The sequence below is a fragment of the Cebidichthys violaceus genome, unplaced genomic scaffold (assembly GCF_023349555.1).
Source record: "Cebidichthys violaceus isolate CVI_PGR_0920_01 unplaced genomic scaffold, fCebVio1.0.p SCAF_7, whole genome shotgun sequence".
NCBI lineage: Eukaryota > Metazoa > Chordata > Actinopteri > Perciformes > Stichaeidae > Cebidichthys > Cebidichthys violaceus.
The window spans coordinates 885,346-947,360 of NW_027176927.1; the positions used below are offsets into that span (position 1 = coordinate 885,346).

At 42.5% G+C, this 62,015-nt stretch overlaps 5 protein-coding genes across 10 annotated transcripts; 1 reads left to right on the forward strand and 4 right to left on the reverse strand.

Moving 5' to 3' along the window:
* Window positions 1–3,887: 3,887 nt before the first annotated feature.
* LOC137891691 (high affinity immunoglobulin epsilon receptor subunit beta-like) lies at window positions 3,888–7,243 on the reverse strand. Of its 2 annotated transcripts, none has more exons than XM_068736426.1 (6): window positions 6,343–7,243; window positions 6,152–6,262; window positions 5,881–5,937; window positions 5,201–5,365; window positions 4,431–4,547; window positions 3,888–4,192 (listed from the first exon to the last, which is right to left on the reverse strand). In XM_068736426.1, exons 1-6 carry the CDS (start codon window positions 6,445–6,447, stop codon window positions 4,121–4,123), a joined length of 627 nt encoding a protein of 208 aa, XP_068592527.1. In that variant the 5' UTR covers window positions 6,448–7,243; the 3' UTR covers window positions 3,888–4,120. The 2 variants fall into 2 exon arrangements, with proteins under 2 accessions (XP_068592527.1, XP_068592528.1); XM_068736427.1 differs by having other exon boundaries at window positions 3,888–4,189; window positions 6,343–6,588.
* Window positions 7,244–17,983: 10,740 nt separating this feature from the next.
* Window positions 17,984–20,864, reverse strand: LOC137891690 (high affinity immunoglobulin epsilon receptor subunit beta-like). 2 transcript variants are annotated; one of them, XM_068736424.1, is made up of 6 exons: window positions 20,437–20,864; window positions 20,246–20,356; window positions 19,975–20,031; window positions 19,295–19,459; window positions 18,525–18,641; window positions 17,984–18,286 (listed from the first exon to the last, which is right to left on the reverse strand). In XM_068736424.1, the coding sequence occupies exons 1-6, from the start codon at window positions 20,539–20,541 to the stop codon at window positions 18,215–18,217; spliced, it is 627 nt and encodes a 208-aa protein (XP_068592525.1). In that variant the 5' UTR covers window positions 20,542–20,864; the 3' UTR covers window positions 17,984–18,214. The 2 variants fall into 2 exon arrangements, with proteins under 2 accessions (XP_068592525.1, XP_068592526.1); XM_068736425.1 differs by having other exon boundaries at window positions 17,984–18,283; window positions 20,437–20,852.
* Window positions 20,865–34,847: 13,983 nt separating this feature from the next.
* On the forward strand, window positions 34,848–39,253 carry LOC137891470 (protein rapunzel-like). The gene is made up of 2 exons (XM_068736079.1): window positions 34,848–36,433; window positions 36,616–39,253. The coding sequence occupies exon 2, from the start codon at window positions 36,636–36,638 to the stop codon at window positions 37,797–37,799; it is 1,164 nt and encodes a 387-aa protein (XP_068592180.1). The 5' UTR covers window positions 34,848–36,433; window positions 36,616–36,635; the 3' UTR covers window positions 37,800–39,253.
* Window positions 39,254–45,761: 6,508 nt separating this feature from the next.
* On the reverse strand, window positions 45,762–50,127 carry LOC137891565 (high affinity immunoglobulin epsilon receptor subunit beta-like). Of its 2 annotated transcripts, none has more exons than XM_068736246.1 (7): window positions 50,042–50,127; window positions 48,217–48,386; window positions 48,026–48,136; window positions 47,755–47,811; window positions 47,075–47,239; window positions 46,305–46,421; window positions 45,762–46,063 (listed from the first exon to the last, which is right to left on the reverse strand). In XM_068736246.1, the coding sequence occupies exons 2-7, from the start codon at window positions 48,319–48,321 to the stop codon at window positions 45,995–45,997; spliced, it is 624 nt and encodes a 207-aa protein (XP_068592347.1). In that variant the 5' UTR covers window positions 48,322–48,386; window positions 50,042–50,127; the 3' UTR covers window positions 45,762–45,994. The 2 variants fall into 2 exon arrangements, with proteins under 2 accessions (XP_068592347.1, XP_068592346.1); XM_068736245.1 differs by having other exon boundaries at window positions 45,762–46,066.
* Window positions 50,128–51,953: 1,826 nt separating this feature from the next.
* On the reverse strand, window positions 51,954–58,991 carry LOC137891448 (transmembrane protein 176B-like). 3 transcript variants are annotated; one of them, XM_068736051.1, is made up of 8 exons: window positions 58,874–58,991; window positions 58,198–58,405; window positions 56,645–56,832; window positions 54,809–54,928; window positions 53,847–53,903; window positions 53,060–53,275; window positions 52,719–52,841; window positions 51,954–52,557 (listed from the first exon to the last, which is right to left on the reverse strand). In XM_068736051.1, the coding sequence occupies exons 2-8, from the start codon at window positions 58,274–58,276 to the stop codon at window positions 52,495–52,497; spliced, it is 846 nt and encodes a 281-aa protein (XP_068592152.1). In that variant the 5' UTR covers window positions 58,277–58,405; window positions 58,874–58,991; the 3' UTR covers window positions 51,954–52,494. The 3 variants fall into 3 exon arrangements, with proteins under 3 accessions (XP_068592152.1, XP_068592151.1, XP_068592153.1); XM_068736050.1 differs by having other exon boundaries at window positions 51,954–52,560; window positions 58,874–58,989; XM_068736052.1 differs by lacking the exon at window positions 58,198–58,405 and having other exon boundaries at window positions 51,954–52,560; window positions 58,874–58,988.
* Window positions 58,992–62,015: the final 3,024 nt, after the last annotated feature.

A 62,015-nucleotide genomic window follows, 5' to 3' on the forward strand; every position in this document is an offset into this window, starting at 1 on the left:
TGCTTCCCTCTCTGATAGCAGAAGGGTCTTCTGTCCTCCTATAAATGGGTAAGACAGCAAATGGGTCTTCTTGTCTATTCAAGAAGTCTATCCCATTCTGTAGTTGTGAAAATATACTTTTATATTTTCATAAGTTTCTACGATCTCTCAATAAGGGTTATACGTCTCAGCAAATCGGATTTTAGAAATTTGACGTTTCTTATTCTGATTGGCTAACGGATTCTGTCAATCAAAGTCACGTTGGGTCGTCTCAACAGAGCAGGCTGTGACACGTCTATGGAAGGTTCATTGGGTCAAATCGGCTCTTCACACAGTCTGTAAGGCCCTGGAAGAGAAACAAACTGGAATTCAGACGAGAAAATCCCATGGATGACAGACATAAACAGTCTCAGAGAGGATGCAGGCTCTCAAAATGATGCCAAACTGCTGTAATTGGATAGATTGAACACTATTAGTGATAAAAGAAGTGAAATATATCATTATATACTCTATAAAATTACAATGGAACAAGATTACATTTTGGTTGACCTCGTCTGACCTCTCTGTACTAGATCAAGATGTACTAGATAAAGCTTCACTTTATCAAAGTAAACATTTGTTTAGAGACCCTCAACATATAGTGCTATGATCTGGGAGAGCTTGAAAGCTCGTATCTACAGGATTTCTAAAAAGAAATATCCTGTAATTGCTTTTTTTTCCAGGCCAATATTAGAATTTTCAATTTGTGCTGTGTGCCATCTTAATTTACTCATAACCAGTAACATATATACTGATATTTACACATATCAACACATCTCACAAGTATTAGGGTTATTTTAATTCCAAAGGTATTCAAATAGCCCTTACAGTTGCAACGCTACACTCATTATCGTATGGGTATGCTATTTTCGAGCTGAGGCCTAAAAATAGGGCTAGGGTCCAGAAGGTTTTAATAAAGAGTTTAATGACACGGCTGTTCAGTACATCTGTGCGTTTTAGTTCCAGTAAGAAGTCCTTCTCCATTCATGGATGAATATAAAATAGCTATAACTTTGTGATTCTGTCTAGGCCAGCAGAGAAGGCTTTGCTGGCCCTTACGGCCCACCACTGGATGGCCTATGAAAAATGGTAAGAGATACAAATAAGTGTAATAGAAAGAAATGAGAAACGGTTGAAGAAAGATCATATGCAAGACCGTCACTTGATCTGCAGACAGACTCTCTGACATAACAAACTGATAGTTTAAATAATTCTGTTTTTGTTTTCTTTTGTAAGTATAAGAGATAAGACAGACACCATTATCCAGCATTCTTTATGTTTTTCCCACGCTTTGACTTTTGACTTTCTTGAATTAAGTGTCATGCTTTGTCTCCTCCAACATTCCTCTCATTTTACCCCAAGCTTAGGACCAAAGTTTAAATGCTGAATATATCTTAAGAAAACAAGTATTTGTACTTAGCTGTCACAAATACTGCATTGACATTTACCATTTATTTAACCTTTATTCAATATTCCTTTTCAGTGATTAAAACCTATACCATCAATATTAATGAAGCTAATATCAGTACTGGATAAAGTAGAGCTTGCTCCCTTCTCAAAGTAAGTAAAGGTGTAGATGCACAACTGAAGGAACAACACAGCAGGTAACGTACAAGAGCGTGTGTGTATTTAAGAGAATGGACACCACCTAGTGGCAAACAATGTCATTACAGTCCTGCAACACAGCATACCCTCACCAGAGTTATAATTAGGTGTTGATTCAAATCTATTATTATGTGCATCACATTCATATCAATGAGAGTAGGCTTAATAACGGAATACAAAAATGTTTGCAATCAATTTTTGTATTTCCTACGACCTACGTTCTCCTACAGGTATGGTAAATGTGATGAAGGTGCTGGAGAGGCTGGTCTTGGCCCACCTCCGACCGCAGGTGAAATCATCGCTGGACCCTCTGCAATTTGCATACCAGCCTCATGTGGGAGTGGACGATGCCATCATTTACCTGCTGCAACGAGCTCAGTCGCACCTGGATGGAACCGGTGGCTCTGTGAGAATCACTTTCTTTGACTTCTCCAGTGCATTTAACACCATCCAACCAGTGCTACTGAGTGAGAAGCTGCGGGAGGTGGGGGTTAACGCGTCCACCGTCTCCTGGATCACTGACTACCTCACAGGCAGACCACAGTTTGTCCGACTGGGCCGTGTGCTGTCTGACACGGTGGTCAGTGATACTGGAGCCCCACAGGGAACTGTTCTGTCTCCCTTCCTGTTCACCTTATACACCACTGACTTCCAGTACAACTCGGGGTCATGCCATCTGCAGAAGTTCTCTGATGACTCTGCAGTGGTCGGGTGTATAAGGGACGGACGGGAGGAGGAGTACAGGGCAGTAGTGGATGACTTTGTGGAGTGGGCCGGTAGAAATCACCTGCTTCTGAATGTGGCCAAGACCAGAGAGATGGTGGTCGACTTCAGGAGGAGGACGACGGCTCCACAGCCACTGAGACTTCTGGGAGAGGACGTGGACATGGTGAAGGAGTACAAGTACCTGGGTGTCTCCATCGACAGCAAACTGAGCTGGAAGGCCAACATCAACGCTGTGTACAAGAAGGGGATGAGTCGACTCTTTTTCTTGAGGAAACTTCGATCCTTCGACGTGTGCAGCAAGATGTTGGAGATGTTCTACCAGTCTGTTGTGGCCAGTGCACTGTACTTCGCCGTAGTCTGCTGGGGGAGCAGCATTGGAGCCGGAGACACCAACAGACTTAACAAACTGGTTAAGAAGGCCGGCTCCATCATCGGCTGTAAACAAGACTATCTGGAACAGGTGGTGGAGAGGAGGACACTGAAGAAACTATCATCCATATTGGATAACCAGGACCACCCTCTCCACCACCTACTGCAGGGACAGAGGAGCACTTTCTCCAACAGAATGATCCAGCTCCGCTGTCATAAGGACAGGTACAGGAGAACATTCCTGCCTACTGCTATAAGACTGTACAATAAATCACCTCGGGCCAAATCAAATCGTTAAACCTCTGCACTACTGTTTATTTAGTTGATTTAATATTATTCTGTTCTATTCACTGTGTATATAGTGTGCATTTTTTAGATAACATCTTTACTATATTATAATTGTATATATTGTGACGTGTATTTTTCTTTTCCTTTTTATAGAATATTAAGATTTTTTTACCTTTGACCTATTGCTGCTCTGTAACCTATTGCTGCTTGTAACAAAATAATTTCCCCTCGCGGGATCAATAAAGTTAGTATCTATCTATCTATCTATCTATCTATCTAAATGGTAGTGTTATGATCATTCAAAGCATGCATCCAGGCATGCAGATGGTTTGGGTTATAGCGATGACTTCCTCCCAAATACAATTGAAGTGAATGGAATTTCTTTTGGCAGGCTCACAGGAAACCGGCATTTGAAAATTAAAACTTTATCCACTTTCAAATTCTTTAGACAGTCTTCACCATTTTTACATTCTTATAAAAATGTGTATAAAACTCGTATACAATTGTAAATAAAGTTGTAAAATGACTGAAAGGACCGGAATTTAATAGCCATTGTAATATGCAAATTTTCCAGTGGCTTATTTGTAACATTTTCAGCAAAACGTATAGGGGGGATACAAATTCCTCCAGAGTGATTTTTCGGTCCGCTCTAAAACATAACCCGTCTCTATAATGCAGTGTCTCTGCTGCGCCATCTCGTGTTTTATTTTGTGTACTTCAGATTGTGCGTACTGTAATACCCTTGGTGAATATGGAGAAGTTACTACTATCCCAGAAAGGCCATGCTGATGATTTAGTTTTAATCTGCCAAGAGTTTGAGATGTCTGTCTCCTCAATGAAGTGAATGGAATCTCATTCTTGAAATTTGAAAAACTCAAAAACATTGTCAACATTTTTACCTTTATTGAAGAAAGTTTACATAATGTTTATAATCCAGAAGTTGATAAAAGAGCGGACGGAACTTTCTCTTCAGCATATAATTGCAGTGTATTTGTGATTAGAAATAAAGCAGTTTTGATTTGTTTTAAGCTGATATGTTGAAGGATTACAATGATGTGTTGCTTATCATACTCCTACACCATCCTCTTGTGTTTGGATGCATGATTAATAGATTTTAAGCACCAGGACTGGTCATGAGGACTTCCTTCAACACTGGCTGGTAAATGTCCTCATCTCTGCCTCCCTGCTGACACACAACAAAGTAAACTTACATAAAGTGACAACATGACAAAGTTCAAGAAAGTCAACTTTATAGTGTTACTCATGTTGTATACTACACTCACTGATCTAACCACATACTGTACACCTACTACAACTACTTCCATTACTAACGCTGATGTTGGATTTCCTGCAGATGCTAGGACTACTACTTAAAGTACTATTGATCAGTAATTGACGTGGATTGTGCTCGGGTGTGTTCGTACCTCTTCCTTCCTCATGTTGAAGAGAGCTCTGATGCCCAGAACAGTGACGCCGATGCAGACGCACAGCTGGAGGACAGTCAGGACGATCATAGTAATGTCCATGGCTGTCATCAAACGCTGATACACGACAAGAAAGAAAGAAAAAGAAGGAATTCAGTTTGATTTGCAGATATTTTAAACTAAACTTTAAAATGTGAACGTTAATGATTTATCAGGTACAATCGAATGCAGACAGATTCCTGCACTATGAAACTGCCAAAGTCGGTTTAGAATTACACGATCAAGACTCCGCAGAATGCTCCATACTGTATGATTGTGTTTTCAAGTTTAACATTAAAGGCTGGAAAAATTCAATATTTTTGTTATTGTCAACAAATCTCATTAAAGGACAAAAATAAATATTGAATTCAAATTCCTCTGAGTTCCATTCTTTTCCATAGATTATCTATTTATTTTTTTAAAAACAGCTGAAAATAGTCCCAACAAATGCTCTATTAACTCCTCTGAGTAACAATTGCTGAAGACTACATTGTCCAGGTTTTGTGGAGCCATTAAATAAAAAAAGAAATCTAAATATGTAGGAAGTTTTTTAATGATTTATGACTTCAGCAGAAACGACTGAGCTTGGAGCTGAGAGCCACAGACAGAGTAAAGAAGTTGAAAAGTGCGGATAGACGGGCTGAACTAACATTATTGGTTCGTTGTTTTTAACAGGATGTGTTGACAACAACAAAAATAAAAACAGCTTTATCCTTTAAAGGTATGCTTACCTGGAAAAAGTATCTCACATATTTGCAGTTGTCACCAGAACGATGAGCATTGTACCCGTCACAAAACCTGGCGTTAGAGACATCGTTAATGTCTGTGGCATACATCCCAATGCCAACAACGGCGAAGATAGATCCAACTATGTTCACCAACACAGCAAAGCCCACCTGAGAGGAAAGAATACGTTATTCTTTTGACTTCACAGTGTCCCTTTTTCTTCTTTTCGTTAAATCTTAGTTTCAAACAGACAGGAGTGGACATTTATTTATTCATTTGGCGCCGGGTGCACAAGAGGGAGCAGGGAGTTCAAAATGTTATGATTGCAACAAATGCATTCTTCAATTTCATAATCAAAAACATTATTCATGAGCAAAGATCTGCTGCCTGTTTCATAATATCCGACAGAATATAAAGTGAAAATACGAGAAGAGACTGTTGGTCAGAATGACGCTGTTTTATAACGTTATTGTTAATTCTTTAACCTGACAGCGAGGAGAAAATGAGGTCACTGATTGACAGGCACATGCAGATGAACTAATGCAGAGAACTTCTGCAGCTGCATTTAAGTCACAGCCCACGTCATCCTCCGACCCCCCCCAGCCAGACCAGCCGCACCAAACGCTTCAGTAAGAGAGCCAGGATAAGAGGTGCATGTCTGAAAGGGCCTTTAGTCTTTACTTACCAAGCAAGGACAGGGGAACCGGTTGGCAAGAAGGGACAGGATTCCAGCTACGATGAACTGAAGAGAGGACATGAGAAAAAGAAGCCAGTGATATTTCCACGAGTTATTCTTCAAACAGCCAATGGAGCGTTTAAATGCATTTTAAAGTTCTGGTAATTGTGTCCGTTTCATGAGGCGTTACAAAAACATCAACAAAACCCCTGCTTTTGCCTTGGCTCTCTATAGTAATATGAAACCAAAGCAAAAGAATATTCTCCCAATATTATTTTACCACGCCGCCCAGCCAGTATGCAGCTCCCAAATGGGCAAAATCCTCAGGATGAAGGCTTGTTCGTCCTGGCCCAAGTCCGATGTTGAACAGGCCCACCATGATCTGTATAGTCTGTAAAAGATTCAAAACATTTAAATCTCTTTGTTTTAGACCTGGACATCTTAAGACTTTTAATAAACAGTTTCTCTCACCCCAAGAGCTGAAATTGTATTGCTCTGCATCAGCACCTTGTACCCTGAGGAGCACATCGGACTGCAGCAAAGAGTCTTGAGGATTTGACACAGAGGTGGTAACATGCTCTTACTGTCAGTCGCCACGGTGAACACAGTCACTCCCTTGTCTCCGACAACATCTCTCACACCTGCAACATGACATGGAGATTTCGGGATGGACGGCTGGATAGATGGAGTATTTATTAATCCCGTTGGGGAATTGGCAGAGTTAGGGCAGCTCACTCACACATACATCACAAAACAAACACCGTAGGGACACGGTGCAAACACCTGCAGATTTATAGATGGCAGATTATGGACTTTTTAGTAATAGCCAGCAGAGGGTCAGTGTTTTGGTACTCCAGTTATTGCATAAGGATTTTCTTTATTTTTTGTTTACATCGAATAAAACTACTTTTGACTACAAGCTACGAGCCTCATCATTGGACAGCTAACAAGACAACTTTAGCCTGCAAGAGCACGTAAGTTGGACATGAAGTGGCCAAGAAGGACGGTAAAATAAGCTGCCACTATAGGAGCCTTTAAACAATAACAAAATACTAACAACAAATCAACACCTCCTACACAGAAACGAGTCTAGCTTTCCGTCTCCTTGGTAACAGAAGTGAAACTCCTTCCTCCCTGTTATGTATCCATGGAGATGAAATGTTTGGCTTCAAATCGAAGATTGAAGCCAAACAGTTAAGGACAGTCGGTGTATATCTACCAGAGATCATCTAACAGAGACCATCTTCAACACACAACAACAGTCTTTTTAAAGACATATATTCTACCGATACCATCGGTCTTTTTCAAGACTCTTCTGTTAGCGCCATGGACATCCGCAAGAACGTTCCTTTTCAAGACTCTTCTGTTAGCGCCATGGACATCAGCAAGAACGTTGAGTGCAAGATCACAGTATGTAATGCTCAGGGCACCAGTAGCATCATAATAAAGCCTACTGCTACACCCAGTGCCATCTCCCCACCGCCGCAGGCCGCTACACCCGGTGCCGTCTCCCCACCGCCGCAGGCCGCTACACCCGGTGCCGTCTCCCCACCGCCGCAGGCCGCTACACCCGGTGCCGTCTCCCCACCGCCGCAGGCCGCTACACCCGGTGCCGTCTCCCCACCGCCGCAGGCCGCTACACCCGGTGCCGCTCCTCAGGGCCGACCTCCGAAAGCCAATCCTCTTAAAGTGAAGCTCACCCTTGCCAACGCCGAGATTGAGCGCCTGAGAAAGCGTGTCAGAGACCTGGAGGCATCCCAACAAAGGTCTGACAGTGAAAAGTGGAGCTTCTGTCAAAGGGTCCATGATGGCGAGGTTAAATCAAGCCGTCTACAGAAGAGTCTCATGGTCGCTGATGAGCGCATAGACAAGCTGAAGGGTCTGAAGGGGACAGCGATCATCAACTACAACAAAATGGTTGAAGACTACGCAGGAAAACTCTCTGCTCTCAGCGAACACAACGAGAGCCTCTCGCTGAACCTGAAAGACTCTGAAAACATGCTCGTTTCCATGCAAGCCATCAACCAAGGTCTGACCGATAAATTGAAAGAACAGATCGCTAGGAACCACATGTTGTGCGATATACATCAGAGCCAGGAGGCAGACATATATCAGCTGAGAGAGGACAACAAAGTGCTGCTACATATCTGTCTGCCAGTGGAGAAAAAGAAGAGGTGGTTCTTCTTTAAAAGGTTGGAAAAGCAGGAGAGAAAAAACAAAGTGAAGGAGGAGAAGGATGAGAAAAAGGAAACTGGGTGCTTCAGCTTTCTGTCAAGGAAAAGACATGACAGAAATGTGGACGGGGCTCAATAGAAACATCTTCCTCCCCGCTTCACCTCCCCACCTCCCTCCCCAGTCTCCCCTTCCTTCATCCACCCTCTGCCCCATCTCTCCTGTCTATCTCACACACCTCAACAACCCAGACCATCGCGGCGCAGCCGCCGCTGCCACATGCGTCGCTCCACTCCGGACTCGGAGCAACCGACCGCAAGCAACAACGGCTAATCGTCGATCAGCCTGACCTCCGGTGTAGGACCCCGGTTTACCACACCGTCGAGCTGCCTTACCTTCGTTGTTGGACCTCGGGTACCACACCGTCGAGATGACTTACTTCCAGTGTCGGACCTCGGGTACCACACCATTGAACTGCCTTACCTTCGGTGTCGATCCACAGGAATCACACCGTCGAGCTGCCTGACCTCCGGTGTCGATCCACGGGAATCACACCGTCGAGCTGCCTGACCTCCGGTGTCGGACCTCGAGTACCACACCGTCGAGCTGCCTGACCTCCGGTGTCGATCCACGGGAATCACACCGTCGAGCTGCCTGACCTCCGGTGTCGGACCTCGGGTACCACACCGTCGAGATGACTTACTTCCGGTGTCGGATCTCGGGTACCACACCGTCGAACTGCCTGACCTCCGGTGTCGATCCACGGGAATCACACCGTCGAGCTGCCTGACCTCCGGTGTCGGACCTCGAGTACCACACCGTCAAGATGACTTACTTCCGGTGTCGGACCTCGGGTACCACACCGTCGAACTGCCTGACCTCCGGTGTCGATCCACGGGAATCACACCGTCGAGCTGCCATACCAGCATCCTGTTCCCCGGAACCCCAACTCGGAGAGCAAGTCCGCCTGAGCACCTGCGTCCGGAGCAAGTTCTTCAGTCCGGCCGTCCACCAGAGCACCGGTGTCCGGAGCCTTTCTGCCCTCCGGTGTCGATCCACGGGACATCTCGCCGACGATCTGCCTGCCCTCCGGTGTCGAGCTGCCGCTTCCGAGTCGCAGCGACCTCCAGTTCCCGCCGCCATGCCAGCATCCTGTTCCCCGGAGCCCCGACTCCGAGAGTCCAGTCCGTCTGAGCACCTGCGTCCGGCGAAAGTTCGGTCGTCCAGCCGTCCTTCTGGCTGACACAGGTGCTCAGAAGGTAAGCTGGACGACAAAACTTGCCCCAGACACAGGTGCTCAGGCAGACCGGACTCTTGGAGTCGGGGCTCTGGGGAAAAGGATGCTGGCCCAGTTCAGCAGTCCAGCCGCCCGCCGGAGCACCGGTGTCCGGAGCCCTTCTGCCCTCCGATGTTGATCCACGGGACATCTCAACGACAACCTGCCTGCCCTCCGGTGTCGAGCTGCCGCTTCAGAGCCGCAGCGACCTCCAGTTCCCGCCACCGGGCCAGCATCCTGTTTCCTGGAGCCCCAACTCCGAGAGTCCAGTCCGTCTGAGCACCTGTGTCTGGAGCAAGTTCGGTCGTCCAGCCGTCATTCTGAGCACCTGCGTTCGGCGAAAGTTCGGTCATCCAGCCGTCCTTCTGGCCGACACAGGTGCTCAGAAGGTAAGCTGGACGACCAAACTTACCCCAGACAAAGGTGCTCAGGCAGACCGGACTCTCGGAGTCGGGGCTCCGGGGAAAAGGATGCTGGCCCGGCGGCAGAAATTGGAGGTTGCTGCGGCTCGGAAGCGGCAGCTCGACAGCGGAGAGCAGCCAGATCAACGGTGAGATATCCCGTGGATCGACACCAGAGGGCTGGTAGATTGACAGGTACTCGAGGCAGAAGACGGTACTCGGGTTAAAGCTGGTTCGGGAATCAAGACGGAACCTCCAGGTCCAGCCGCCTCCGAGTCGCACCGAATTCCAGTTCCCGCCGCCGGCCAGCATCCTGTTGTGAGCCCCGACTCTGAGAGTCCGAGTCCGGTCCGCCTGAGCACCTGTGTGTGGAGCCCTTCTATGTCCCGTGGATCGACACCGGAGGGCAGGCAGATCGACGGTGAGATGTCCCGTGGATCGGCACCGGAGGACAGAAGGGCTCCGGACACCGGTGCTCCGGCGGACGTCAGAACTGCCGAACCTGCTCCGGACACAGGTGCTCAGGCGGACCGGACTCGGACTCTCGGAGTCGGGGAACAGGATGCTGACCCGGCGGTGGGAAATGGAGGTCGCTGCGACTCGGAGGTGGCTGGAACTGAAGGTTCCATCTTGATTCCCAAACCAGCTTTAACCCGAGTACCATCTTCCGCCTTGAGTACCTGTCAATCTACCAGCCTCCGGTGTCGATCCACGGGACATCTCACCGTCGATCTGCCAGCCCACCGGTGTCGATCCACGGGACATAACACCGTCGATCTGCCTGCCCACCGGTGTCGATCCACGGGACATCTCACCGTCGACCTGCCTGCCCTCCGGTGTCGATCCACGGGACATCTCACCGTCGATCTGCCTGCCCTCGAGAGTCGATACACAGGACATCTCACCGTCAAACAAAATCAAATAAATAATCAAATCAATGTTCTATGTTTCTAGATCTCTAATTAAATGTGCATCATATTAATACAATTGTATGACATGATGGTGACTATAAAGAAGAAGTACTGGAATCTGTTCAACCCTCCTGCTATGTTCGGTCCTCATGTACAGCAATGATGTTCCCTGGTGAATTTGACCCGGCCCATGTTTAATCATCCAAAAGTGGTCAGAAACCAAAAAATCATAATAAATATAGTTTGTAAATTTGGATAACTCACTCGATTTCATGAAAAATACAAAACAAATGTTGGCTACTTTGGAAAAACCTAGATATAAATTGCATCAGTCTACCAAATTGTATTTTTTTACATTTTGAAACTTTTGATGTACTTTGATGTAGATAAATATGATGAGACACCTCTGCTGTTCAGGGTCATATTGACCCGCTCACTCAAAATCAAGCCAAATCAGTCATAAGGATTTGTATTGAAAGTAAACTTGATTTATGTTTATTTATCGTGTTAAGAAACAGACATTTACAAAAATGAACAAGAGGTGAGCGCAATGAACGAGGTGTGTGTCTTTGTGTGCGCTTGTCTGTGTATCTGCGTCAGCACACGAGTGACATGTCGTCACGGTGTGCTTTGTTCAAATACCTTTTGGCACTGTCTTTATAATATTTTCGGATCGACCTACATATGTGAACAAACATTCTCCTTGATGGAGTTTAATTAATCCAGATCCTCTCTCACTGACGATCAGCTGTCAGCTGTCCTTCACATCTCACCTCACACATTCAACCTGACTTCAGTTCATCGTTCACTGAACTGACAAACAGAAAATGAGGTCATTGGACTACAAACAATAGTAATAAAAGTACTAATCTATCAGATACATGATCCCTGTCAGTGTTTTACTATTATATATGGATATTACAAATGTATATTTCTTTGGATCACTATTCCTGCTGCAGATGTTTCAGGTGTAGCTTATTTTAATTCTTTTATACTCTGTTGTTCAGTTTGGGTAGTTAGGAAGGGTTTGAACAATTATAATGAGCAAAGTAACTAGTAACTAAAGCTGCCAGACAAATGTAGTGGAGTAAAAAGTACAAAGTTGAATAAAAGAGAAATACTCAAGTAAAGTACCTTGGAATTGTACATAAGTACAGTACTTAAGCAAATATACTTAGTTACATTCCACCACTGATCATAATATTTACTCTTACCACTCGCAGCTTATCAAAACCAGTGGCGGGCCGTGCATTGTACGCTATAGACAAATTAACAATAGTAACGCTATCACTCCCTCCAGGAAATACACGACAGCTTAGTTGTTGTTACTGACGGATTTATTCGTCTGTCAACACCGAGAGGGAAAATGAGTCCACTTGAAAACACATGAATCTTGTGAAAGTAGATCACTTAAAAACGTAAACTTAACTTTAACAGTTTAACTTTAACACTTAGCGCGGAGTATGTAGACCGTGGTCGCTTCGCGCGTCTTCTTGTTGCTATGCACCGGCTAAATGTGTCCCCAGCGCAACATAAGACGTAACAATAGTTCCTATCACATATAAAACCAAACGAAAATTCATATTCATAAAAACAACTTGTACAAATAATAATAATATATAAACAAGCATATTAAATAATGACGTAAATAATATGTATGGCTATTAAAGCTACTGCAGTTCACTTACCAAAGCTGCTGTTCACGATTTAAAGACAAGTCCATCCTGCTTTCTTTGTTAAAACCTCTTGGGCCCGAGCGCCCCCGCCGGCGGGGTCAACGCATTCATCCAAAAATCCACCCACTCATAATGTGCACTCATCAGTAACGAATATAATGATGTCGCATACCTGCTCAAACTGCTGCTCCTGCTCTACAAAGTCATCTCAGCTGTTTGTACAAACTCCAAAGACAACCCAGACAAAGCTACATATAGTACCAAATATCAAAATCCATATAGCGTCCCCTAGGCAGACCCACTCGCCACATTTATGCCAATAACGTTTTGAAAAAGGCATTCAATGCTAACAGCCGTTAGCTCAGGAGATCGCTAGCAACCAAACGGTCGCAGCCATGTTTTTCACATTCCGCTACGACACAGCGTCGCAGTGTTACTTACAAAACAAAGCCATCATCATAATCCGCGTTATCGATCACATCATAAACCAGCTCCTTCCTTTGAGATGTTCTGCAGCAAAAAATAATATTAATCCGTTCATGTGTACTATCTATCTGCGCAGCGGACGCCGCTCTGTGTGAATTCAAAGGTCCCGCTGAGCTCATGGGCCTCGTGTGTCTGCTAGCTGAAGGGGGAGGGTGAAGCGCGAGCGGCTCCTGCCCCGTGTCTAAGCGGGGAAGTCGTACGCACCTAACACGGTGGTCACTCCGTCGGCTGTCCCACCGGCAAGGATTAGATTCCTTTTTCCGCTGTCGGGACAATACCGTCGGTCTTTTATCTCACCCCGTGGCTTAATCGTTAGGATTTCGGAATTATTGTATTTTTAAGAGTCTTTTACGGCAAAGCCCTAGGCGCTCTTAATGGGATGCAACTCTAACACCCTGTATGTAATGGTTATGTACTTTGTCTGTACTTTACTATTGCCTATTGTGAACATTCTCACCATTTTATGACTAACTCTGCCATGTCTTCACCCAGGGAATTTACCTTAAGCTCCTCTGCATGCTTCAGTCGTCACATCTCATCACACCATTTATGGACAGGAGAAGAGGGTTAAATTGTTTTAAAGAACCAGAATACTTTATTTGGCTTCAGACACAAATGGTAAGGCTGTGTTTTTATTCAAGTTTCTCACATAACAATCACATACTACAATCTCAAGTCAATGAAACAGTCTGTGTGCTACAACAACTAATTCTAACACTCCTACACTGAAGGGGTTTTTCCTCTAATCAGTTTTCACTCATTTGCAATGCTGTATAATCCAGGTCTCTCCTCCCCTCCTCTTCTCTTCTCTCTGCTCTGCTCCGCTGTCTTCCTGCATGTTTTTTGCAGGCTCTCACAGTCAGCTCTCTGACATTCCTACGTTTTTGGGGGTCTATCTTTCCTCTTCCTCATGCTTCCCTCTCTGATAGCAGAAGGGTCTTCTGTCCTCCTATAAGTGGGTAAGACAGCAAATGGGTCTTCTTGTCTATTCAAGAAGTCTATCCAATTCTCTAGTTGTGAAAAAAGCCCGATATCACTTCTCAGGGGAAAATATCCCTAAGTCTAGTTGAGGGGAAAAAGCCCAATCTCTCTTTTTTTTTTCTGCTGTTTTTCTGCTCCTCTCTGAGGCTAGTACCTCCTTCAGGTTCATGTGTCACTCACATGAGTCCTCCTCTTTCTAGGTCAGACACAGAATGTAACTGGTTGAAACTGGTTTGGTCCTGTTAAGAAGAGGAAGGATACTTTTTGAGTGACTATTTTATATAAGGCGTCTATGCAGTTTATATGGTTAATCACTTCTATTATGAATTAAAACAGGTTATAAGTTTAATCACCTCTATCAAGAAATAAAACACTATATATGTTTAATGGTTATACTTTTAATCAAAAAGGTTACAGGTTATAATAGTTCTACTTTTATATTTTCATAAGTTTCTACGATCTCTCAATAAGGGTTATACGTCTCAGCAAATCGGATTTTAGAAATTTGACGTTTCTTATTCTGATTGGCTAACGGATTCTGTCAATCAAAGTCACGTTGGGTCGTCTCAACAGAGCAGGCTGTGACACATCTATGGAAGGTTCATTGGGTCAAATCGGCTCTTCACACAGTCTGTAAGGCCCTGGAAGAGAAACAAACTGGAATTCAGACGAGAAAATCCCATGGATGACAGACATAAACAGTCTCAGAGAGGATGCAGGCTCTCAAAATGATGCCAAACTGCTGTAATTGGATAGATTGAACACTATTAGTGATAAAAGAAGTGAAATATATCATTATATACTCTATAAAATTACAATGGAACAAGATTACATTTTGGTTGACCTCGTCTGACCTCTCTGTACTAGATCAAGATGTACTAGATAAAGCTTCACTTTATCAAAGTAAACATTTGTTTAGAGACCCTCAACATATAGTGCTATGATCTGGGAGAGCTTGAAAGCTCGTATCTACAGGATTTCTAAAAAGAAATATCCTGTAATTGCTTTTTTTTCCAGGCCAATATTAGAATTTTCAATTTGTGCTGTGTGCCATCTTAATTTACTCATAACCAGTAACATATATACTGATATTTACACATATCAACACATCTCACAAGTATTAGGGTTATTTTAATTCCAAAGGTATTCAAATAGCCCTTACAGTTGCAACGCTACACTCATTATCGTATGGGTATGCTATTTTCGAGCTGAGGCCTAAAAATAGGGCTAGGGTCCAGAAGGTTTTAATAAAGAGTTTAATGACACGGCTGTTCAGTACATCTGTGCGTTTTAGTTCCAGTAAGAAGTCCTTCTCCATTCATGGATGAATATAAAATAGCTATAACTTTGTGATTCTGTCTAGGCCAGCAGAGAAGGCTTTGCTGGCCCTTACGGCCCACCACTGGATGGCCTATGAAAAATGGTAAGAGATACAAATAAGTGTAATAGAAAGAAATGAGAAACGGTTGAAGAAAGATCATATGCAAGACCGTCACTTGATCTGCAGACAGACTCTCTGACATAACAAACTGATAGTTTAAATAATTCTGTTTTTGTTTTCTTTTGTAAGTATAAGAGATAAGACAGACACCATTATCCAGCATTCTTTATGTTTTTCCCACGCTTTGACTTTTGACTTTCTTGAATTAAGTGTCATGCTTTGTCTCCTCCAACATTCCTCTCATTTTACCCCAAGCTTAGGACCAAAGTTTAAATGCTGAATATATCTTAAGAAAACAAGTATTTGTACTTAGCTGTCACAAATACTGCATTGACATTTACCATTTATTTAACCTTTATTCAATATTCCTTTTCAGTGATTAAAACCTATACCATCAATATTAATGAAGCTAATATCAGTACTGGATAAAGTAGAGCTTGCTCCCTTCTCAAAGTAAGTAAAGGTGTAGATGCACAACTGAAGGAACAACACAGCAGGTAACGTACAAGAGCGTGTGTGTATTTAAGAGAATGGACACCACCTAGTGGCAAACAATGTCATTACAGTCCTGCAACACAGCATACCATCACCAGAGTTATAATTAGGTGTTGATTCAAATCTATTATTATGTGCATCACATTCATATCAATGAGAGTAGGCTTAATAACGGAATACAAAAATGTTTGCAATCAATTTTTGTATTTCCTACGACCTACGTTCTCCTACAGGTATGGTAAATGTGATGAAGGTGCTGGAGAGGCTGGTCTTGGCCCACCTCCGACCGCAGGTGAAATCATCGCTGGACCCTCTGCAATTTGCATACCAGCCTCATGTGGGAGTGGACGATGCCATCATTTACCTGCTGCAACGAGCTCAGTCGCACCTGGATGGAACCGGTGGCTCTGTGAGAATCACTTTCTTTGACTTCTCCAGTGCATTTAACACCATCCAACCAGTGCTACTGAGTGAGAAGCTGCGGGAGGTGGGGGTTAACGCGTCCACCGTCTCCTGGATCACTGACTACCTCACAGGCAGACCACAGTTTGTCCGACTGGGCCGTGTGCTGTCTGACACGGTGGTCAGTGATACTGGAGCCCCACAGGGAACTGTTCTGTCTCCCTTCCTGTTCACCTTATACACCACTGACTTCCAGTACAACTCGGGGTCATGCCATCTGCAGAAGTTCTCTGATGACTCTGCAGTGGTCGGGTGTATAAGGGACGGACGGGAGGAGGAGTACAGGGCAGTAGTGGATGACTTTGTGGAGTGGGCCGGTAGAAATCACCTGCTTCTGAATGTGGCCAAGACCAGAGAGATGGTGGTCGACTTCAGGAGGAGGACGACGGCTCCACAGCCACTGAGACTTCTGGGAGAGGACGTGGACATGGTGAAGGAGTACAAGTACCTGGGTGTCTCCATCGACAGCAAACTGAGCTGGAAGGCCAACATCAACGCTGTGTACAAGAAGGGGATGAGTCGACTCTTTTTCTTGAGGAAACTTTGATCCTTCAACTTGTGCAGCAAGATGTTGGAGATGTTCTACCAGTCTGTTGTGGCCAGTGCACTGTACTTCGCCGTAGTCTGCTGGGGGAGCAGCATTGGAGCCGGAGACACCAACAGACTTAACAAACTGGTTAAGAAGGCCGGCTCCATCATCGGCTGTAAACAAGACTATCTGGAACAGGTGGTGGAGAGGAGGACACTGAAGAAACTATCATCCATATTGGATAACCAGGACCACCCTCTCCACCACCTACTGCAGGGACAGAGGAGCACTTTCTCCAACAGAATGATCCAGCTCCGCTGTCATAAGGACAGGTACAGGAGAACATTCCTGCCTACTGCTATAAGACTGTACAATAAATCACCTCGGGCCAAATCAAATCGTTAAACCTCTGCACTACTGTTTATTTAGTTGATTTAATATTATTCTGTTCTATTCACTGTGTATATAGTGTGCATTTTTTATATAACATCTTTACTATATTATAATTGTATATATTGTGACGTGTATTTTTCTTTTCCTTTTTATAGAATATTAAGATTTTTTTACCTTTGACCTATTGCTGCTCTGTAACCTATTGCTGCTTGTAACAAAATAATTTCCCCTCGCGGGATCAATAAAGTTAGTATCTATCTATCTATCTATCTATCTATCTATCTAAATGGTAGTGTTATGATCATTCAAAGCATGCATCCAGGCATGCAGATGGTTTGGGTTATAGCGATGACTTCCTCCCAAATACAATTGAAGTGAATGGAATTTCTTTTGGCAGGCTCACAGGAAACCGGCATTTGAAAATTAAAACTTTATCCACTTTCAAATTCTTTAGACAGTCTTCACCATTTTTACATTCTTATAAAAATGTGTATAAAACTCGTATACAATTGTAAATAAAGTTGTAAAATGACTGAAAGGACCGGAATTTAATAGCCATTGTAATATGCAAATTTTCCAGTGGCTTATTTGTAACATTTTCAGCAAAACGTATAGGGGGGATACAAATTCCTCCAGAGTGATTTTTCGGTCCGCTCTAAAACATAACCCGTCTCTATAATGCAGTGTCTCTGCTGCGCCATCTCGTGTTTTATTTTGTGTACTTCAGATTGTGCGTACTGTAATACCCTTGGTGAATATGGAGAAGTTACTACTATCCCAGAAAGGCCATGCTGATGATTTAGTTTTAATCTGCCAAGAGTTTGAGATGTCTGTCTCCTCAATGAAGTGAATGGAATCTCATTCTTGAAATTTGAAAAACTCAAAAACATTGTCAACATTTTTACCTTTATTGAAGAAAGTTTACATAAAGTTTATAATCCAGAAGTTGATAAAAGAGCGGACGGAACTTTCTCTTCAGCATATAATTGCAGTGTATTTGTGATTAGAAATAAAGCAGTTTTGATTTGTTTTAAGCTGATATGTTGAAGGATTACAATGATGTGTTGCTTATCATACTCCTACACCATCCTCTTGTGTTTGGATGCATGATTAATAGATTTTAAGCACCAGGACTGGTCATGAGGACTTCCTTCAACACTGGCTGGTAAATGTCCTCATCTCTGCCTCCCTGCTGACACACAACAAAGTAAACTTACATAAAGTGACAACATGACAAAGTTCAAGAAAGTCAACTTTATAGTGTTACTCATGTTGTATACTACACTCACTGATCTAACCACATACTGTACACCTACTACAACTACTTCCATTACTAACGCTGATGTTGGATTTCCTGCAGATGCTAGGACTACTACTTAAAGTACTATTGATCAGTAATTGACGTGGATTGTGCTCGGGTGTGTTCGTACCTCTTCCTTCCTCATGTTGAAGAGAGCTCTGATGCCCAGAACAGTGACGCCGATGCAGACGCACAGCTGGAGGACAGTCAGGACGATCATAGTAATGTCCATGGCTGTCATCAAACGCTGATACACGACAAGAAAGAAAGAAAAAGAAGGAATTCAGTTTGATTTGCAGATATTTTAAACTAAACTTTAAAATGTGAACGTTAATGATTTATCAGGTACAATCGAATGCAGACAGATTCCTGCACTATGAAACTGCCAAAGTCGGTTTAGAATTACACGATCAAGACTCCGCAGAATGCTCCATACTGTATGATTGTGTTTTCAAGTTTAACATTAAAGGCTGGAAAAATTCAATATTTTTGTTATTGTCAACAAATCTCATTAAAGGACAAAAATAAATATTGAATTCAAATTCCTCTGAGTTCCATTCTTTTCCATAGATTATCTATTTATTTTTTTAAAAACAGCTGAAAATAGTCCCAACAAATGCTCTATTAACTCCTCTGAGTAACAATTGCTGAAGACTACATTGTCCAGGTTTTGTGGAGCCATTAAATAAAAAAAGAAATCTAAATATGTAGGAAGTTTTTTAATGATTTATGACTTCAGCAGAAACGACTGCGCTTGGAGCTGAGAGCCACAGACAGAGTAAAGAAGTTGAAAAATGCGGATAGACGGGCTGAACTAACATTATTGGTTCGTTGTTTTTAACAGGATGTGTTGACAACAACAAAAATAAAAACAGCTTCATCCTTTAAAGGTATGCTTACCTGGAAAAAGTATCTCACATATTTGCAGTTGTCACCAGAACGATGAGCATTGTACCCGTCACAAAACCTGGCGTTAGAGACATCGTTAATGTCTGTGGCATACATCCCAATGCCAACAACGGCGAAGATAGATCCAACTATGTTCACCAACACAGCAAAGCCCACCTGAGAGGAAAGAATACGTTATTCTTTTGACTTCACAGTGTCCCTTTTTCTTCTTTTCGTTAAATCTTAGTTTCAAACAGACAGGAGTGGACATTTATTTATTCATTTGGTGCCGGGTGCACAAGAGGGAGCAGGGAGTTCAAAATGTTATGATTGCAACAAATGCATTCTTCAATTTCATAATCAAAAACATTATTCATGAGCAAAGATCTGCTGCCTGTTTCATAATATCCGACAGAATATAAAGTGAAAATACGAGAAGAGACTGTTGGTCAGAATGACGCTGTTTTATAACGTTATTGTTAATTCTTTAACCTGACAGCGAGGAGAAAATGAGGTCACTGATTGACAGGCACATGCAGATGAACTAATGCAGAGAACTTCTGCAGCTGCATTTAAGTCACAGCCCACGTCATCCTCCGACCCCCCCCAGCCAGACCAGCCGCACCAAACGCTTCAGTAAGAGAGCCAGGATAAGAGGTGCATGTCTGAAAGGGCCTTTAGTCTTTACTTACCAAGCAAGGACAGGGGAACCGGTTGGCAAGAAGGGACAGGATTCCAGCTACGATGAACTGAAGAGAGGACATGAGAAAAAGAAGCCAGTGATATTTCCACGAGTTATTCTTCAAACAGCCAATGGAGCGTTTAAATGCATTTTAAAGTTCTGGTAATTGTGTCCGTTTCATGAGGCGTTACAAAAACATCAACAAAACCCCTGCTTTTGCCTTGGCTCTCTATAGTAATATGAAACCAAAGCAAAAGAATATTCTCCCAATATTATTTTACCACGCCGCCCAGCCAGTATGCAGCTCCCAAATGGGCAAAATCCTCAGGATGAAGGCTTGTTCGTCCTGGCCCAAGTCCGATGTTGAACAGGCCCACCATGATCTGTATAGTCTGTAAAAGATTCAAAACATTTAAATCTCTTTGTTTTATACCTGGACATCTTAAGACTTTTAATAAACAGTTTCTCTCACCCCAAGAGCTGAAATTGTATTGCTCTGCATCAGCACCTTGTACCCTGAGGAGCACATCGGACTGCAGCAAAGAGTCTTGAGGATTTGACACAGAGGTGGTAACATGCTCTTACTGTCAGTCGCCACGGTGAACACAGTCACTCCCTTGTCTCCGACAACATCTCTCACACCTGCAACATGACATGGAGATTTCGGGATGGACGGCTGGATAGATGGAGTATTTATTAATCCCGTTGGGGGAATTGGCAGAGTTAGGGCAGCTCACTCACACATACATCACAAAACAAACACCGTAGGGACACGGTGCAAACACCTGCAGATTTATAGATGGCAGATTATGGACTTTTTAGTAATAGCCAGCAGAGGGTCAGTGTTTTGGTACTCCAGTTATTGCATAAGGATTTTCTTTATTTTTTGTTTACATCGAATAAAACTACTTTTGACTACAAACTACGAGCCTCATCATTGGACAGCTAACAAGACAACTTTAGCCTGCAAGAGCACGTAAGTTGGACATGAAGTGGCCAAGAAGGACGGTAAAATAAGCTGCCACTATAGGAGCCTTTAAACAATAACAAAATACTAACAACAAATCAACACCTCCTACACAGAAACGAGTCTAGCTTTCCGTCTCCTTGGTAACAGAAGTGAAACTCCTTCCTCCCTGTTATGTATCCATGGAGATGAAATGTTTGGCTTCAAATCGAAGATTGAAGCCAAACAGTTAAGGACAGTCGGTGTATATCTACCAGAGATCATCTAACAGAGACCATCTTCAACACACAACAACAGTCTTTTTAAAGACATATATTCTACCGATACCATCGGTCTTTTTCAAGACTCTTCTGTTAGCGCCATGGACATCCGCAAGAACGTTCCTTTTCAAGACTCTTCTGTTAGCGCCATGGACATCAGCAAGAACGTTGAGTGCAAGATCACAGTATGTAATGCTCAGGGCACCAGTAGCATCATAATAAAGCCTACTGCTACACCCAGTGCCATCTCCCCACCGCCGCAGGCCGCTACACCCGGTGCCATCTCCCCACCGCCGCAGGCCGCTACACCCGGTGCCGTCTCCCCACCGCCGCAGGCCGCTACACCCGGTGCCGCTCCTCAGGGCCGACCTCTGAAAGCCAATCCTCTTAAAGTGAAGCTCACCCTTGCCAACGCCGAGATTGAGCGCCTGAGAAAGCGTGTCAGAGACCTGGAGGCATCCCAACAAAGGTCTGACAGTGAAAAGTGGAGCTTCTGTCAAAGGGTCCATGATGGCGAGGTTAAATCAAGCCGTCTACAGAAGAGTCTCATGGTCGCTGATGAGCGCATAGACAAGCTGAAGGGTCTGAAGGGGACAGCGATCATCAACTACAACAAGATGGTTGAAGACTACGCAGGAAAACTCTCTGCTCTCAGCGAACACAACGAGAGCCTCTCGCTGAACCTGAAAGACTCTGAAAACATGCTCGTTTCCATGCAAGCCATCAACCAAGGTCTGACCGATAAATTGAAAGAACAGATCGCTAGGAACCACATGTTGTGCGATATACATCAGAGCCAGGAGGCAGACATATATCAGCTGAGAGAGGACAACAAAGTGCTGCTACATATCTGTCTGCCAGTGGAGAAAAAGAAGAGGTGGTTCTTCTTTAAAAGGTTGGAAAAGCAGGAGAGAAAAAACAAAGTGAAGGAGGAGAAGGATGAGAAAAAGGAAACTGGGTGCTTCAGCTTTCTGTCAAGGAAAAGACATGACAGAAATGTGGACGGGGCTCAATAGAAACATCTTCCTCCCCGCTTCACCTCCCCACCTCCCTCCCCAGTCTCCCCTTCCTTCATCCACCCTCTGCCCCATCTCTCCTGTCTATCTCACACACCTCAACAACCCAGACCATCGCGGCGCAGCCGCCGCTGCCACATGCGTCGCTCCACTCCGGACTCGGAGCAACCGACCGCAAGCAACAACGGCTAATCGTCGATCAGCCTGACCTCCGGTGTAGGACCCCGGTTTACCACACCGTCGAGCTGCCTTACCTTCGTTGTTGGACCTCGGGTACCACACCGTCGAGATGACTTACTTCCAGTGTCGGACCTCGGGTACCACACCATTGAACTGCCTTACCTTCGGTGTCGATCCATGGGAATCACACCGTCGAGCTGCCTGACCTCCGGTGTCGATCCACGGGAATCACACCGTCGAGCTGCCTGACCTCCGGTGTCGGACCTCGAGTACCACACCGTCGAGCTGCCTGACCTCCGGTGTCGATCCACGGGAATCACACCGTCGAGCTGCCTGACCTCCGGTGTCGGACCTCGGGTACCACACCGTCGAGCTGCCTTACCTCCGGTGTCAATCCACGGGAATCACACCGTCGAGCTGCCTGACCTCCGTTGTCGGACCTCGGGTACCACACCGTCGAGAAGACTTACTTCCAGTGTCGGACCTCGGGTACCACACCATTGAACTGCCTGACCTCCGGTGTTGATCGACGGGAATCACACCGTCGAGCTGCCTGACCTCCGGTGTCGGACCTCGGGTACCACACCGTCGAGATGACTTACTTCCGGTGTCGGACCTCGGGTACCACACCATCGAACTGCCTGACCTCCGGTGTCGATCCACGGGAATCACACCGTCGAGCTGCCTGACCTCCGGTGTCGGACCTCGAGTACCACACCGTCAAGATGACTTACTTCCGGTGTCGGACCTCGGGTACCACACCGTCGAACTGCCTGACCTCCGGTGTCGATCCACGGGAATCACACCGTCGAGCTGCCATACCAGCATCCTGTTCCCCGGAACCCCGACTCGGAGAGCAAGTCCGCCTGAGCACCTGCGTCCGGAGCAAGTTCTTCAGTCCGGCCGTCCACCAGAGCACCGGTGTCCGGAGCCTTTCTGCCCTCCGGTGTCGATCCACGGGACATCTCGCCGACGATCTGCCTGCCCTCCGGTGTCGAGCTGCCGCTTCCGAGTCGCAGCGACCTCCAGTTCCCGCCGCCATGCCAGCATCCTGTTCCCCGGAGCCCTGACTCCGAGAGTCCAGTCCGTCTGAGCACCTGCGTCCGGCGAAAGTTCGGTCGTCCAGCCGTCCTTCTGGCTGACACAGGTGCTCAGAAGGTAAGCTGGACGACAAAACTTGCCCCAGACACAGGTGCTCAGGCAGACCGGACTCTTGGAGTCGGGGCTCTGGGGAAAAGGATGCTGGCCCAGTTCAGCAGTCCAGCCGCCCGCCGGAGCACCGGTGTCCGGAGCCCTTCTGCCCTCCAATGTTGATCCACGGGACATCTCAACGACAACCTGCCTGCCCTCCGGTGTCGAGCTGCCGCTTCAGAGCCGCAGCGACCTCCAGTTCCCGCCACCGGGCCAGCATCCTGTTTCCTGGAGCCCCAACTCCGAGAGTCCAGTCCGTCTGAGCACCTGTGTCTGGAGCAAGTTCGGTCGTCCAGCCGTCATTCTGAGCACCTGCGTTCGGCGAAAGTTCGGTCATCCAGCCGTCCTTCTGGCCGACACAGGTGCTCAGAAGGTAAGCTGGACGACCAAACTTACCCCAGACAAAGGTGCTCAGGCAGACCGGACTCTCGGAGTCGGGGCTCCGGGGAAAAGGATGCTGGCCCGGCGGCAGAAATTGGAGGTTGCTGCGGCTCGGAAGCGGCAGCTCGACAGCGGAGAGCAGCCAGATCAACGGTGAGATATCCCGTGGATCGACACCAGAGGGCTGGTAGATTGACAGGTACTTGAGGCAGAAGACGGTACTCGGGTTAAAGCTGGTTCGGGAATCAAGACGGAACCTCCAGGTCCAGCCGCCTCCGAGTCGCACCGAATTCCAGTTCCCGCCGCCGGCCAGCATCCTGTTGTGAGTCCCGACTCTGAGAGTCCGAGTCTGGTCCGCCTGAGCACCTGTGTGTGGAGCCCTTCTATGTCCCGTGGATCGACACCGGAGGGCAGGCAGATCGACGGTGAGATGTCCCGTGGATCGGCACCGGAGGACAGAAGGGCTCCGGACACCGGTGCTCCGGCGGACGTCAGAACTGCCGAACCTGCTCTGGACACAGGTGCTCAGGCGGACCGGACTCGGACTCTCGGAGTCGGGGAACAGGATGCTGGCCCAGCGGTGGGAAATGGAGGTCGCTGCGACTCGGAGGTGGCTGGAACTGAAGGTTCCATCTTGATTCCCAAACCAGCTTTAACCCGAGTACCGTCTTCCGCCTTGAGTACCTGTCAATCTACCAGCCTGTGGGGTCGATCCACGGGACATCACACCGTCGATCTGCCTGCCCACCGGTGTCGATCAACAGGACATCTCACCGTCGATCTGCCTGCCCACCGGTGTCGATCCACGGGACATCTCGCCGACAATCTGCTTGCCCTCCGGTGTCGAGCTGCCGCTTCAGAGTCGCAGCGACCTCCAGTTCCCGCCGCCGTGCCAGCATCCTGTTCCCCGGAGCCCCGACTCCGAGAGTCCAGTCCGTCTCAGCACCTGTGGCCGGAGCAAGTTAAGTCGTCCAGCCGTCCTTCTGAGCACCTGCGTCCGGCAAAAGTTCGGTCGTCCAGCCGTCCTTCTGGCTGACACAGGTGCTCAGAAGGTAAGCTGGACGACAAAACTTGCCCCAGACACAGGTGCTCAGGCAGACCGGACTCTTGGAGTCGGGGCTCTGGGGAAAAGGATGCTGGCCCAGTTCAGCAGTCCAGCCGCCCGCCGGAGCACCGGTGTCCGGAGCCCTTCTGCCCTCCGATGTTGATCCACGGGACATCTCAACGACGACCTGCCTGCCCTCCGGTGTCGAGCCGCCGCTTCAGAGCCGCAGCGACCTCCAGTTCCCGCCACCGGGCCAGCATCCTGTTTCCTGGAGCCCCAACTCCGAGAGTCCAGTCCGTCTGAGCACCTGTGTCTGGAGCAAGTTCGGTCGTCCAGCCGTCATTCTGAGCACCTGCGTTCGGCGAAAGTTCGGTCATCCAGCCGTCCTTCTGGCCGACACAGGTGCTCAGAAGGTAAGCTGGACGACCAAACTTACCCCAGACAAAGGTGCTCAGGCAGACCGGACTCTCGGAGTCGGGGCTCCGGGGAAAAGGATGCTGGCCCGGCGGCAGAAATTGGAGGTTGCTGCGGCTCGGAAGCGGCAGCTCGACAGCGGAGAGCAGCCAGATTAACGGTGAGATATCCCGTGGATCGACACCAGAGGGCTGGTAGATTGAGAGGTACTCGAGGCAGAAGACGGTACTCGGGTAAAAGCTGGTTCGGGAATCAAGACGGAACCTCCAGGTCCAGCCGCCTCCGAGTCGCACCGAATTCCAGTTCCCGCCGCCGGGCCAGCATCCTGTTATGAGCCCCTACTCCGAGAGTCCGAGTCCGGTCCGCCTGAGCACCTGTGTCCGGAGCCCTTCTATGTCCCGTGGATCGACACCGGAGGGCAGGCAGATCGACGGCATGATGTCCCGTGGATCGACACCGGAGGGCAGGCAGATCGACGGTGAGATGTCCCGTGGATCGGCACCGGAGGACAGAAGGGCTCCGGACACCGGTGCTCCGGCGGACGTCAGAACTGCCGAACCTGCTCCGGACACAGGTGCTCAGGCGGACCGGACTCGGACTCTCGGAGTCGGGGAACAGGATGCTGACCCGGCGGTGGGAAATGGAGGTCGCTGCGACTCGGAGGTGGCTGGAACTGAAGGTTCCATCTTGATTCCCAAACCAGCTTTAACCCGAGTACCATCTTCCGCCTTGAGTACCTGTCAATCTACCAGCCTCCGGTGTCGATCCACGGGACATCTCACCGTCGATCTGCCAGCCCACCGGTGTCGATCCACGGGACATCTCACCGTCGACCTGCCTGCCCTCCGGTGTCGATCCACGGGACATCTCACCGTCGATCTGCCTGCCCTCGAGAGTCGATACACAGGACATCTCACCGTCAAACAAAATCAAATAAATAATCAAATCAATGTTCTATGTTTCTAGATCTCTAATTAAATGTGCATCATATTAATACAATTGTATGACATGATGGTGACTATAAAGAAGAAGTACTGGAATCTGTTCAACCCTCCTGCTATGTTCGGTCCTCATGTACAGCAATGATGTTCCCTGGTGAATTTGACCCGGCCCATGTTTAATCATCCAAAAGTGGTCAGAAACCAAAAAATCATAATAAATATAGTTTGTAAATTTGGATAGCTCACTCGATTTCATGAAAAATACAAAACAAATTTTGGCTACTTTGGAAAAACCTAGATATAAATTGCATCAGTCTACCAAATTGTATTTTTTTACATTTTGAAACTTTTGATGTACTTTGATGTAGATAAATATGATGAGACACCTCTGCTGTTCAGGGTCATATTGACCCGCTCACTCAAAATCAAGCCAAATCAGTCATAAGGATTTGTATTGAAAGTAAACTTGATTTATGTTTATTTATCGTGTTAAGAAACAGACATTTACAAAAATTAACAAGAGATGAGCGCAATGAACGAGGTGTGTGTCTTTGTGTGCGCTTGTCTGTGTATCTGCGTCAGCACACGAGTGACATGTCGTCACGGTGTGCTTTGTTCAAATACCTTTTGGCACTGTCTTTATAATATTTTCGGATCGACCTACATATGTGAACAAACATTCTCCTTGATGGAGTTTAATTAATCCAGATCCTCTCTCACTGACGATCAGCTGTCAGCTGTCCTTCACATCTCACCTCACACATTCAACCTGACTTCAGTTCATCGTTCACTGAACTGACAAACAGAAAATGAGGTCATTGGACTACAAACAATAGTAATAAAAGTACTAATCTATCAGATACATGATCCCTGTCAGTGTTTTACTATTATATATGGATATTACAAATGTATATTTCTTTGGATCACTATTCCTGCTGCAGATGTTTCAGGTGTAGCTTATTTTAATTCTTTTATACTCTGTTGTTCAGTTTGGGTAGTTAGGAAGGGTTTGAACAAATATAATGTGCAAAGTAACTAGTAACTAAAGCTGCCAGACAAATGTAGTGGAGTAAAAAGTACAAAGTTGAATAAAAGAGAAATACTCAAGTAAAGTACCTTGGAATTGTACATAAGTACAGTACTTAAGCAAATATACTTAGTTACATTCCACCACTGATCATAATATTTACTCTTACCACTCGCAGCTTATCAAAACCAGTGGCGGGCCGTGCATTGTACGCTATAGACAAATGAACAATAGTAACGCTATCACTCCCTCCAGGAAATACACGACAGCTTAGTTGTTGTTACTGACGGATTTATTCGTCTGTCAACACCAAGAGGGAAAATGAGTCCACTTGAAAACACATGAATCTTGTGAAAGTAGATCACTTAAAAACGTAAACTTAACTTTAACAGTTTAACTTTAACACTTAGCGCGGAGTATGTAGACCAGGCCTGGCCAACCCGCGGCTCCCGAGCCGCATGCGGCTCTTTGCCCGGTTTCATGCGGCTCTTACGTTTATATCGAAGTTTGTATTTGTGTTTTTTTAATGTGCGTCTTCGCTTCGTTTGAGTTCAATACGGTATTTTCGTCAAACGCGCATGTGCGTGTTCGCTTCGTTTGAGTTCAATACGGTATTTTCGTCAAACGCGCATGTGTGTGTTCGCTTCGTTGGAGTTCAATACGGTATTTTCGTCAAAAGCGCATGTGCGTGTTCGCTTCGTTTGAGTTCATTACGGTATTTTCGTCAAACGCGCATGTGTGTGTTCGCTTCGTTGGAGTTCAATACGGTATTTTCGTCAAACGCGCATGTGCGTATTCGCTTCGTTTGACTTCAATACGGTATTTTCGTCAAACGCGGATGTGCGTGGGATGAAAATACCTCTGTGTCAAGTTTGCTCTCAAAATGTCAGGAAAAAAATGCACAGAAAAACGAAAATATGAAGATGAACACAGGACGTTTTTAACAGAGTGGGAGAGTTTATATTTTTTTGTTGAACGTAATGGAAAGCCATTCTGCCTTATATGTCAGGCGTCATTAGCGCATTTCAAAGCTTCAAATCTTCAGCGCCACTTCAGCTCACTCCATGCTAACATCGACCAGGAATTTCCAAAAGGGACTGAACTTTGCAAGCACAAGTTGGTCACTTTGAAAAGTCAGGCAGAAAAGCAGATACAATTTTTCCAAAAATTTACGAAGCACTCAGAGACTGTAACGCTTGCATCGTATCAACTGGCTTGGAACATTGCACGGGCCAAAAAGCCATACAATGAAGGGGAGTTCGTTAAAAAATGCCTCGGTGACGTTGTTGAAATCTTGTCTCCTGGAAACGACAAACTAAAACGAATGGTATCAGACGTCCAACTGTCCCGCCACACTGTTGAACACAGAATATCGGACATTAACAAGGCTATTGAATCACAGTTGCACTCTGACCTTCAAGCATGTGAGTATTTTAGTGTCGCATTGGATGAGAGTTGTGACATACAAGACAAGCCTCAGTTGGCAATATTTGCACGGTCTGTGTCAAACGATTGTTTGATCAAAGAAGAACTCCTTGATATTGTGCCATTAAAAGACAGAACCCGTGGCATAGATGTGAAAGAAACAATGATGGCTGCATTTGCGAAAGCAAATCTGCCCATACCAAAACTAACTGCAATAGCTACGGATGGAGCGCCAGCCATGATCGGATCTGTGAACGGGCTTGTGGGGCTGTGCAAAGCTGACCAAACATTTCCCGAGTTTTGGAATTTCCACTGCATCATCCACAGGGAGCAACTCGTGTCTAAATCATTGAATTTAAACAATGTCATGAAGCCTGTGATGGAAATCGTCAACTACATCCGCACACATGCGCTTAACCACCTGCAATTCAAAAATCTCATCGCTGAGCTGGACCAAGGGCTTCCAGGTGACCTGCCGCTGCACTGCACTGTGAGGTGGCTGTCAAAAGGCCAGGTACTCTCTCGCCTCTTTCAGCTTTTGGATGCCGTGAAACTGTTCATGGAAGAGAAGGACAAGGACTATCCCGAGCTCTCGGACCTCGAGTGGATTATGGATCTGGCCTTTTTGGTCGACATGCTGAGTCACTTGGACAGACTGAACCTGACCTTGCAGGGTAAGTTAAAAATGCTGCCTGACCTGGTGCAAAGTGTGTTTGCATTTGTCAACAAACTGAAGCTGTTCAAGGCGCATATTCAAAAGGGAGATTTAACACATTTTCCCACTCTGCTAGAAGCCAGCGGGCAAGTCACCAGCGCCGCCCTGAATAAGCAAAGAGTCAGATATGCAACACTGGTTGAAAACCTGCACGAAAGCTTTGTGGCCCGGTTCCGTGATCTACAACTGAAAAGGCCACAGATTACATTCCTCGTCGACCCATTTAATGCTGAGACGGACTGTTTGAAAGCCCCGCTAGTCACAGATGAGGCTGCGGCTGAGTTGGAGATGATCGATCTTCGTGAGGAGGACCAACTGAAACCTGCTTTAAGGGAAGATACCATTGAGTTCTGGAAAAGTGTGCCAATGGAAAAATACCCCAATGTCAAACGGGCTGCGCTTAAGATACTGTCAATGTTTGGGTCAACATACGTCTGCGAGTCTGTGTTTTCTACCCTGAAACACGTGAAATCAAAGCATCGATCTGTTCTGACTGACACCGATGTGAAAGAATTGCTTTGAGTGGCAACAACGGAATACAAGCCAGATTTGAAGAGGATTGTTCAAGGCAAGGAATGCCAGAAGTCCCACTAAGTAACATACATAGTAAAAGAAAAACGCTATTGTAAATTATTATATTTTAGTTTGTGGACTTGGTTGAACTGAGAGTTTGTCTGTGTGAGACAGTGCACACAATGTTCATTGTTGAAAATGACTGGCCTGTGGTCTTAGTACTGTAGGAGTCAACTTCTGTCATTATCATGTTGGTGTGTGACATTTACAATCAATCTGGCTGAGCAAAGGTGTGTGTGTGTGTGTGTGTGTGTGTGTGTGTGTGTGTGTGTGTGTGTGTGTGTGTGTGTGTGTGTGAGGAAGGGATGGGGTGATGTTCATGTGTGCCCATGTGTATGATGTGGCTCTTTGCGGTAACACAGTAAAAAATGTGGCTCTTGGTCTCTGACTGGTTGGCCACCCCTGATGTAGACCGTGGCCGCTTCGCGCGTCTTCTTGTTGCTATGCACCGGCTAAATGTGTCCCCAGCGCAACATAGGACGTAACAATAGTTCCTATCACATATAAAACCAAACGAAAATTCATATTCATAAAAACAACTTGTACAAATAATAATAATATATAAACAAGCATATTAAATAATGACGTAAATAATATGTATGGCTATTAAAGCTACTGCAGTTCACTTACCAAAGCTGCTGTTCACGATTTAAAGACAAGTCCATCCTGCTTTCTTTGTTAAAACCTCTTGGGCCCGAGCGCCCCCGCCGGCGGGGTCAACGCATTCATCCAAAAATCCACCCACTCATAATGTGCACTCATCAGTAACGAATATAATGATGTGGCATACCTGCTCAAACTGCTGCTCCTGCTCTACAAAGTCATCTCAGCTGTTTGTACAAACTCCAAACACAACTCAGACAAAGCTACATATAGTACCAAATATCAAAATCCATATAGCGTCCCCTAGGCAGACCCACTCGCCACATTTATGCCAATAACGTTTTGAAAAAGTCATTCAATGCTAACACCCGTTAGCTCAGGAGATCGCTAGCAACCAAACGGTCGCAGCCATGTTTTTCACATTCCGCTACGACACAGCCTCGCAGTGTTACTTACAAAACAAAGCCATCATCATAATCCGCGTTATCGATCACATCATAAACCAGCTCCTTCCTTTGAGATGTTCTGCAGCAAAAAATTATATTAATCCGTTCATGTTTACTATCTATCTGCGCAGCGGACGCCGCTCTGTGTGAATTCAAAGGTCCCGCTGAGCTCATGGGCCTCGTGTGTCTGCTAGCTGAAGGGGGAGGGTGAAGCGCGAGCGGCTCCTGCCCCGTGTCTAAGCGGGGAAGTCGTTCGCACCTAACACGGTGGTCACTCCGTCGGCTGTCCCACCGGCAAGGATTAGATTCCTTTTTCCGCTGTCGGGACAATACCGTCGGTCTTTTATCTCACCCCGTGGCTTAATCGTTAGGATTTCGGAATTATTGTATTTTTAAGAGTCTTTTACGGCAAAGCCCTAGGCGCTCTTAATGGCATGCAACTCTAACACCCTGTATGTAATAGTTATGTACTTTGTCTGTACTTTACTATTGCCTATTGTGAACATTCTCACCATTTTATGACTAACTCTGCCATGTCTTCACCCAGGGAATTTACCTTAAGCTCCTCTGCATGCTTCAGTCGTCACATCTTATCACACCATTTATGGACAGGAGAAGAGGGTTAAATTGTTTTAAAGAACCAGAATACTTTATTTGGCTTCAGACACAAATGGTAAGGCTGTGTTTTTATTCAAGTTTCTCACATAACAATCACATACTACAATCTCAAGTCAATGAAACAGTCTGTGTGCTACAACAACTAATTCTAACACTCCTACTCTGAAGGGGTCTTTCCTCTAATCAGTTTTCACTCATTTGCAATGCTGTATAATCCAGGTCTCTCCTCCCCTCCTCTTCTCTTCTCTCTGCTCTGCTCCACTGTCTTCCTGCATGTTTTTTGCAGGCTCTCACAGTCAGCTCTCTGACATTCCTACGTTTTTGGGGGTCTATCTTTCCTCTTCCTCATGCTTCCCTCTCTGATAGCAGAAGGGTCTTCTGTCCTCCTATAAATGGGTAAGACAGCAAATGGGTCTTCTTGTCTATTCAAGAAGTCTATCCCATTCTGTAGTTGTGAAAATATACTTTTATATTTTCATAAGTTTCTACGATCTCTCAATAAGGGTTATACGTCTCAGCAAATCGGATTTTAGAAATTTGACGTTTCTTATTCTGATTGGCTAACGGATTCTGTCAATCAAAGTCACGTTGGGTCGTCTCAACAGAGCAGGCTGTGACACGTCTATGGAAGGTTCATTGGGTCAAATCGGCTCTTCACACAGTCTGTAAGGCCCTGGAAGAGAAACAAACTGGAATTCAGACGAGAAAATCCCATGGATGACAGACATAAACAGTCTCAGAGAGGATGCAGGCTCTCAAAATGATGCCAAACTGCTGTAATTGGATAGATTGAACACTATTAGTGATAAAAGAAGTGAAATATATCATTATATACTCTATAAAATTACAATGGAACAAGATTACATTTTGGTTGACCTCGTCTGACCTCTCTGTACTAGATCAAGATGTACTAGATAAAGCTTCACTTTATCAAAGTAAACATTTGTTTAGAGACCCTCAACATATAGTGCTATGATCTGGGAGAGCTTGAAAGCTCGTATCTACAGGATTTCTAAAAAGAAATATCCTGTAATTGCTTTTTTTTCCCAGGCAAATATTAGAATTTTCAATTTGTGCTGTGTGCCATCTTAATTTACTCATAACCAGTAACATATATACTGATATTTACACATATCAACACATCTCACAAGTATTAGGGTTATTTTAATACCAAAGGTATTAAAATAACAAAGGTATTAATATTGCCCTTACAGTTGCAACGCTACACTCATTATCGTATGGGTATGCTATTTTCGAGCTGAGGCCTAAAAATAGGGCTAGGGTCCAGAAGGTTTTAATAAAGAGTTTAATGACACGGCTGTTCAGTACATCTGTGCGTTTTAGTTCCAGTAAGAAGTCCTTCTCCATTCATGGATGAATATAAAATAGCTATAACTTTGTGATTCTGTCTAGGCCAGCAGAGAAGGCTTTGCTGGCCCTTACGGCCCACCACTGGATGGCCTATGAAAAATGGTAAGAGATACAAATAAGTGTAATAGAAAGAAATGAGAAACGGTTGAAGAAAGATCATATGCAAGACCGTCACTTGATCTGCAGACAGACTCTCTGACATAACAAACTGATGGTTTAAATAATTCTGTTTTTGTTTTCTTTTGTAAGTATAAGAGATAAGACAGACACCATTATCCAGCATTCTTTATGTTTTTCCCACACTTTGACTTTTGACTTTCTTGAATTAAGTGTCATGCTTTGTCTCCTCCAACATTCCTCTCATTTTACCCCAAGCTTAGGACCAAAGTTTAAATGCTGAATATATGTTAAGAAAACAAGTATTTGTACTTAGCTGTCACAAATACTGCATTGACATTTACCATTTATTTAACCTTTATTCAATATTCCTTTTCAGTGATTAAAACCTATACCATCAATATTAATGAAGCTAATATCAGTACTGGATAAAGTAGAGCTTGCTCCCTTCTCAAAGTAAGTAAAGGTGTAGATGCACAACTGAAGGAACAACACAGCAGGTAACGTACAAGAGCGTGTGTGTATTTAAGAGAATGGACACCACCTAGTGGCAAACAATGTCATTACAGTCCTGCAACACAGCATACCATCACCAGAGTTATAATTAGGTGTTGATTCAAATCTATTATTATGTGCATCACATTCTTATCAATGAGAGTAGGCTTAATAACGGAATACAAAAATGTTTGCAATCAATTTTTGCTACACCCGGTGCTGCTCCTCAGGGCCGACCTCTGAAAGCCAATCCTCTTGAAGTGAAGCTCTTGCATTCAAAATGGAGGTCAAAATCTACAGCTTGTGGTCAAAATACAGAAGAACTATCAGCTAAAAGTACTAGTTCTGCAGAAAAATGTCCCCCGTGACTGACTTATTATGTAGGGTCACAAGACAAAAAATGTTGGAAACAATGCTTTTTTTTTTTATAAGGTTTAATGTATATTTAATCTGAAAAGTAGCTGTTGAGTAAAGAGTACAATGTTTCCCTCTGAAATGTAGTATAAATAGCATAAATCGAAATATTAAATACCTCAAAGTTACAGTACAGTACAAGTATACAAGTAAATCAGTACTTCAGTCACTTTTCACCACTGAATATAAGTGAAAATATTCGTAAAAAAACAAGACTTGTTGTTCGTGTCTGTAGGCTGGCATTCATATCTCTGAGATGCACCTCCAGCTCTCTGTTTCTGAAAATGTGATTTCTTCAAGCACTTTCATGTTTGAACTGCGTGAAGGTGCTTCACATGCACTCAGTCTGCAGTTACACCACCCCCGGGACCTGGAGAGAAAGAGAAAGAGATAGATAACATCAGTGGAAAACAGGAATCACAGTTTTAGCACGGTCAAATCAAATAAGATACGGTGACTGTAAATGCTTAACATCCTGCTGGAATTTCCTGTACTTTGTTGTTTTTGTTGTCAAGTCTCACAAGGAAAAATTATGCAGATATCACATATTTTATATCACAATTATTGCAGAAATAGAACTTTGTGGTTGACATTCAAAGGATGCTTTGTTTTGGCTAGTTTGCCAATTTGGAAAAAGCGCTTGCTGGCTTTCTTGCCAAGAGTATATAAGAGGATCAATATCACTCTCATGTCTGTCCTTTAAATACGGAAGCTACAGCTAGCAGCTGGTTAGCTTAGCATAAAGCCGGGAAACAGGGGGAACCAGCTAGCTGTTTAAATCTCCTAATCTCACGACGGCCAGACATGAGAGTGGTATCAATGTTCTAATCAACTCTCAGCAAGAAAGGGAAAAAGTGTATTTCCAAAAATGTTGAACTACCCCCTAAATCTTTGTTCAGATCTGTGAATCCATGTTGGAATTCAATCACTAGTGTTGACATCCTTCCTGATGCCTACAGATGAGTCTGACTGCTGCAGAGGTGTTTGATGCATCAGGCTGAGAAATGGGTGCCATCTTCTCACAGAAATGTTCTGCGGTCTAGCTAGATCACCCCCACAGAGCACACCTCAGCAGAGAGACGAACGAGCTGACAGATTATTTTCCATTGTCTTGTTGCTGTGGTAACTTGCTGAGTTTCACTGGAAAACGCACCCTTGCCCAGCAAGTTTAACCTCTTCCACTTAATCACTTCCCACGCCTGCTGCTTCATTATTGCCTGGGCTGGCTGGAGAAGAAACAGATCTGCTCCTTAAGCCACAATTTAAAAAAACCCTCTCTGATGCCATAAACCTGAATTAAAACACGTGAGGACAGCTCCATTAGCTTGAGCTGCTGTGTTGACATTGAATGTGAGGGTGTGAAGCCAGTAGAAGAGTGTACACTCATTTAGATTTCCACCTAAATTACACATTTCCAGTTTTGCAAAAGGACATGTCTGAACATGCCTAGAAAATGAATATGGGTTGCTCTCAGTCAGCTTTTTCTCCATTTCCTGATCTTTGGGAGGAGCTGTTTTGTTAAATAAGATTTTCCAAATCCAATGGACCTCTTGTTTTTCCAGTGCAACACAGGATGTAATTTCCTTAATACAAGGACCCATCTAGCATCACTAAACCCTTTTTATATTTGTATTATTAGGTTAGGCCCCTTGAAAACAATGATTTACCCGAAGAGAATATGTGACTTTTTTACGGACAGAATAACTACTGTCCTAACTTACAGTCCACTTAGTAATCTCTCCCAGACCTTTCAACCATAGAACATCTCATTGTTGTTGCTCAGTTGTCATGAAAATAAATCTCTTGACGCAAACTCAGTAGCTGTTATAACTTAATCTGTAGCACTTTTATACCTGTTAGCTTATAGTTAAAGCAAGTTTTCCATTTTGACATAATATTCACTTTCTTGCAGAGAGGTAGATGTTTCTGCTCTTCATGCTAAGCTAACTGGCTGCTGTTATACTTGAAATGATAGACTGCACTGCTTGTTTAAGACCAATAACAGATACCTCCTCAATGCCCACGACGTAAACCTATAAGTTTCATTGCACCACCTCAATGAAACTGTCAATTTACGTACAAATAACATACAAACAATCCCTCCGTCACTGCTGAATTCCCTTTGCATTGTTGAGTCATTCCTCACTGGGTGTGTCCATCAGCCAGCACTTGAGCTCACTTGGCTGTTTCTCTGTTTCCTTATCAGTTTTTGCTGTGTTGTAAGAGGAGCGAGAAAGCAGGCCGCAGTCCAACAACACTGAAACAGAATAGTAAGTAGATCAAGAAAACATAACGTTTGTTACCGTCTGTAAAACTGAAAGTTCTTAAACTTTCTGTCTCATTTGTGTTCAGTTTTTGACCTGTTTCATTGTTCTTAGAGAAGGTTTTCTTGCTTAAATATCACAACAGACTGTTTCTAACCATATCAATATGTTTCTCTTTTTAAAATCAGCCTGAGAGACATCAGCAAAGATGGCAAACCAGCTACAGAAGCTTGTAGCAGATAAGAAGGATATGGTGGAGACTGTGATGGAAGTGTTTGAACATGGAGCCAGCATCGCCGGCGACCTTTTCCCCATTTTCGCCATCGCCGCTCCAATCGTTAAACTGGCTCTGGACAATGTGGAAAGCAAAGAGGCGGTGTTCATGAAAGAGCAGTTTCAGAAGGTGCGAGAACGTCTGGAGGTGGTCTCCGATGATATCCAGCGGATCAACGAGGAGATTAAGAGGAGCGGATTGGATGCTGTGTATTTCCCAGTGGAGGAGAACATCACTAACCAGTTCAGGAAGTACATGGACATCCTCAACGCCAAACCCAAGTTCCGGGAGGTCAAGAAGAAGCTTTTCCTGGATAATTTTGACAAGAACGGTGGTGACAAAAACCTTAACACCCTCTACAACTCTGTGACGGGAGATAACTTCTCCGGGGAATCTGTGCTCGAGATCACGCTGAACTACGAGGAGAAAAGTCGCCGGCCGGTGGAGGACTTCTGCGCCAGGCTGAAGAAGCTGTTCTGCATCGGGCTCATCGCTCTTTTGGGCCACGCCGCTCTGAAGGGGTACGACGAGGAGGACGCGCTTCTGAAAGACTGGGGGGAGAAGATGAAGACTGTCCAGCTTAAAATGAATGCCGTCATTGAAGACTGCATCATCAGCTTCCCCAAACAGGCTGAGATGGATTCCCGTCGACTGGTGAGGGACGAGTCAAACTTAACCAACCAGCAGCTAGCTGATGCTATAGTAGAGAAACTAAAGAAGAAGTATGACTGGGTGGGCTGGTCCGTGCGCGTTTTCAGGTCCCCTTCAGGCCTGTTTGCCAAAAAGAAGGACTACCACTGCCCGACCGGGAAGAGCCGCTTCCAGGTCCCTTCATCAGATGAGAAACTTAACGTCTGGGTGTCCTACAGCTCCTCGCCCGAGCCTGTGGATAGCAATCACATCCAGCAGCTGATCCAGAGTCAGAAGAAGCTCACGGTGGTGGGTGTAGCCGAGGTCCTGTTTGAGAAGTTGCTCGGCGCCTGCGTGGTCCACACGGTCAAAACCAGCAAAGACCTGGCCTGCTCCAGGAGCTTCACAGATGAGCTCCACTACTGGGAGGAGCACAATAACTTCTACGTCTGCGTTCACTCGGCCTGAAGATATAAACGCTGAAAAAACTCTCAAAAGTCTATCCTTCAGTTTGTAGGTTACTTCATATTTACATGGATAATCACAGAGTCTATCGCTGCCTTAGCCTTGAAATACTACACAGTTTGTGCCTTATCTTTTTTACCAAATTATTCTGTTTTTCTAAAGATGTTAACTGTCAAATCAATTTTATTCATACAGTCCAATATCACAAATTTGTCTTAAGGGGTTTTACATTCGGTGCAGCATACGACACCCTCTATCTTTATACTCTAGGGGGAATAATTTAGGGGGAAAAAGGAAGGGCTCCCTCTCCCAGGACGGACAGACATGCAGTAGATGTCATGTGTACAGACTTCCACAAGAAAGTAACTAGATTCTTCACCTAAGAATAATGACATTTGACCCCTTTTGTTTAGGCTGTATTATATCCCTGTGTCTCTTTTTGTTATGAGATTGCTCAATGGTGTACCGTTATAATCTCAATAAAGTTCACAGTCGATGAGGAATTGTGGCATATGATCTACGACTGTGTTTTCGCTGTTAATTTCAGGGGGACGTGGTTGTTTTGTTTTGGGAAAGCTGTTGACCTTGAATCCGGCTGTCTTACAGAGATAACGTGTTGCTGGTGGTGATAAGCGGTGACCTCGCCTTGCTGAGGACGCATACATCAAAGCTATGAGAGGAAAAATGTCTCCAGATATTTTTCCCAGACTGACAGAAACCTTCATTTTGATTTCACTTCTTGTACTCATCTGAGAAGTATAAACCGCGTCGCTGCCTGCTGTACTGCACAAACAAAGCAGAAGAGACAAGGCCCCAAAATAACATTTGCTGTCGTGAGCTGGTACCCATGAAACTTTATTTACACACCCTGCCACGAACATGCCGAGACGTAGTGACGGCAACACTTTGTTTACAGACAGATACCGAGCATAGCTACTCTTGTGTCACGTCTTTACCAATGTGGTTGTGCAACACAAGCTGGAAAGTTGTACCTGGTCATAGGTGGAAGATTTACTTTGTTGAATTGTGGAAAAGGTAAATCATGAGTTGGGATCTTTTTCTTTTTTTGGGGGCGGGATTTTTGATCAAAATGTGTACAACATCAACACTACTTTGTAAGAACGATGTCATGTAGACACTGATAAAAAGACACCACTGGCCTGTTATTGTTTGAGATCTTTTGGGGTTGTTTTTTTTTTTTTAAACCGCTGTAATCTGTGTGAGTTCTTTGTGTATTGTTTTTATGTTATCACCTATAAGTATAACATTTTACTATTTGACCAAAACATGCACCATATTTACTGTAGCTATCGATACTGAAATATTGATGAAATGTTTATCTTGCACTGTTTTGTATTACTTCTATTTTCATACAGTACATTTGGATTATCAGCGTCTCAGATTAAAAATCCTGTTGGAACACCAAAACAATGAATGTAATAAATCTTCCAAATACACACCGTCATAAGTCATTTGTTTGTTTATTTTTGTGACTGACTCACAGTTGGTCTGATTTGTTATGACACACAAAACCTCTGACTCTCCGTCTGGCTGAAAATATTAATAAAATCTGATTTTGTCCTTTTTTGAAGGGGGGGGGGGTTATGGTTTTGTGTTGGGAATAATACCTGCTATAAGTAAAACAAGACCTGTGATACTGCATAACTGCAGTGTTAATAATAATAATAATAATAATAATAATAATAATAATAATGACAGTGTTAATCATGAATGTATTGTTTAAAATAATAACAATTACAACATATCTGGTTGCTAATATTTGTGGCTACTCTTCTTACCCAAATGTGTGTGCTGTTTATGTATTACACTAAAAAGCTTTTCCTTTAATACGATGACTGTTGAAAGCTAAATGAACTGAACCACATCAAATTCCGGTCCACTGAGGTGTCACAGAGCGAAAGGATGTAGCAGCCAGCTGCTCTGTGGAGAAATCTTACATCGTAGGTTAAAAGAAAAAGAGAGAGAGAGAGAAGAGAAAAAGGATATTCTGGTTAGCTGGTTTGGAAACACCCGTAGTGCTTTGTAATTATGTGGCTGTGGCTTTTCTATGTTTGGCGTATAATGACTCAAGTGCCTGAACAGAAATGAACAAGTGCAAAGGAAAACAAGTGGGTCCAAGATTGTCGTCTAGATGACAATTTTTACTGCGTTTTCTCGGATTTAACATTTTAACGGAAGCAATTTCTGATCAGGTGTAAAGAAAAGTCAGTAAATTCTGTGGATCAACGTAGATAAACCTAGATTCAAAGATGTCATATTTCGATTTTACTTTGTTGACTTTTTGATCAAAATAGACATACTGCCTCTCTAAAACCACAAGCACCTGCTACCTGTAAGGGGATGTGATCATTTAAACATCTGTAAAGGCCAACTGAACTCAGGCTGAAAAAATCAAAATAAATCAAATTTACAACGAAAGAGGAAACTAGTATTGTATTTCAGGATAATGATATCGGTTCACTAGAGACAACCCATCAAACCAACCCTGTCTCCTACAAAATGACATTCCCATACAACTAAACTGCGTTCTCAATTACGTTTTGAGGGAAATGTTTTGTCTCCTAGATTACAGTTTTAACAACCCCACCCTGGTGGTCTGCATCCAACAGCTCCTGAGATCAATCTGAGGGCTCACAAGACAGGTAACAAGGTAGCAAAGAAGAGAAGCGAACAGGATTGTCTTGTCTTGTCTCTTTTCTTGTGAAATACAGTGTAGTTCCACTTCTTCAGGACATTTTAAAATGATCTCAGAAGGTGAAACTCACTCTTTGCTTGAAATGCTCTCAGCTTATAGAATACCGTATGTAACCTGAATCGAGGAACTAGGGGTTGTGAGATGACTCTGACAAGTTTATGAATCAAACGTGTTGGAAACCTGTGGTGTAGTGCCACATATTCTCTGTATCTGCATCTACTCCTACACAAGGTCACTCAATTTATTTATACAGCAAGTCGAAAAAAAGTCTCGCCAGACTGTAAAGAGACAGACAGGCAAACCCTGAAATAGGTGCACAACAATAAAATGTTCAAGAACATGGACAATGACGTGGAGTTAAAGCTTATAAACCTAAAGGAGAGATAGCATTTTGTTCAGCATAAGATATACAAGGAATTATTTTACAACAACAGGAACTTTGTCCAGTCTTTTGATGTGAGGAAAAATACTCAAATTACCAAATCTGGCTTGCAGAGGAGACAGGCCTGGATACCTGTTTGCCAATGGAACAAGACTGAGACAGAAGGAATTTAGAACTTTCCCTTTGCTTTTTAATGTAGCAAATCGCTTACAAGTGCTTCCCAATTTTCCACTGGCAAGTGACCGAGTGATGTCAATGCTCAGTAAGCTGAGCCCCACAAAATGCTTTATCAGCAACTGTGAGAAAAAAAAACTACAGAAAACAAGCCTGAAAATGATCAACATTGACAAACATCTGCAATATGGGAAGACCTCTTAGAATTTTCTGGATATATTTCTAACCTGCAGTAATATATTACAGTTGCTTATTAACAGCAGATGAAATGCATTATCATTCTTTTGGAGTCGCGTTTAAGGCCATCTGATGAACACCAGTCCAGAATTCACTTTCTTTTAGCTCTATTTTTGGTCTCCACCACCTCCTGCTCCACTATGTTCACCAGCTAGCAGCTACCTGTGACTGTCTGCTGTTTGGTATTGAGCAGGTAGTGTACAGCTGTCTGCTGCGGCCAAAAACAACAAGCGAACCAAAAGGGTAAAGTTTTCATGATTTTACACCTTGACCATAAACATAACCTTGCGGAATATTAATGTCGACGGGATCCATGAGGAGAATGACGGACACACCAAGACTTTGACGTGGTCCTGATCTGTTCTCCCTCTGAAAGGCTGCTACAGGCCGGGTTCTGTCTACGCCCAGGTGGGTTAAAGGGGCTGCTGACACAAAACATTGGAATAGGGGAGGTGATGCCTTTAATCAGACCAGAATGACTCTACCATGAATATGATTTGGCCACACAGAACTGCATTGAGGCCGGCCCGTCAGTTGACCTCAGGAACGCAGAAAAAAACATCACGTGGCAACGAAACGATTCCACCGCTCTGCAGGAATACATTGTGCTGCCGACCGTCACCGCAGCGTAATCCTCAACGTTGCCTTCATTCTGTCTCAATAGGAATAGCAGTCATTTAAAAAAAAAAAAAAAGTGGTCACATATTTGAATCGGATGGTTCAGGTCAGATGGTGCGTGGGAGGGGCCAGTTTTCTGTGGGGCATCGTCTGCTCAGGGCTAAGACTAAATCTTATTTTAAGATTAGGAAACAAACATGTTTGGTGTCTATCCATAGACTACACAGCCACCGTGACATCATTGGTTTGTGGACTGACATTTTGAAGCCTTGAGCTCTGAATTTTGGCCGTCGCCATCTTGGTTTTTGGCCGTCGCCATCTTGGTTTTTAGCCGTCGCCATCTTGGTTTTTTGCAATCGGAAGTGACATGAGAGGGTGGAGCTAAGGACAACAGAACACGGATTAAGACATTTTTAGCCAGTTACTAATATGTTTATGACCTCGCTGGATCACAAGATGACAATAATCAGTTTATTTTTCCATTAATTGTTTTTAATTGGCTCTGTTAAAGCTGCTCTACTCAATGTTTTTTACCAGTTGATCAACAGTTTGGGTTTTTGGTTGATAATATGTCAAAGTTGTATTTACAGTTTGCTGCGCTGCTCCCATGTGGCCAAAAAACGATTCATTCAGTTTTAAAGTTTTTCATTGGTGTCACTAGTTTAATGAAAATAGTATGACTTCTGCATTAAGTAAACTGAAAGCCATATAGAATTTGTGGGATAAAATATATATATAACTTCTTGACGTATAATCTCTGTCCTCAAACACCATGTTTTTCACTCGGCACATTTCGGACCCCTTCCTCACCCTTGTTACTGTGATCCTCTGTCCTCCCTCCTCACATACCAACGTTTGGGCATGACCCAGCAAGTTTATGTGGCACTGCATTCTGACTGTGTCAGAGGAAATCCTCTAGTATGGAGCTTTACAGGGGTGTCACAGTTAAGTCTGGTATAGTCTTCAAAATGTAACCTGAGGCTTCGTTCAGATCCTTTCAAACCGCTTTTCTTTCAAACATTGTATGAGCAGTGACTCCAATGTCTGTTTGGCAATATAATAACAAACAATGACACCAGCACAAACTATGCAACTCCTTCAGTCATCCTCTCCACCTCTTCAGTATTTAGAATAACTCCTGACTAATTTCTGTCCCACTACGCAGCAAACCAAAAGGTGAGAAAAAATGGACAATAGAGTCCCCAATTGTGGAGCAGTACATCTGTGGCCAACAGTAAAACAACGTATTTTTAAAAGCCTTTTTTATGTATCTAGATAAGTATGGCTAAGAGCAAGGCTTTCTTTTACAGGAAAGCCTTTAAATATATATTTTTTAAACACATTAATTCATCGCATGTGAAGGACATAGCTCCCAATAAGCTAGGGATGGGTTAAATGCAGAAGTTACATTTTGTATATGTGTATGTGTATATATATATATATATATATATATATATATATATATATATATATATATATATATATATATATATATATATATATATGACGACAATAAACTGAACTTTTATTTTTTTTTAAGAACATATGACACGTTTATCACATGTTGAACATCATTTCACGTGTTAAAAAGTCACATAGGCATTTGGTTTTTATACCAAATGTGATAAATTCACATCATATTGGCGCTTGTGATTTTCGGATATTTTAGTGAAATGTAAGATAATTTGACATGCATGAGCTAATGTGAAACAGCTTTACCGATGAATTCACATATATGCATGTGAGGTATTAGGACAGTTCATATGTGAAATACTGTGTGGTATTTCACATGTAAATATAATATTCCAAGTATGAAAGCATGAACTTCACAGGCACTTTTAAGTAGGGAAGTGGGGGTTTAAGGGCTCAAGGGTAACTCAGTGGTAATAATAAGGGTGCTCAGTATATATCTTCCTGCTAATTTGTGAAAGTGTCCGCCTCCAATCCTGTGTTTTGACTTTGTCCCCGAGAGCTGTGCCTTTAAACACAGGTTACGCAGACATCTTACGCCTCATCATTCAGGATTGATAGTACATGAAAAACACAGACATACCTGTGGCTCCGCCTTAAGCCGCTCTGTGTGTTTGTAACTATTGTGCAACAGGAATTCAACATGAATCAATGAGTACATTCGAGGCACCTGCTGTCATTTAAATGAGAACAGAATCTTGTAGGCTGCACCAAATTAGGACAGGTGCCTCCGTCATCTCCACGTGTTTGAGAGTCTAGAGTTTATAACAACAAAACTCCGGCTCTGCCCAATAGCTTCCCAGAATTCACAATTTCCTCTCAGCTCAGTGTTGCAATATTTGAAAACTACACACAGTTTTTAATGTATGAGTGCTTCACAAAATATGGGATTGTATCTTTAAAAAAACTAAAATCAAATGAAGTCACGTCGCTTGGTTTGTTAGTTGGATGCATTTAGGTGTGATTAAAGAGTACTTTTCAGTTAATCACTGTATCTAATTGTATCTATTGCAATAAAAACCAAAAAGCAAACCTCAGATTGACTTACATTGTTGCCGAAACTTTGAATGAGTTCAGAAAAACTTTATTAACGTCAGTTTTTCTTAAAAATCAATGCAAAACCAGAAAAAAAGTTCAATCTGGAACCCAAAGCAATGATTCAGCACTGTCGTTTGATGGCCTCAGTGGTGAGCCGTGCATTGTATACCTGGGCCTTCACAAATATTTGTCTTGAATTAAGTGTCATGCTTTGTCTCCTCCAACATTCCTCTCATTTTACCCCAAGCTTAGGACCAAAGTTTAAATGCTGAATATATGTTAAGAAAACAAGTATTTGTACTTAGCTGTCACAAATACTGCATTGACATTTACCATTTATTTAACCTTTATTCAATATTCCTTTTCAGTGATTAAAACCTATACCATCAATATTAATGAAGCTAATATCAGTACTGGATAAAGTAGAGCTTGCTCCCTTCTCAAAGTAAGTAAAGGTGTAGATGCACAACTGAAGGAACAACACAGCAGGTAACGTACAAGAGCGTGTGTGTATTTAAGAGAATGGACACCACCTAGTGGCAAACAATGTCATTACAGTCCTGCAACACAGCATACCCTCACCAGAGTTATAATTAGGTGTTGATTCAAATCTATTATTATGTGCATCACATTCTTATCAATGAGAGTAGGCTTAATAACGGAATACAAAAATGTTTAAAATCAATTCTCGTATTTCCTACGACCTACGTTCTCCTACAGGTATGGTAAATGGTAGTGTTATGATCATTCAAAGCATGTATCCAGGCATGCAGATGGTTTGGGTTATAGCGATGACTTCCTCCCAAATACAATTGAAGTGAATGGAATTTCTTTTGGCAGGCTCACAGAAAACCGGCATTTGAAAATTAAAACTTTATCCACTTTCAAATTCTTTAGACAGTCTTCACCATTTTTACATTCTTATAAAAATGTGTATAAAACTCGTATACAATTGTAAATAAAGTTGTAAAATGACTGAAAGGACCGGAATTTAATAGCCATTGTAATATGCAAATTTTCCAGTGGCTTATTTGTAACATTTTCAGCAAAACGTATAGGGGGGATACAAATTCCTCCAGAGTGATTTTTCGGTCCGCTCTAAAACATAACCCGTCTCTATAATGCAGTGTCTCTGCTGCGCCATCTCGTGTTTTATTTTGTGTACTTCAGATTGTGCGTACTGTAATACCCTTGGTGAATATGGAGAAGTTACTACTATCCCAGAAAGGCCATGCTGATGATTTAGTTTTAATCTGCCAAGAGTTTGATTTGTCTGTCTCCTCAATGAAGTGAATGGAATCTCATTCTTGAAATTTGAAAAACTCAAAAACATTGTCAACATTTTTACCTTTATTGAAGAAAGTTTACATAATGTTTATAATCCAGAAGTTGATAAAAGAGCGGACGGAACTTTCTCTTCAGCATATAATTGCAGTGTATTTGTGATTAGAAATAAAGCAGTTTTGATTTGTTTTAAGCTGATATGTTGAAGGATTACAATGATGTGTTGCTTATCATACTCCTACACCATCCTCTTGTGTTTGGATGCATGATTAATAGATTTTAAGCACCAGGACTGGTCATGAGGACTTCCTTCAACACTGGCTGGTAAATGTCCTCATCTCTGCCTCCCTGCTGACACACAACAAAGTAAACTTACATAAAGTGACAACATGACAAAGTTCAAGAAAGTCAACTTTATAGTGTTACTCATGTTGTATACTACACTCACTGATCTAACCACATACTGTACACCTACTACAACTACTTCCATTACTAACGCTGATGTTGGATTTCCTGCAGATACTAGGACTACTACTTAAAGTACTATTGATCAGTAATTGACGTGGATTGTGCTCGGGTGTGTTCGTACCTCTTCCTTCCTCATGTTGAAGAGAGCTCTGATGCCCAGAACAGTGACGCCGATGCAGACGCACAGCTGGAGGACAGTCAGGACGATCATAGTAATGTCCATGGCTGTCATCAAACGCTGATACACGACAAGAAAGAAAGAAAAAGAAGGAATTCAGTTTGATTTGCAGATATTTTAAACTAAACTTTAAAATGTGAACGTTAATGATTTATCAGGTACAATCGAATGCAGACAGATTCCTGCACTATGAAACTGCCAAAGTCGGTTTAGAATTACACGATCAAGACTCCGCAGAATGCTCCATACTGTATGATTGTGTTTTCAAGTTTAACATTAAAGGCTGGAAAAATTCAATATTTTTCTTATTGTCAACAAATCTCATTAAAGGACAAAAATAAATATTGAATTCAAATTCCTCTGAGTTCCATTCTTTTCCATAGATTATCTATTTATTTTTTTAAAAACAGCTGAAAATAGTCCCAACAAATGCTCTATTAACTCCTCTGAGTAACAATTGCTGAAGACTACATTGTCCAGGTTTTGTGGAGCCATTAAATAAAAAAAGAAATCTAAATATGTAGGAAGTTTTTTAATGATTTATGACTTCAGCAGAAACGACTGAGCTTGGAGCTGAGAGCCACAGACAGAGTAAAGAAGTTGAAAAGTGCGGATAGACGGGCTGAACTAACATTATTGGTTCGTTGTTTTTAACAGGATGTGTTGACAACAACAAAAATAAAAACAGCTTTATCCTTTAAAGGTATGCTTACCTGGAAAAAGTATCTCACATATTTGCAGTCGTCACCAGAACGATGAGCATTGTACCCGTCACAAAACCTGGCGTTAGAGACATCGTTAATGTCTGTGGCATACATCCCAATGCCAACAACGCCGAAGATAGATCCAACTATGTTCACCAACACAGCAAAGCCCACCTGAGAGGAAAGAATACGTTATTCTTTTGACTTCACAGTGTCCCTTTTTCTTCTTTTCGTTAAATCTTAGTTTCAAACAGACAGGAGTGGACATTTATTTATTCATTTGGCGCCAGGTGCACAAGAGGGAGCAGGGAGTTCAAAATGTTATGATTGCAACAAATGCATTCTTCAATTTCATAATCAAAAACATTATTCATGAGCAAAGATCTGCTGCCTGTTTCATAATATCCGACAGAATATAAAGTGAAAATACGAGAAGAGACTGTTGGTCAGAATGACGCTGTTTTATAACGTTATTGTTAATTCTTTAACCTGACAGCGAGGAGAAAATGAGGTCACTGATTGACAGGCACATGCAGATGAACTAATGCAGAGAACTTCTGCAGCTGCATTTAAGTCACAGCCCACGTCATCCTCCGACCCCCCCCAGCCAGACCAGCCGCACCAAACGCTTCAGTAAGAGAGCCAGGATAAGAGGTGCATGTCTGAAAGGGCCTTTAGTCTTTACTTACCAAGCAAGGACAGGGGAACCGGTTGGCAAGAAGGGACAGGATTCCAGCTACGATGAACTGAAGAGAGGACATGAGAAAAAGAAGCCAGTGATATTTCCACGAGTTATTCTTCAAACAGCCAATGGAGCGTTTAAATGCATTTTAAAGTTCTGGTAATTGTGTCCGTTTCATGAGGCGTTACAAAAACATCAACAAAACCCCTGCTTTTGCCTTGGCTCTCTATAGTAATATGAAACCAAAGCAAAAGAATATTCTCCCAATATTATTTTACCACGCCGCCCAGCCAGTATGCAGCTCCCAAATGGGCAAAATCCTCAGGATGAAGGCTTGTTCGTCCTGGCCCAAGTCCGATGTTGAACAGGCCCACCATGATCTGTATAGTCTGTAAAAGATTCAAAACATTTAAATCTCTTTGTTTTAGACCTGGACATCTTAAGACTTTTAATAAACAGTTTCTCTCACCCCAAGAGCTGAAATTGTATTGCTCTGCATCAGCACCTTGTACCCTGAGGAGCACATCGGACTGCAGCAAAGAGTCTTGAGGATTTGACACAGAGGTGGTAACATGCTCTTACTGTCAGTCGCCACGGTGAACACAGTCACTCCCTTGTCTCCGACAACATCTCTCACACCTGCAACATGACATGGAGATTTCGGGATGGACGGCTGGATAGATGGAGTATTTATTAATCCCGTTGGGGGAATTGGCAGAGTTAGGGCAGCTCACTCACACATACATCACAAAACAAACACCGTAGGGACATTCAAAGAGGTAGATCGAAGAATTAAAGTAACAAAAACATACATCATAGAAACTTTAACTAGAAACTGAGAAGAACTTTCCATCTTGAAATCTCAAAATCTACAAAAGTAAACAGTAAGTCACTGAATCAATAAAGTACCCCATGAACAGGGACAGGGCCAGAGGAGTGGCCAGGTGCCCCCTCCAAGAAGGAGGGAAGGTCAGTAAGGGAATGGTAGGTGGCTTTTTAGCAACATGGATGGATTACTGAACGGGCCTAATGGGTACAGGCCTGGGGCCTCTGTACAACTGTGACCATTTCTTATTGGAAAGTCAATCAAACAACTACAAAGACGCACAAAACAACTGCATAGAGACGCTAAACCACAAAGATACACAAAACAACTACAGAGAGACGTTAAATTATCACAAAGAGATATAAAACTACAAAAAGCCATTTATCATAAAGTTGTAGTTTACAATTGTGAAGAACCAGAACAAACACATATTTACTTTTTTTTTTTTTTTTACAAACCTGCCCCCCTTCTTTAAAACTGTGCCCCAGTCACTCACATTCAAACGTTTCTAAATCCAGAGATGTACATAGATGTGCAGTCTTACTTACATGTGCTTTGGAGCAGAACGATCATTCTAAAGCTGCAACATCAGTTGATTAAGCAGAGGCTAATTGACAACTGATCAATAGTTTTTCTCTTTTTAAAAATGACAATAATATTCTGGTTCCAACTTCTCAAATGTGACAACTTGTTACTTTTCTCTGTTTCCTAATATTGTAAAGTGAACATTTTGGGTGAGACAAAACACAGCATCTGATGATGCAACCTTGGGCTCTGTGAACATTTTTAATTGGTCAATAAAATGTCAGAAAATAGTGAAAAATATTGAACAATTTATCTATTAATCAAGAATATAATCAACAGATGATTCGTCAGTTATAACCTTAGATTATACTTTGTATTGTTCCTTTAAAATTTCAAAACGTTTTTGTTTTTTCAGTTTTATGCAGAAGTCCCTCCCCTGAGGAGTTGGGATTACGGTAAATGAAAAGCAGTGAAACTTGATCACTAAACAGCGTTTACAGTGACATCAACCAGCTATTTTAAAATATTTTGACACATTTAAAGGGTACAAAGCGAGTAGGCAATAAATCGGTGTTGAAGATAAGACTTGTTCGCAGAGTCAGAGTCAGTTTCCCTTAAAGTGCTGCACTTCCTAGTCTTTCCTTAAGCAAACAAAAAAAGGATGAATAATAAAAAGTTAATAAAAGGAGGCATCGGGTTTAAAAATATCAACCAACAACACAAACACATGAAAAGTGTTTAAAACGGCAAAATAAAATAAATCAAATTCAATAGACAAGTTAATAACATCTTTCTTTCCATAATTCTTTTCTCTCTTGCAGACCGAAAAACATGATTAGTATAAATAAATCTATAAAATCCAGTCAGGAGCTCAGTAAACAGGTTGTCTCAATGTGAAGATCAAATCATTATGAATTATGTGTTTTTGTGTGAAAGAACCCACCTGGCTCGCGACTACAGTAACTGCGACAGTAGTTTACCTAGCAGCATAACAAACTGGTACTTCCTGTCGCTCGTTGATCTTCAAAATAAAAGCGTACTTACCTTTGTATGATAAATGTTTTGTATGGTATATATATATATATCTATATATATATATATATATATATATATATATATATATATATATATATATATATATAAATAAAGGTAAGTATGCTTTATATATATATATATATATACACATACACACATACTGTATAAATACATATATATACATATATTCACACATATATATCTATATATACACACAAACACACCTATATACATATACACAACATGTACACCTGTATAGTACAGTACGTATTTGCTGAAAATGTCTGCACATTAGTTTAAAAAGGAACATTAGAAGAACACTTTATACTACAGCTCACTGTGAAAAGGTAAACTAGACAAAGTTGCACAATACACATTTGCTTTTGTATAAAGAATGTGGAGAATAACTAGCCGTGTGCCAGTTCCATGCTACACTGATTCTAAGCAGGTTTTGTGTATGTAGTGTGTTCACAGTAATACAACATCAGTTTGTATCTTTAATTAGTTTGAGCATCTTGAGTGTTTGCCATTAATCACAAAATTCAGGATTGAACCCAACGCAAGACAGAGCAGGCAGACAGGATCATTTCACTGATTTAATGAAGGTCTATATGGGCTTCACTCATGAAGCAAGTAAAGGGAATCAAAACTCCAAATGATCAAGGCAGATGTTCAAACAGGCGGGTGAGGCAGGCGATGGGGAAAGGAGGGAAAGTCGGAGGGCATCTGGTGGATGGACGGCCACCCCTTCTGGTATCTACTAACCACAAAGTTATGGTTTTATCTAATGACATTTTGAGATTTCGAGCCTCCCCAAAACAACCGCGGTGTGTGTTCGGACAGTTTTCATCATTTTACATGTTTTTTAGTCTATGAAGTATACTTTAAAAAGTAATTCACACGCAGATGGGAAAAAAAAATAAACACATAAACACAGACTGGAAAAAAGTGTCTTTGTTATATGAAAGTCTTGATTACTTTCAGCAAGTGAATGTAAAAGTATTACAATGACGTGTGCATCCATGCGTTAAGTTGAGTTGATTTTAAGAAGCAGGATTGGTCAGGAGGACTTCCTTCATCAGTGACTGCTGATCTTCATCATCTTTGCCAACCTGTTTGCACAGAAAGAAAAAGTTACCTTGAATAATTAAAAAACAGAAGTAGAATTTTTTTTTGAAATATTAAATACTGCACTAGAAATGTAGTTAAATGTATCCTTACTACAACAAATATTGCTGTTATTCCTACTGCTACAGCTGTTATTTCTGCTCATACTACTTTGCTTCACCTTTCTAAATATACCACTCAGCTGTCCTCTAATTCATGTGGACTGTGTTGTGCATTGTCTTCTTGGTTCGTACCTCTTCCTTCTTCCTGTTGACCACAGCCCTGATGCCCAGAAAAGCAAAGCCGATGCAGACACACAGCCGGAGAACAGCCAGGACGATCAGAATGATGTCCAAGGCTGTCAACAAACTGAGTAGTGTGGTTGCTGCTCGGTTGCTGCCAGCACACTTTTATTGTTTTGGACTGTAAATGGTAATAAATGGATGTGTATTTGTAAAGCGCCTTTCTAGTCTTTCCACCTGTCGAGCTGCGTCTGTGCCTCTTGGTGCAAAGCAGCAACGGAGAAGTGTGTTACTCAAGGCGCCTGGGGCTCAGAGCTGGAGCGGGTCGTCCTCCGATCGAAGCGAACCCCAACATGCTCCTGAACTGCTTTTGTGTATGAATGTGAATACGTTGTGTGAATGAGTGAATTATGAGATGTAGTGTAAGGGCTTTGAGTGGATATTCACATCAGTTGGAGTGACACTGCTGAGCAGAATGTAATCATTTTATTTAACTTTCATTTTTCATGACAGGAACAGAATTTCAAAGAGAGGGAATATAATTACCATTTCAAATCATATAATCTCCTTCACCCCACACTTTATAATTATCACTTCTATTTCATGGCTTCATATTGTAAAATAGCAAACAAAAACCCCATAAATCCATCAATGTGTGTCTCCGTCACACACATGTGCATGAACCTCCCTTTCACCTACAAACCAGCTGACTGTAAGGCACATTACTCAATAGGAAATCATAATCAAAGGGAACAGATCTTTATAAAACATCTACAGAGCATGAAATGGAAAGCAGCATATACAATTTAGTGCATGATATTAGAAAAAAATACTATATAAGTGAAGTGCAAAACATTTTAAGCAACCATTATAGTAAAAGACCCAGAGGTTTGGCAGAGCCGTACAGGCTGAAGTTGTGTAAATCATGAATGTTACAGCACATACAGTCAACGGTATAAATGCACAGGATTATAGTACCTGGTAACAGACAACAGAAAGCAGAGAGTGTTATCTAGGCTGTGGAGTGACTAGTGACTTCCTCCAGCAGTGGTTTGTAGACTTCTGGGTCACCCATCTTCTATTAAGAGAAAAATAATATCAGTAAAGCCGATAATAGAAATTTGCATAAATACTCAAATCTCTAAGAACAGGAGGGTTCAGAGGTTCACACATAAACATTTAAACAAGAAATGGTGTAAAAAACCTGGCTTAAGATGTGATTGTGCAAACTCTTACCTCCTTTTCTCCCTTCTCACTGCTCCTCAGAGCCTTGATCCCCAAGACGGCAGAGCTGATGACGAGGCAGAGCTCCAGGGCCGACAGGACAATCAGCAGAGCATTCACGCTTCTCAAAATCATCTGGTGGGACACAAGAAAACAGAGTTAACTTCAAAATATTCAAACACATTTGTTCTTACTTGGCCCAGTTCCTTCAAATGTTTTGTGGTATAACTGTGTAAATGTGTATCATTGATGGTAACTTTTATGACAACGTAAAATAATAAAGCCCTCTATTTTCCACTCATCAGTTCTACAACTTTTATTGTGACGGCAGGAAAGACATTATCCACACTTACCAGAGCCAGCTCCTTGGCCTCCAAGCATTTCTCCGTAATGTACTTCTCCCCAGGAGATTCAGTCGTAGTTGTGGTGTGTCGGTAGCCTGAATTGTAATAGTCATCGTTTCTACACATCCACCACAGACCTATGTGTGCTATATTGATGCTGTAGAGTACGATGGCTGCAATGGATAAGGCCACTCCTGCTAGATTCAGGATCACATTGACGATGACCTACAATACGAGACACAAAAACACACCAGGCAATTCATTCTCATTGAAATTCAAAAAGCCACAAATGATCTCATCCTCCACATTTTGAGAACCCCCTGTTACTCGACCAAATTGCCATGGAGCAAGACACTGAACCTATATTGTACTCTCTCCGATGACATAATGTATACTTATGATGCAATGTGTGTGTGTGTGTGTATTCTTGAGGGATATTATTTGGGGCCGGGACGCGGGGGCAGCAGGCTAAGCAGAGTATTCTAGATGTGCCTCTTCCCAGCCATGTTTTCCAGCTGTTTCTAAGGCTCAGCCACCCTACAAAGGAAGCTCATCTCGTCTGCTTGTAACAGTGATCTCATTCTTTGGGTCACTATCCAAAGCTCATGACCATAGTTGACTTGGGGCAGGGACTCACCCCCAAACAGGAGGGCAAATTCCACTTCCAGGTCTTCCGGCAGAGAAACGTTACATATTCCATGTAAAGAATTCTCCTCCATTGTATTTGTCGTGAAATAAAATAAGACTACTTGATGACAATGAAATGAAAAAGTACTTTTAAGGATGAACTACTCACCAGACATGGACTGGGGTACTTCTCAGACAAAATGCCAACGATGCCAAACATTATAATCTAGAGAGAGAAAAGACAACAAAACAATGTTAAACATTCACTCCTCCACACAAATACTGAAAACCGTATGTGTCATTTCTATCTTTGACTGAGTGAACAGCATCTTGAGAAGCAAGAGAGAAACTCGACGAACAAGAACAGTCTGGCAAGTTCAGAAAATGACATCACTTTACTGTAATGTAGCCTTTAAAACCAGGAAAAGACAACACTTATGCCATATTACGATATCTAGTCTCATATCACGACATCCATATAACATTGATATGTTGCCCTACTTGGGTTTAGGCAGAATTCTGTAAATTAGTCAAAACATAGTACAATTACAATATGCTTGGTTTGAATCTGATACCGATCCTTAGGATTGGCTCTGGGAATCTCTGGTGATTTTTTGTGGATTTCATGTCATTTGACACTTCAAAGTGGGTTCAGGGTGTGTATCCAGACTGTCCGTGATGACAGATGTTATATGTTACATGGACGCACATCTTTCATATCTCCCCACATGCTCCCCACCTTTTTTTTTTGTACTTTTTACTTAATATTGTCAACTTTTGCCCATACCCTGGTCAATATATTGCACATTGCAGCAGAAAACTGTACAGATCTCCCACGGTTTCTGTTGTACATTTACACCCTCTTGATTTTTACACTGTTTACTGTTATGCACCAAAACAAAATCCTTGTTTCTGCAAACTTACTTAGCATAAAATTGCTTCTGATTCTGATCTGGAAAAGCTGTTAGGTGGATCTCCTTGGAATCAACTGAACAGCCCAATTAACGTTGTCTATGTCTTCACTATAACTCTAGGAGAAACTTGGGAGAACAGATGTACATTTTTTTAAGGACAACTCGGTTGGAATTTGGTTAGGATACAAAAGAACAAGTACAACATTATGTTGCTTACCAATCCTCCGATCCAGAAAGGAAACGCGGTTGAATCCATCTGCCACCAAGAGCCACCTTGACTGCAAACAAGGATCACGCCGAGGCCGATGTTGAGCAACCCAACCATAATGTGCAGAGCCTGCGGAGGAGGAAACACAGCATGAACGACCAGCACCTGTACAGTATGACTGCAGTTACCAGGTGACACTGTTTTGGTTCATTGGAGAGCAACCGTGAGGTGCAGAACAGACTGTTACTGTTACTGGACCACCGTCTCTCATAGTTTCATGACGTTGTTTTCTAAATGCAGGTACAGTGCTGTGAAAAAGTATTTGCCCCCTTCCTGGTTTCTTATTTTTTTGCATATTCGTCACACTTAAATGTTTCAGATCATCAAACAAATTTTAATATTAGACAAAGATAACCAGAGTAAATACAATATGCAGTTTTTAAATGATGATTTCATTTATTAAGGGAGAAAAGCTATCCAAACCTACTTGGCCCTATGTGAAAAAGTAATTGCCCCCCCTTGATAAATCATGAATGAACTGTGATTTTTTGGAAAGCTGAGTTCAATTTCACTATCCACACCCAGGCCTGATTACTGCCAGACCTGTTGAATCAAGAAATCACTTAAATAGAACCTGTCTGACAAAGTGAAGTCGGCTGAAAGATCTCTAAAAGCAACACATCATGCCGCGATGTAAAGAAATTCAAGAACAGATGAGAAACAAAGTAATTGACATGAATCAGTCTGGAAAGACCCCAGAACAACATCTAAAGAACTTCAGGCCACAGTCTCCTCAGTTAAGGTCAGTGTTCATGATTCACCAATAAGAAAGGGACTGGGCACAAATAGCACCCATGGGACAGTTCCAAGGCGAAAGCCACTGCTGAGCAAAAAGAACACAAAGGCTCGTCTCACATTTGCCAAAAAACATCTTGATGATCCCCGAGACTTTGGGGCAAATATTCTGTGGACTGACGAGACAAAAGTTGAACTTTTTAGAAGGTGTGCGTCCCGTTACATCTGGCGTAAAACTGACACAGCATTTCATAAAAACAACATCATACCAACAGTCACACATGGTGGTGGTGGTGTGATGGTCTGGGGCTGCTTTGCAGCTGCAGGACCTGGACGACGTTCCATAATTGATGGAACCATGAATTCGGCTCTCTACCAGAACCTCCTGAAGGAGAATGTCCGGCCATCAGTTCGTGACCTCAAACGAGCCGTTTCTGATCAAAAACCATCCAATGTGGCTGAATTAAAACAATTCTGCAAATAACAGTGAGCCAAAATTCTTCCACAGCGACATGAAAGACTCATTGTCAGTTATCGCAAACGCTGGATTGCAATTGTTGCCGCCAAGGGTGACAAAACCAGTTATCAGGTTTAGGGGGCAATTACTTTTTCACATAGGGCAAAGTGGGTTTGGATAGCTTTTCTCCCTTAATAAATTAAATCATCATTTAAAAACTGCATTTTGTATTTACTCGGGATATCTTTGTCTAATATTAAAATTTGTTTGATGATCTGAAACATTTAAGTGTGACAAATATGCAAAAAAATAAGAAACCAGGAAGGGGGCAAATACTTTTTCACAGCACTGTATATAAACAGAACATCACCGACAGAAACTCTCTTAAAAATGTGAGTGTGATGTGATCACGACAATAACATGCAGCTTTTGAATTATTTCACCAAAACAAGTTGTTGACTCAAAGTTGAAATCAGAATTGAGTGGGAAAAGAAAAAGTACAAAATAAAAAAAAAAAATGCAATGTAACATAGAAGAGCTTTAAAGCAGAAGTCCACAGAACAACTTAAGACATAATTAAGGTGGTAACTCACCCCCAGTACTGACTGGGAATTTCTCTGGACCCTCCTCAGGTTCTGAGACACAGAGCAGCACACAGGGCTGTAGCAAAGGCCTTTGAAGATTTGGCACAGTGGAGGAAGAACACTTTGTGGGTCAGAAGTCATAGTGAACACAGTGACCCCCTCAGCCTTGGACATGGTCACAGACATCCTGCCGGCTTCTGTAGAACGAAAGAGACAAGAAAGTAGAGACACTTTGAATTTGCTGTAGATTCCTTAACATTTAATCGAAATATTTGCTGAATCTTATGGTTAAAGTATGTGTGCTGGTGTGTCCTCTTTTCCATTAGACCCACAGTTCAACGGTCGCATTGCCCAGGAATCTGGGAGTGATTTTCTGGTAAACTCCCTGCCAAAATTTCTAAACCCTTAACTGTTGCAACTGGGGCTGTTAAACTATATATAACACCTTTTACACTATAGTGCATTAAATAGTGAATCATAAATGATGTAACCAAAATATGTCCTCATGTTACTTGTAAAATGTCATTTGTGTTGATAGATTAGGGGTGGATGTATGAATTTATAAAAAAAAGATTAATGACTACATTTTATAGTAATTGAATGGGCTATTGTAGTGCAATCTGATAAGTAGCCTTTGTTCTGATGCATGATCTCTTCCAGCAGTATCACACCTTATGCTTTGCAGACTTACATTAAGAGGTGTGTTTGTTACACTGTTACAGGCCTATAATGTCTAACAACCCCGCAGGAAGCTGTCTAAAGTCTGGAGAGATATAGAACCCATCAGGGTTATCTCAGATTAGGCTAAAGATTTAGAGATTGTAACAAAAAGACCTTGTTACAAACTGGGGGACATGGCATTTGAAAGACAGTGGTATTTTCCAGACAGGAGGGATCTCATGAAATATGCCATCAAGATGCATTTTAGGAAATTGCACGATTCAACATTTTTAGAGCTTGACCCATACTAAGAGCTGAAAAATCAGGATATCGCAAGCTCTGCTGTTTAGTTGTGACTATTCTTTTGTTAGAACCCTAAATTTATGGAAGCATAATACTAAATGGCTGGAGTGTCGATGTGCAGCAGAGACTGACAGCCAAGCGGGCGGGTTTTGATGACGTGCAGGTGTTTCTATTATTTTGTCCATCCCATTAATAACAATGAGGCTACATGACAGAAATACATCTCTGTAATACAATACAGCTAAATCAAAATGATCATTAAGTTGATTTAACACCCTCTTTAAAAGAGTTAACAAAATGTATAAGGTAGAATGTATTGCATGGCTGTTGTATGAGAATGCATTAGTTTTAGCGAATAAAATGGCAACTGGGTGTGCATGAGTACGCTTATAAACAGGTGTTAACTAGTTTCGTTAATAACAAGGTTTGCAAGCGTTACGTATGTCAAGTGTGTCTATTCAGCCACAGCCTTTTCTAGTCCAGGCTCAGAGTATTACGGTCCAGGAACTAGTTGTGTTCAAGGAGAAAAAGCAACCGTTTGAGATCGTTAGTACTCATACGGAAGAATGCTGAAGGTGAAACTTCTCGGTGCGACCTACCAGGAGTGTGCAGAAGCAGAGACCTACGACAGAGACAGGACCCCGACACACTGCAGGAGACGTGTCTTGAAGTAAACATCACAAGTTAACGCCTACTTCTTCCTTTCTCACGGACTGAAGGGCTGCTCGCACAGCAGCATTGCGCTCAGTGCTGCCATCGGTGGTCGAAAGCTGTATTGCATTATCAGAACATCCCCATGCACTTCACCTTCAAAACAGTTTGACAGAAAAACTAATTCACTGCGAAAATACCTACTATTATTTTGTAAAGTACTATAATAGGTTTAGTTTAACATGTATTGTAGTAATATAGCTTCCAGCCTCCATCAGCAGCACTGAGCCCTGAAGACGTTATGTGCCATCTTGGATTTTGCCCGAGTTCCACTGATAAACACAAATCTCCTGCACTCCATTTCATTAAGTCGTCATTTTTATTGCTTAATACCCACCTGACATACAAGTTTTCTCCCCTGATAAGTTGACAAGAAGTTTCATTACCCTGCAGTGGGTTCGAACTTGATATATTCAGTCATTAACACGTTTGATGAGTTCTGAATGTCCTAAATGTATGGATTCACTTACGTAGCAGTACAGGGCCATATAAATAATAAGGACTGGCTAAAATTGTATTTGGTTCCTTTAAAAACTGAATAAAACATGACAAAAAAAGACGTACCTGTTTGTGTCTGTTAGAATGGAAGAACAACTTTAAACTATAACACTCCTGATAAAGTGTGGCTGACAGTACGGTTGTTGCGCAGTTATTGTTGGGAAGAAGGAAGGAGAGGAACAAGCCTAGACAGATGTGGAAGTACCTCCCTCTCGGAACTGTAAGCAAGCTTAACCCTTTCCTGAACATTCAGCTGAACAGAAAGATACATGTACTTTTTGTTGATTAAAAGCTACTTTTATAACCTAAAAACAAGGGAATACAGCAGTGACATGCAGAGCCGGAGCCAGAAGTGCAGAGGTACAAAAGCCCCCCAAAACAACCCTGCCCTATTATTTGTATTATTTGTTCATTTAAATGTTCAGCTATATATTGTGTCTGTTATAAATTTTCTCTAAATGCAGATTCCAGGAGTTTCTGACACTGCCAGAAAGATAGTCCAAGTGGAGAAATCCCTTTTATTCTAATTCATTGGTTTATATTATGCGGCTAAAAACAGTACAATTTTAAGATTTTGTATCAAACATGTGGAATCTTTTTTTATTTTTTATTTAAACGGATAGCTGCAGGTCTACTAATGACACATGAAACTGCATGAAACATTTTATGCTAGACATAAGTGGTGTCTGAAATTTGCTGATTGTAAGTTAAACACACAATAAAATAAATACATGAATATTTACAGACGAAGTTAGAATCTATAGAATAACAATCAGAAGCCATCTTACACAGAATTTGTGAGACACATCTTGATATTTGATTATGTAAATCTGATAAAGATAGATTGACGATACTATTTTATTTGTACTATAAAACATAAACAAATATTGTGGTTTTTTAAAGAACAGGGATAATGATATACACTCAAAGCAGTTTACAGTTACAGCACAACAACTTGTATTTACAAGTACCTCTTGAAGGCAACATTATTATATGATAAACACGACGGCACATAAACGTCTCATAATTGAAGAAGCCATAACACAAAACCTTTATTATGTTTTATTTGTTAGACTTTTATAGGACTTTAACTCATAACATCATAGAATAAAGCCGTTCTTTTAAGCTGTGATAGTGGCGACCTCCTTCAGAAGGGGAAGTTTGTAAAGATTTGGGTCGCCAATGCTCTGAAAAGAGAAGCAGGGGCAATATTGTAAATATAAAATGTAATATATATTAGAAATATAGTCGTTGTAAAATATCTTAGAATCACACATTCTCAGTTGAAGTGCATATGCCAGTTCAGATGTGCAAAATGCAAAGAAAATGTCAGCATGACATTGCAGTGTACATAAAATATGAAAATGTGTGATATTGGGCTGTCTGAATAAAAGTGACTTGACTTGATTGAATTGCATGTTCGATTTCGCCTCTCTGTGCTTGAGGAGGCTGCAAGGGAGAGCTGTTCTCCAATGACTATGTAGTCTTGAAAAGTGAATAACAGATGCTCCTTTAGTTTAGTCTTTCAAAGACCGAGCAGCAGTATTACTGGAGCTGAACAACTAAGCAGCACTCTGCTGAAAGAAAAGATTTTTTCCCTTTTGGCTCCTCACCAGAGACTTGATACCCAAAACCGCAGATCTGATGACGAGGCAATGCTCGAGGACCGACATGATGGCAGGGAGGAAGAAGACTGCTAGCTAGTAAACATGGATGTAAACAATGCAGGTGTCACACATGTGGGAAAAATATGTGTTGCTGTTGTTTGACGAGGATAGAAAAGCATTCATTGCTTTTGTTAGAGTTTAAATATGTACTAGAAGTGCGTTTGACATGAGAGTGGTAACGATCCACCCATCTCTCTCAGCAATAAAACAAACACCTCCCACAATGTTGAAATATTCCTTTAAGTCTGGTAATAAAACCAATTAATGGTATAAAACAACTTTTAAAATCTACAAAACAATTGAAGCTCTGAATGTTTTACTCACCAGTTACACAGCTTGTGTGCTTTAGTGTTTACGCTGAGCGTTGTTTTTGCCTCCATGCATTTCTCCATGATGATGATGTTCTCCTCAACAGATCGGAGTCGGAGGCACCTTTATACGTTGTCCGTACCAGTATTCCATATCATCACAATCAATACAATCGTAAGAAAGTTAAAACCGTAGAGTATGATGGCTGCAATGGAAAAAGCAACTCCAGCCAGATTTACAATCACAACAGCAATGAGCAAAGTAGAAGAGTTGGCAGTTAATATCATATTTGTTAATTAACAATACACAGCACAGCCACAGAGCCCATCACACTTTTCTAAAACTCAATGGTATTCAGTTTACAATTTGTTAAGACAACAACAACAAAAATTTTGAAGAAAAAGAAAAATTTGAGATGCTGGAACTCTCCAATATTTGGCTCAAAAAAGGACTGATTGGTTATCATTATACTGTAGTAGCAGATACATTTTCAGTCAATCAATTAATCAATTAATTGACTTATACATGATACCTGAAGTTACAAAAGGATCCCAAAATAAAAACACTTTGCTTAAATAACAAATAGTAGCTTGCTTACCAAAAGTCCAAGCAAAACAGAATACCAGTCCTCCATGAACTGCTAAGAGCTGCCATTATTGATACCGAGGATGATCCCAAGGCAGATGTTGACAACCCCAACCATAGTCTGCGTAGCCTGTGAAGCCCAAAAATATAATTTAAATATCATTAATAATGACAGTTACTGCGTGACACAGTTTTTTTTTTTTTTTTTTTTTTTTTTTAAAAGGCACACATTTGCATTACAGCATATAAAAACCTTTACAGCTCCATTTCACCAAACACCTTTAGAATGATATAATCACCCCCAGAGCTGACTGAGCGGTATCCTGGACCCTCTTCAGGTGCTGAGACACGGAGCAGCACAGTGGGTCGTAGCGAAGAGCCTTGAGGATTTGGCACCGAGGAGGCCGTGCACATTTGAGGTCAGAGGTAAGAGTGAAGACAGTGAGCCCATCACCATTGTTCATGGCCACTGACATCCTGTCCCGCTTCTGGAGGCTGAAAACAGAATGAGATGACATTTCTAAAGCTGTAGAAGCTCTAATTCAATAAAATGTACTCATCACAGAGAAGAAAATACCCAACGTATGAGAGTGAGGATTAGTTGGCAATGTCAGCAGTACAATGTGTCAAGTAACTCAAGTACTGAA

Excerpts from the sequence above, each read along its gene's own strand:
- LOC137891691 (XM_068736426.1), bottom strand. The coding sequence starts at position 6,447 with ATGTTACCACCTCTGTGTCAAATCCTCAAGACTCTTTGCTGCAGTCCG. Across the intron at positions 6,263-6,342 it reads ATACAATTTCAGCTCTTGGG|ACTATACAGATCATGGTGGG; the intron begins GTGAGAGAAACT and ends AATCTTTTACAG. Across the intron at positions 4,193-4,430 it reads TCAACATGAGGAAGGAAGAG|CAGGGAGGCAGAGATGAGGA; the intron begins GTACGAACACAC and ends GTTGTGTGTCAG.
- LOC137891690 (XM_068736424.1), bottom strand. The coding sequence starts at position 20,541 with ATGTTACCACCTCTGTGTCAAATCCTCAAGACTCTTTGCTGCAGTCCG. Across the intron at positions 20,357-20,436 it reads ATACAATTTCAGCTCTTGGG|ACTATACAGATCATGGTGGG; the intron begins GTGAGAGAAACT and ends AATCTTTTACAG. Across the intron at positions 18,642-19,294 it reads ATGTGAGATACTTTTTCCAG|CGTTTGATGACAGCCATGGA; the intron begins GTAAGCATACCT and ends GTCGTGTATCAG.
- LOC137891470 (XM_068736079.1), top strand. The coding sequence starts at position 36,636 with ATGGCAAACCAGCTACAGAAGCTTGTAGCAGATAAGAAGGATATGGTG.
- LOC137891565 (XM_068736245.1), bottom strand. The coding sequence starts at position 48,321 with ATGTTACCACCTCTGTGTCAAATCCTCAAGACTCTTTGCTGCAGTCCG. Across the intron at positions 48,137-48,216 it reads ATACAATTTCAGCTCTTGGG|ACTATACAGATCATGGTGGG; the intron begins GTGAGAGAAACT and ends AATCTTTTACAG. Across the intron at positions 46,067-46,304 it reads TCAACATGAGGAAGGAAGAG|CAGGGAGGCAGAGATGAGGA; the intron begins GTACGAACACAC and ends GTTGTGTGTCAG.
- LOC137891448 (XM_068736050.1), bottom strand. The coding sequence starts at position 58,276 with ATGTTTACTTCAAGACACGTCTCCTGCAGTGTGTCGGGGTCCTGTCTC. Across the intron at positions 56,833-58,197 it reads TCTGCTTCTGCACACTCCTG|AAGCCGGCAGGATGTCTGTG; the intron begins GTAGGTCGCACC and ends TTCGTTCTACAG. Across the intron at positions 52,561-52,718 it reads GTGAGAAGGGAGAAAAGGAG|AAGATGGGTGACCCAGAAGT; the intron begins GTAAGAGTTTGC and ends TTCTCTTAATAG.